Source organism: Takifugu rubripes, chromosome 9 (assembly GCF_901000725.2).
Source record: "Takifugu rubripes chromosome 9, fTakRub1.2, whole genome shotgun sequence".
Lineage (NCBI taxonomy): Eukaryota > Metazoa > Chordata > Actinopteri > Tetraodontiformes > Tetraodontidae > Takifugu > Takifugu rubripes.
The window spans coordinates 13,413,912-13,479,571 of NC_042293.1; the positions used below are offsets into that span (position 1 = coordinate 13,413,912).

General features: G+C 44.6%; 10 protein-coding genes and 1 long non-coding RNA gene across 18 annotated transcripts; 4 read left to right on the forward strand and 7 right to left on the reverse strand.

Moving 5' to 3' along the window:
• Positions 1-4,986: 4,986 nt before the first annotated feature.
• Positions 4,987-8,144, reverse strand: lmo2 (LIM domain only 2 (rhombotin-like 1)). Its single transcript, XM_003967673.3, has 3 exons — positions 7,509-8,144; positions 6,736-6,951; positions 4,987-6,571 (listed from the first exon to the last, which is right to left on the reverse strand). The coding sequence occupies exons 1-3, from the start codon at positions 7,547-7,549 to the stop codon at positions 6,346-6,348; spliced, it is 483 nt and encodes a 160-aa protein (XP_003967722.1). The 5' UTR covers positions 7,550-8,144; the 3' UTR covers positions 4,987-6,345.
• Positions 8,145-12,227: 4,083 nt separating this feature from the next.
• Positions 12,228-18,753, forward strand: caprin1b (cell cycle associated protein 1b). 2 transcript variants are annotated; one of them, XM_029841238.1, is made up of 18 exons: positions 12,228-12,379; positions 13,441-13,605; positions 13,737-13,799; positions 14,030-14,116; positions 14,206-14,444; positions 14,517-14,599; positions 15,174-15,341; positions 15,433-15,485; positions 15,582-15,665; positions 16,177-16,347; positions 16,415-16,523; positions 16,624-16,685; positions 16,769-16,861; positions 17,263-17,409; positions 17,479-17,632; positions 17,720-17,899; positions 18,030-18,136; positions 18,224-18,753. In XM_029841238.1, the coding sequence occupies exons 2-18, from the start codon at positions 13,441-13,443 to the stop codon at positions 18,308-18,310; spliced, it is 2,052 nt and encodes a 683-aa protein (XP_029697098.1). In that variant the 5' UTR covers positions 12,228-12,379; the 3' UTR covers positions 18,311-18,753. The 2 variants fall into 2 exon arrangements, with proteins under 2 accessions (XP_029697098.1, XP_011605865.2); XM_011607563.2 differs by having other exon boundaries at positions 17,723-17,899.
• Positions 18,754-19,311: 558 nt separating this feature from the next.
• On the forward strand, positions 19,312-26,202 carry nat10 (N-acetyltransferase 10). The gene is made up of 29 exons (XM_011607566.2): positions 19,312-19,452; positions 19,676-19,797; positions 19,922-20,013; positions 20,086-20,257; positions 20,430-20,552; positions 20,634-20,695; positions 20,776-20,890; positions 21,001-21,108; positions 21,188-21,321; positions 21,418-21,511; positions 21,580-21,678; positions 21,786-21,922; positions 22,238-22,362; positions 22,440-22,590; positions 22,753-22,849; positions 22,926-23,042; positions 23,186-23,287; positions 23,465-23,539; positions 23,621-23,737; positions 23,851-23,984; positions 24,071-24,119; positions 24,184-24,280; positions 24,348-24,452; positions 24,526-24,698; positions 24,917-25,036; positions 25,133-25,231; positions 25,306-25,379; positions 25,445-25,525; positions 25,596-26,202. The coding sequence occupies exons 2-29, from the start codon at positions 19,684-19,686 to the stop codon at positions 25,738-25,740; spliced, it is 3,111 nt and encodes a 1,036-aa protein (XP_011605868.2). The 5' UTR covers positions 19,312-19,452; positions 19,676-19,683; the 3' UTR covers positions 25,741-26,202.
• mapda (N6-Methyl-AMP deaminase) lies at positions 25,778-28,500 on the reverse strand. The gene is made up of 10 exons (XM_003967524.3): positions 28,087-28,500; positions 27,831-27,961; positions 27,569-27,629; positions 27,347-27,434; positions 27,182-27,263; positions 26,943-27,069; positions 26,748-26,828; positions 26,529-26,667; positions 26,357-26,457; positions 25,778-26,167 (listed from the first exon to the last, which is right to left on the reverse strand). The coding sequence occupies exons 1-10, from the start codon at positions 28,129-28,131 to the stop codon at positions 25,976-25,978; spliced, it is 1,047 nt and encodes a 348-aa protein (XP_003967573.2). The 5' UTR covers positions 28,132-28,500; the 3' UTR covers positions 25,778-25,975.
• Positions 28,501-28,612: 112 nt separating this feature from the next.
• Positions 28,613-35,309, reverse strand: LOC101076125 (C-terminal Src kinase). 4 transcript variants are annotated; one of them, XM_011607565.2, is made up of 13 exons: positions 34,967-35,309; positions 32,424-32,508; positions 32,184-32,297; positions 31,980-32,092; positions 31,218-31,437; positions 30,664-30,757; positions 30,531-30,596; positions 30,333-30,432; positions 30,169-30,259; positions 30,015-30,088; positions 29,697-29,892; positions 29,529-29,615; positions 28,613-29,359 (listed from the first exon to the last, which is right to left on the reverse strand). In XM_011607565.2, exons 2-13 carry the CDS (start codon positions 32,436-32,438, stop codon positions 29,174-29,176), a joined length of 1,356 nt encoding a protein of 451 aa, XP_011605867.2. In that variant the 5' UTR covers positions 32,439-32,508; positions 34,967-35,309; the 3' UTR covers positions 28,613-29,173. The 4 variants fall into 4 exon arrangements, with proteins under 4 accessions (XP_011605867.2, XP_003967724.3, XP_011605866.2 ...); XM_003967675.3 differs by having other exon boundaries at positions 32,370-32,508; XM_011607564.2 differs by lacking the exon at positions 34,967-35,309 and adding an exon at positions 33,694-34,929 and having other exon boundaries at positions 32,370-32,508.
• A 148-nt stretch (positions 35,310-35,457) lies between these two features.
• On the reverse strand, positions 35,458-39,254 carry edc3 (enhancer of mRNA decapping 3 homolog (S. cerevisiae)). 3 transcript variants are annotated; one of them, XM_011607567.2, is made up of 7 exons: positions 39,082-39,254; positions 38,700-38,865; positions 38,415-38,629; positions 37,979-38,317; positions 37,744-37,897; positions 37,110-37,327; positions 35,458-37,021 (listed from the first exon to the last, which is right to left on the reverse strand). In XM_011607567.2, the coding sequence occupies exons 2-7, from the start codon at positions 38,861-38,863 to the stop codon at positions 36,687-36,689; spliced, it is 1,425 nt and encodes a 474-aa protein (XP_011605869.1). In that variant the 5' UTR covers positions 38,864-38,865; positions 39,082-39,254; the 3' UTR covers positions 35,458-36,686. The 3 variants fall into 3 exon arrangements, with proteins under 3 accessions (XP_011605869.1, XP_029697100.1, XP_003967574.1); XM_029841240.1 differs by having other exon boundaries at positions 38,700-38,893; XM_003967525.3 differs by having other exon boundaries at positions 39,047-39,254.
• A 182-nt stretch (positions 39,255-39,436) lies between these two features.
• LOC115250953 (uncharacterized) lies at positions 39,437-40,342 on the forward strand. 2 transcript variants are annotated; one of them, XR_003889470.1, is made up of 3 exons: positions 39,437-39,628; positions 39,951-40,218; positions 40,298-40,342. It is a non-coding gene; the product is annotated as an uncharacterized lncRNA (long non-coding RNA). The 2 variants fall into 2 exon arrangements; XR_003889471.1 differs by having other exon boundaries at positions 40,047-40,218.
• A 219-nt stretch (positions 40,343-40,561) lies between these two features.
• Positions 40,562-43,332, forward strand: LOC105416951 (uncharacterized). The gene is made up of 10 exons (XM_029841892.1): positions 40,562-40,701; positions 40,779-41,021; positions 41,151-41,214; positions 41,287-41,389; positions 41,545-41,578; positions 41,661-41,730; positions 41,855-41,912; positions 41,995-42,077; positions 42,785-42,851; positions 43,059-43,332. Exons 1-10 carry the CDS (start codon positions 40,670-40,672, stop codon positions 43,307-43,309), a joined length of 1,005 nt encoding a protein of 334 aa, XP_029697752.1. The 5' UTR covers positions 40,562-40,669; the 3' UTR covers positions 43,310-43,332.
• Positions 43,333-43,341: 9 nt separating this feature from the next.
• On the reverse strand, positions 43,342-46,127 carry LOC115251043 (uncharacterized). The gene is made up of 5 exons (XM_029841891.1): positions 46,112-46,127; positions 44,872-45,796; positions 44,539-44,698; positions 43,840-43,991; positions 43,342-43,760 (listed from the first exon to the last, which is right to left on the reverse strand). The coding sequence occupies exons 2-5, from the start codon at positions 45,790-45,792 to the stop codon at positions 43,614-43,616; spliced, it is 1,380 nt and encodes a 459-aa protein (XP_029697751.1). The 5' UTR covers positions 45,793-45,796; positions 46,112-46,127; the 3' UTR covers positions 43,342-43,613.
• A 991-nt stretch (positions 46,128-47,118) lies between these two features.
• LOC101076351 (AT-rich interactive domain-containing protein 3A) lies at positions 47,119-54,815 on the reverse strand. Its single transcript, XM_003967676.3, has 9 exons — positions 54,508-54,815; positions 53,382-53,969; positions 50,374-50,448; positions 50,232-50,304; positions 49,422-49,605; positions 48,885-49,132; positions 48,554-48,814; positions 48,384-48,473; positions 47,119-48,142 (listed from the first exon to the last, which is right to left on the reverse strand). The coding sequence occupies exons 1-9, from the start codon at positions 54,529-54,531 to the stop codon at positions 48,003-48,005; spliced, it is 1,683 nt and encodes a 560-aa protein (XP_003967725.3). The 5' UTR covers positions 54,532-54,815; the 3' UTR covers positions 47,119-48,002.
• A 501-nt stretch (positions 54,816-55,316) lies between these two features.
• On the reverse strand, positions 55,317-57,789 carry cox5aa (cytochrome c oxidase subunit 5Aa). Its single transcript, XM_003967526.3, has 5 exons — positions 57,626-57,789; positions 56,568-56,684; positions 55,975-56,096; positions 55,768-55,889; positions 55,317-55,683 (listed from the first exon to the last, which is right to left on the reverse strand). Exons 1-4 carry the CDS (start codon positions 57,696-57,698, stop codon positions 55,776-55,778), a joined length of 426 nt encoding a protein of 141 aa, XP_003967575.1. The 5' UTR covers positions 57,699-57,789; the 3' UTR covers positions 55,317-55,683; positions 55,768-55,775.
• Between the last annotated feature and the right edge of the window lie 7,871 nt (positions 57,790-65,660).

Sequence of the window (65,660 nt, forward strand, 5' to 3'; positions counted from 1 at the left end):
AACATGTGTGTGAATTTGGGGCTAATAGGGAAGTTTTTCTTATCTGGAATACGTCCGGAGCTATTTTACATTCCTGTGTCACTGTTGGTTTAAAATTTGAGTCTTTCTCCTTTCAGCTGATGAAAGTATTGAAATCAATCGCTCTGATGGCTTTTGACTGAATCTTGGCTTTGGAATAGATAGCTGATTCAAAGATTCCCAAAGCTTGATGTCTCCCAGAAAAGGGATTTGTGGAAATCCTCCTCACAGACAATAATGATTAGGGTGTTTTTTGCTGGTTTATCTTGGTCTAAAGATAGAGGCTCACATAGCAAACAAAAGACAGTAAAGCTTAGCTACCCGACCTGGAAACTGCATAGTTCCTCAAATTGGTGCGCCAGACAATTAGAGCTGAGGGATCCACACAGGGGTGCTGACCAGAGGACCTTCGGGCCGCGTGATCCAGCCCAAGAGGTAGGAGAGGTGGTGGCCAGCTGTGGACAAAGACTCCAGTCACCAGTGTTCTTTTGGTTTACGCCTCATACTCACGCGCGTTGTCCCTCGATTGCTTATTGCATTACATCCAATCATTCAATTAAAGTCACATGGAGCAGGAGCACAAGTCGTCCCACCAGAGCCACTGCAGGACGCATAACGGACACTGTGTTGTTGTGCGTGGGAAGCACGAAAACAAGATGTCTGAAATTGTAGCACTGTGACAATAGCATCTCTAGTCAGAGTTTGGGAAAGCACCATCGTGAGTCGTGAGCCATCAAAGGTATCTTTCTAAATCCGCCCTCAGTCCAGAGAGTAACTAAATAGCTTCTCTTTTTGATTATTTCTCTCTCCCACCTGAGGAGACGCGCTATTAATCAGTGTTAGCGCAGCTCAGCGTGTGTGTTTAAAGCCCTTCGCAGGGTCACTTCCAAGGATTCCTCCGGCTACGTAAGCTCCATGTGCAGCTCTGCTGAGGCCGTGGCCAGTTGGGTGTTGAGAGGCTGCAGTGAGTGAGAAGGAAATGGGGTCTGGCATGTTGACTCAGGGCTAAATCCCCTCGGACTCTTCCAAAAGGCTGCTATTAGAGTTTAATCACCCCGCGATTGCAGACACGCTGCTGAGGAGCTAAGAGGGACTGATGAGTGTGTAGCCCGCAGACCATCAAGGCTGACACATCCAGGAGCTACAAGCAACGCAGTTAAATGGACGAGCGCTCACCAGCGATGTGAAAACAGGACCAAAACTGAAAAAGTTACGCTCTTCCTTCCACATCTGATGCTTCCTATTTCATTGAAAACAGTCCTGTTGTATTTATCCCAAGGTTATTCCTGTAAAAGGTCTCTGGTTCACCAGTGTGAAGGATTCTATATGTTTCCATATAGTTCCAGTATTCTTTGTCTCTATAACTGCTTTTCGACAAAGGGTCAGTTGTGCAAGACCTTAATACAGAACAAAAATGAAGCATAAATGGTTGAGCTGACTATTTTCTCAACAGTTACCAGAAAAAAAAGAAAGGACAGGGGGGAAGGAGATTCAAAAGGAGTAGCTGAGCTTTCATGTGAGGACACTTTGATTGTGAGGTAGATTGTTTCCAGGTGAGCTCGAAGCGAAATCAGAGGAAATTCTGATGTAAAGATGATGTTGTAGCGTTTAGGCGTTCACACAAGATTTAGAACCAAAAATCTGAGGATCAGATGTGCTTTTACCATTGGGTGGTGAATCCCTGCAGTCACCACGTATAAAGAATGCTTTTATTTCTTCTCGCGCATCTGCATTTAACCCTTCTTTTTAAATAAATATCATAAATTCCTCTATCTTAAAGTGGTCACATATAGACATTCAAAGGTGGGGTTTTTTTCAAATGAATTTTTCTCTTTGTGCTTGCTGAGATGGTGTGTGTGTGATATGTGTGTGTGTCGGAGCTTTGGTCCCTGGCAGATTGTTCGATCGTGTGCGCGAGCAACTTTTAGTGGATTTCAGTGTAATTTAATGTTTTGCTCAGGCTGAAGCGCGTTTGAATTTGTGCAGCTTGTTTCTGAACGGCCTTATTTCTTCCATCACTGACAACATCCATGCCCAGTTACATTTGGCCCTGAAGATCAGTGGGATTTGTCAGATGGCGGCCCTCCATGCTGCCAACGTGCCTGTCAGCCTGCACCACGGTGATTGGAAGCAGGCATCATGTGGGAAGTCCAATTAGAGACGGAAATTGCACTGAGCCAAGCACTGGCTGCATGCTTACTTACCTGCACATCTGCATTGACTTTCCAAAGCAGTAGCCACCTTTTTCCACCACCTTAATTGGAGTTTCCATCACCGATGGCATGAAAGAGAAATGCCACGGTCTGCTTCCTGGTAATGGGCTGCTTTCCCACTGATGTCTAATGAGACAGAGGCGGGTGTCAGGTTAAGGTTTATACCCGGAAATATCCTTTTCATGATTATCTGAATTAAACTTTTTGGGTTTGAGGCGCTGTCACGGGTCGTGCTTTGATACTGTACATGACATCGTTGGATAAAACGGGTCAGAAGGGGTTCATTCCAACGTTATTCTACGGTCTTCCCGATGAAAACGCACACATTAAACAATTTATTGGAAAATGTGCAATAAGAAAAATGTTGGTTGATGCATCTCTCCAGACAGTTTCCCTTTTTTTAAGCAATACATTTTAGCTCAAGCTCAGTTGGCGATCATTTTGTGTCACGGTAGTTCATTTTCTTGATAGTTCATCCATGAAACTACAACGTGTCTGTGGTTTGGGAGTTATAAAGCACATAATACCCCTGATTATAGGTTCTAATCAATATTATGTGCTCTTGACATATAGCTACATATGTTGCTGTGCCATGTTGCTGCCTGGCCGTGTCAGTGCCAGAGATAAATGGTTCAGCTCACGCCCCACCCTTCCAATAAAAGCTGCATTTTCATGGCAGCATGTTTGATTGTTTGGTGCGGGTCCTGGCCTTGACACCGCCTCCATCGCAATCTGTACTCGGTTCATCAGAAGCCAGGAACACTGTTCAACATATGGGGATCATTTCATGAATTATGGCCACAGAAACACATGTTTTAAAATAAACGCACTACGGGCTCAGACGTATTCATGTTGATCTGCAGAATTGGAGTAGATACAAGCTGACGTGTGTCCGTTTTTTCATGTGTACATGCAGGAAGACAGGTTCAAAATGTATGTGAAAGTAAATAAATAATAGGTTTATTTTGGACCAGCCTGACATGATGTTTTATCCATCCTCACATCTGATCCCCCTCAAAATTAATGGCAAATTATGACACTTTTTTTTACATCGATTTACTCAGTTCTAAAATCACTGTTGGTCTACACTGATTGTGTGTAATTATGATATTAATAAATCATTTAGAAGTATAGTCTCCAGTTTGCAGCTTTTCTCTTCCAGGCTGAAAACATGAGAAAAGGCTCTAAATCCATCACCTCAGCAGTCCAAAAGAAGAATAGTTTCAATAATAAGCGTGGGAAGGTAGATCACCATAAGTGCGAGTGTTTATGTAAAGAAGGAAATAAAGGAACAGAAAGAGTGCAGATGGGTTTTCGTTTGGAGCCCCAGGGGTTAATAAATCCTCAGCGAATATTGTAATCGAGAACATGATAAAGGATGTGCTCTCATTATTCACCTATCCACCTCTGAATGTGCCGCCTTACCCCCACCAACCTCCCTCATCTTCCACCTAGACTGCAGACACTGCAGGCTATCAGAGAATCGGAACAGGAATGTGACTCCTGACAGACATGTCTCCCAGGACCACAGACTCAATGTGTTCCCAATTAGCTTCATCTGATAAATTTGGAGTGCAAGTGAAACCCAAAGCGGGCATGATCAATAGCACTTGACTCTTTTTGGCTTTTGAGTTTGACATTGACAGCCCCCAGTCTGATTAATCACTCTGGTCCTGCAGATAGTTGGACAGCCACATCTTCCTTTGTAGGTGTTGCAAACCTCTCATGTCACGTTTGTAGCACGCTGAATGTGGCTCCTCTGCTTCTACCTGCACTAAAAGTCTTTTCCTTTCCTCTTTTCCTTTTCCACTGTAAGCTAAACCTTACTTTCACCAATTCACACCTCACCCTTAATCAGGACCCAGGACACCAGGACACACACACACACACACACACACACACACACACACACACACACACACACACACACACACGCACACACACACACACACACACACACACACTCCTTCCCATCCCGAGCATTTTATCACCTACCTTATCCAGAACTGCCATCTGCTGTTCGTGGTTCACACTGCACCACCCTGTGTTATTTCTATAGACCTTTTTTATAGCCAAGTTTATGATCCATCTTCATAAAGTCTCGTTCATTTAAAGGGGTACAGTTAGAGGACTAACATGGGTAGCAGAGATGACACAGGCCTCCACTTACAGCCTCACAGCCTCATGTACAGCTGCTCAGGATGAGACAGGGGGTCCAGAGCTTCCCTCAGCCCTGCTGGGGCTGCTGAGCTACACGAGCATGAGCTCTGGAAAAGCTCAGCCTGCAGGGCAGCATAGGGATGGAGGCCGACGGAACGCAGTCAGCTTGGCTGAGGAGTGTGTGTGCATATGTGTGTGTGTGTGTGTGTGTGTGTGTGTGTGTGTGTGTGTGTGTGTGTGTGTGTGTGTGTGTGTGTGTGTGTGAGAGAGAGAGAGAGAGAGACCTTGGAGATTCACCTATCACCACCACCTAAAAGTGATATATGGCTTTAGGAGCTTAGTGTTTAACTCCTTAAAGTGAAATTCACTTTATGACTCAGCTGTTTTGGGAGTCAGCTTCAGAAAATTGTATTATTTCGGAGTCAAGAGTCCCAGACCTGGCAGCTTCCTATGGTGATATTGAACGCTCTGAAATAAATGACTATTTGAATGAATTACTATACTAACGATAATTGTCTCTTTAGCTTGATGCCACACACTAACATTTAGACCAGATCCATCTGCCATCCAAGTGAAACAATGAAATTGTCCCACAGTGACTCATTTTGCATTTATTCACATGAATTGAGCATGCACATCACTGTAAACAGGAAGTAGAAGATTGGTTACTTTGTTTGCAAGAATTACCACAGAGGAAGAACAGCAATAGTCTCCACCAAACCTCAATGTTGTGTTCTGTCTCTATTTCTTATTTCCCCTTCCTTTTTCCGCCCTTTGTATTGCTTTCTAACCTACCTAGTTGCACCTGTGGAGCACTCAAATCTCACTTCATGTGTCAGCTGGTTCACTCTTTGGTCAGCTCACACGTGTACTAGCAAGTCACGAATTCAATTGTTGGTGTCATTGTGTGAAGATAAATGGAGACGACAGGATGTTGTGGTGAGCTCAGGTTGGTTTCAAGCTCTCAGACATGAAGAATCTCAGGAAACCACCAGCTTCACAAAGACAGGAAACGTCAGTGACAGTGACTTTTACTTTCTATCCTTGACTGAAGTGGCCGTTGGGTGGTCGATCTCTCGGTGAACTCTTGTGGATAAATGCAATAATTTAAATGTGTAAAATCCATTTTTATTCCCACCAACAGTGACAAATATAAAAAAGATTGTTTAAAAAAAATGTCCTCTTTCAGTCGAGTCCAATATACGGTTTATATATTTAGAATAATTTAACTTATCTCCATAAATAAATGTCCGGGGGCTCTTCGCTAATCCCACACAATTAACAGTGATTTGTTAGCAAATGTTATAAATTTATTCAATAAAATGGGAATGAAATGTCCAAACGAGTCCAAGATTCACTTGAGAGTCGTAAAAGTGAGGGAGGCAAAAAAGAGTAAGTCAGCCAAATGAGTTTCGCGTTGTTCTCTTGAACACTAGGGGGCGACAGCGGTTCAATCAGGCATTAATCTGGACTTAATCTGAAGGGTTGCTCAATGTAACGGTCTTTAATCATACATTAAATTTGATATTCCCTTGAACTATCTGTGACATTTCAGGCATTAATCATTTAGAGACACTTTGAAATCTATCAATTGTAGATTCCAAGCTACTAAATCTTCTTTTAGGGGTGTTGAAGAGCTCCGGGAAATCAAATAACCCCATTATTTTATACCAGCCCAGGGGAAAAATCTTAAAACATAAATTAAACTGACCAGCCAAAAGGATCCAGTGTTTTACTACAATATTTTTTTCTTTTGTTCAGTGCTTCAAATTTCGAAACCCCAGCGTATAAAAGTTATTGCAGCTTAAGGTATTTTGTGTGAAGTGTACTTTGCATCTTTAGGTGAAGCCTTTAGAAGCAGTCTATTGCTGGTGCAGTCATCATCAACATGCACAGGCCACAGGAAGTCCTTTAGAACAATGACCAGTTCAATGCCAATTTCACTAAAGTTTCACTAAACGATGTTGTTGTTGTTGAGTTTGGTCCACTCAAAGATGTCCTGCTCACACACAATGTCTGAGTTGATGAGCAGGTAGCGGTCCCCCACGCAGAAGTGCTTCTGACAGGCCGCGCATTTGAAACACTCCAGATGGTAAACCTTGTCCCGAACACGCATGGTCATCTCAAACGCTCTGATCCTCTTCTCGCAGGACGCACAGAGGCCGTCCTGACCAAACAGCCTGAGGAAGACATCAGCGTGAGAAAATGTTCACAGAATGTTGCAAAAATAAAAATAAAAAGACCCCCGTCGTTGCTTCCTTTAAAAGTGATTTTTTTCAGCAGTTTAGCTTTTGCCTCGTGCAAATTCAGGATGAAATCCTGACGTCTTGGATCTCACACCAACCTGAGGTAGTCTCTCCGACACAGCTTTCTTCCCAGCTTGTAGTAAAGCCGGCGGCCCACCTCCCCGAGGCGACAGCCGCACAGGTCGCAGCTCAGGCAGTCCTCGTGCCAGTACTGCTCAATGGCCTTCAGGAAGAACCTGTCGCCGATGCTCTGCTGGCAGCCGCCACACGTGAGCAGAGACGGAGGCATCTGCAGGACCTCGTCCACCGGCTCCCTGCACAGCAGAGCGGTTAGAACAGAAACCAATATTCACAGGATCAAACCTTCATTTTGCCATTAAGATTTAGAATCTTTTGAAGTTGCGGTCAGCTGAAAAATACACAAAATACAGCTTTAGGTTGTTATTGTGGCGCTGTCTGCATATTTTTTATGCAACTGCACTAATAGTGTTAAATACAGCCCAACAGCCCAAAAATGAAGTTTACCCTTCTATAAATGCACCTTTGTAACTTAGGAAGGAAGAGAAACAAGAATTGTATAAATATTGTGAAAAGGCCACACTGTCCAGTGCTGTCAAACCCATATAATCTGCTTCAGATACTTTATTGGGTCTATAAGATGGTTCATGAAGAATTCTTAAAGTTGGACTAATTTCACAGCCTAAATCTAAACAAAAATGACAAAATGTGGCTCCTCTACTTTATTCTCATCCTCTCATGGTCATTTTCCCGAGACAGAACATGCAGAAGAGCCTTAAAGCCGTTAATGCCATCAAATGTGCATTAAATATCATGAAGTCGCGTGATATTACTGCGTGTTAAAACTACTTACTCGTTGGTTTCCAGCGTCTTCCTCTCTATAGTAGATGCCATTTTAAAGATCTGGTGTCCAGCCTGATCCAGGGTCGCTCTGCAGGAGGACCAGAGTCCAGAGGCGGTGCACCTGTTCCCGCTGCCGCCGAGGCGACTCTCCCACGCTGGAGATGCTGTGTCAAATCAAAAGGCAACGTGGTCCCGTTGAAATGGCCGCAGGACGCAAGGAATTGCTTCAGCAGCTACAGGCGGTGGTGATGGAGGACGCAGTTATCACTTCCTGAGGCAGTTGCGCACGGTGCCATTATTACCACATTTCATATTTCTGAGCAGCGTCGGTGCCTGATTTTCCAGCCAGATCTGATCAGATGGTCAGTGGCGCGTCCCTCCGTCTCCGTGCGCCTTCTTCACGTGCGCGGACTGCAGACGCGCTCCCCAGCACGGAGCTGTTGTTGTGCAGCATCGTGTTTAAATACGTTGGCCCCCCTCGGCCTCTGCTTTCGTTTCCCTCTTCCTGCTCACGACTGTTTGACAATAGGGGGAAATGGGTCTTAAAGCGACAGTTGATCGCGGCTCCAGAGAACGCGGCTCTCTCAGGCGTGGAGCTGCGTCGTGACTGACGCTCATGACTTCATTACCCGCTGACAGCTCCCCCGAAGATCAGGAGAAGCAGGATCTTAGTGATTTACAACGGCGGGTTTCCCTCAGTTATTCGTCGTTTATTCTCCCCTTATATTATTCATTCCCATTTTAAACAAAGCAATGGGTTCATTAGTCTGTATATTCATTTAAAATGTTTTTTAATTCCTTTGAAAATTCATTATAAAGCTGTTAAATAATTACATTTTAAAAATCCCAAATGAAATTATTGTAGAATAAAATGTTTTATTTCCGTGTTGGAAATTATTTTCTCTTGGCCTGACTTCAGGTCTAATTAAATTATTTAACCAACACTTTTTCTGGCCAATAAATGAAACCAATGACTGAAACCCATCCATGGTATATGCACATAAATCAAAGACTCTTTAACTCCAGGGATTTAGCCTGCTTCCATAATTTTCTGTGCATCAATCTTCAATAAAGATTTTAAAATAATGTTTGTGTTTATAGTGTTGCTGCACAGTTGCTGTCCTTTGAGCCTGTTCCTTTCATACCATGTGGATCCTCCTTATTATCTGCTGCCAGTGTCTCAGTGCTGGAGGCATCATAGGGAGGGACACAGACGGTTGGACTGGACAGAGAGATAAAGCCCCTCAACTACAGCAGCCAGATGAAGTGAAGGGAGATTTCAGGGGGAGACTAAATTCAGGCTAAAACCGTCCTTCGGCGAGGCATTTGTTGGACTGTGTAGACTAGACTGGATGAATCCCTGGCTGAGGAGGCCCAGGAGCAAGGTGACCGTGGAGCAGAGCGGTGCCAGCTGTGAAGGAAACAGAGCAGCTTTACACAGATAAAAGTCTTAAATCTGGACTTCTGTCTTCTGTTACCACTGGCCAGAAAATTCGCAGCGCAATAAAAAGCCACAGCAGCAAGATAAAGTGAATAAAGTTTTGTTGGTTTGAATAAGGAGACCAGCAAACTTGCCTCAGCACGTTCCTCTTGATCATGGTGCCTGTGTAAACAGTCCCTTACTTAGGACCGTCCCACATTTTCCTACAGGGTGCTTCACTGTAAGGATCAGGGTGTTTCACCTCTAGACAAAGCACAACACACACAGTCAGGCACACACTCACACACACACAAGTTGGCCTGAAACACAATGTGTACTCTCTTACACCCAGAAATCCTGGATTCTAGAATGCTGGAATTGAAATTTCCACAATTCTCACAATACTTCATGGGCCTTTAAATGTTGGAAATATTGTCAGATCTCACTCAATATATCAGCCTTATCTTTATTTTAGTCTCTGACTGTCTGATTATTGCAGCATTCAGATCAGTAGATGTCACCATGAGTGCTACACTAACTTAACAGGAGTAATTCTTTGTGCCATCAGTCAAACATCATCATCTTTGAGGTTCTGTGACTGTAACTTTGAATGTTGTAGGAGAAGCCAAATAACGATGTGACACCCAACTCATCTGTCCTGCTTTCTGTGGAGCCGACGTGAAAAGCTGGGAGGATGTTCGTGCAACTGGCATGCAGAGATGAGGCTATCCTGAAGGGCTGCACATTGCATTCACTTCCTACCCCCCATGCACGACGGCACGCTTCACACAGTTCCCAGTTAGACAGCTCCAGATGGCCCTGCCTGATAGGCCTATCAAGGCCTCAACACACCATCAACAGGCTGGAAAATTTGGGGGAGGGCGAAGTTATGACATTTTACTTTCACTATTAACTACACCAAATGGCAAACTAATACACTTGTTACACACAGGTGCAAATAAGCAGTCACAAGCAAGAAAATGGCGTTTAGATACTGATATTGCACTCGGACAGGACAGGACAGGACAGGCATTGAAGAAAAATATGACGGATATTGAAGGTCTAGTCTGTCTCTGTGGGTGTTTTCTATCGGGGAGCAAACAGTTAAGAATGTCGACAACCTTTTGGGAAGTGGTGTCACTTAAGTCCAGTTTCCTGTTTTGCCTGTTCGGTACTGACAGCATTATGGAGTTGAAAGCACTGTGGAATTTTCAGGGCAGCTGGAAAATGAGGGTCAGCTCAATGGCGGAGCGCAGACCTTGAAGTTGACACTGAAGATGGAGTGATCCTTTCACAGGTCACACAGTAAATAATGTGGATTTATCTCACAAGGTCTCAGTATAGCGAAGGTTTGGTATGAATTCTTAGAGAAGAGCAATGAATCCACACTTTATGGAGCATTTGGCCATAGATTTGCAGGCCTGTTTCTTCTGGCTGTAATGTTGACTCAAAGATAACACAAACTAAGCACTTCCCACCGAATCTGAACAGACGATTAGCTTCTGCCTCAGAAGCCTGCCATCAAACTTACATTTCCATAATAGTTTGATTTGCTACATCGGTCTGAATAAGAGATTAACAAATTGGAACACAAATTAATAAGATCAGAGGCAGCGCCCACCCTGGAATTCTTGCCTGTTGTGCTCATTATTGCCATTTGCTTGAAATACAACAGACTGCGGAAGTGAGTCACCCCGTTAAAAGGGAGCTTCATTTGCCCCCGTGGTTCCTGAATAATCAGTATTATCCCTGAAAGAAAACACTCTCAGTGTGACAGTCCAATCAAAGCCCTGTGGAGCCACGTTAAGTGTTTTCCATCTTTGGCAGTGATTTAGGCCTATACATACCCCAGGTTTTGGACACATTCAAATGGACAGAACAAAGATTTATTCAAGCTCTATGTATTTGACTGCTTCCTATTTTTTTAAGTTATGTACTAAATGTATTTTTCTTTCTTTTATTAATCAATTTCCATATGCAAAACTTTTTATCCTAAAATGTTAACAAAATCCTAACAAGGATATTTTTAAAGATTTCCATGACATCCATACAAGATGTTGTTAATAGAAATAGGATTTTTAGAAAAAAAATAGTTCAATATTAATATTTTAGATTGACTCAATAAAAATTTGGATACATCACGGTTTACTTTGCGATTGCAGGCTGCAAATAAAAAGCTTCATTTAAAAAATAAATAAAGGTTTTACCTTTATCACCGCTTCAACTTCCTGCTATTAGTTGTCGGTCAGAATGCGAGACATTACTGACCCCTGGTGGACAGTTTCCTACCTAACGGTTTCTGTTGGTTCCGTCGCCAGAGGTTATGTGACAGCATCTGTCTGTGAGACTGTGGACAAAATAACTCCAAAAACTATCAGTTGGTGGGTATTGTTGGAATTGTTGATAATGGGCCAATAAACAGATAATTTAATGTTGGCAATGTTCCGGATTGGCTTTGATCATAAAGAAACCTTGTTCAACCAGACAATGCAGCCTTCTCTCTTCCTCCAAGTGCCTTAATTCTCAAATCAGAATCACAGTCCATCATCTGCCATCTCAGTCAGCAATCCTGGACTAACCCTCAAGCATGGTGGTAAACTCATTGAAGGTATTCTAATGGGAGTCTTAAAATTCATGGGGAAATTATCTAAATGGCAGAGGCCTGCACTCTACAAGTCCTTTATTTCAAGTATTGGTGGGTTGATTAAAAATAAGATTAAGAAGCCCCCTTTTGAAGAAAATCTTGCATCTTTAACCGATGTGGGACATACTAGCAGTATGCAATTGCATTATTACAATGTAATAGTAATGTACATTTTACTTGTCTATTTTTCTGTTTAACTTGACATTTTACTCAGATTTTCCGACAGGTATGCGCTATCACACGACACAACGAGTGACATTTTAATTACAGTTTCTGCACAACTGTGAATGCATCAAAAAGATGATAGACTGGAGAACTTTAACAAAGGGTGACAACTGTCAGCTAACAAATTCCAGTTCCAACAACTGTTTCCATCCATGATACTGTATATGGGCGAGATAGCCCGGTCAAAGCTAATGATGCGGCAGATTTTCTTGTAGGAGGCTAAACACTATATTGCCTGATCATAAATATCGAATTCGTAACGTTTTATTGCCAACCACGTTGCAAAGCCTAAAAATTAACGATTGGTTTGAACAGGATGCGTTTAAGTACACAATCTTAAAACAATGTACACTGTTGTCAGTGTTGTTTTTTTAATTTTACTTTTCAGGAAATATAATAGACAACTACAATAGGGCCTTCGTCTTTATAAAGAGCGTCGCCGTCTATCGAACCGTCTCAGTTGTCGGTGAGGCCGGCGGGGCGGATCCCACAATATAGTGAAAGAGGAAAATAAAGTAACACAACAACAATAACAACTTGGTCGCTTTGTATCTTTCGCTTGCAAGCTCCCCTGTGGATATATATCATCAAGGTGGGTGAATTAGAATCGCTCCCAATATTAAGAGGTTCTCTACCGGCTGCTAGTTCGCACGCGTCCAATGGCTACCGGATAACTTAGCTAGCAGTGCATGAAGATGCTAAGTCAGTGGGTTGTGCTATCGCTAGTGGGACCAGGGCCATTTTACCACTATAACGACCATCGACCGCACTAATAGACTTGGAATCACATAGTTGTTGGCTCAATATGATGATCTGTCTAGTGTGTCCAGCCGTTGTTGCAAAGACGTTCTGATGAAACTTAACATCCTCATTTCCCTTTGCACTTACAAATAAAGTTAGCCAGTTGCTATGACGAAATGGTTCAGTGCTTAGGCATGACTGATTAATTCAATCTGATGGGTTTTTTCAGGTCCAGATGTGTGCATTATTTTTAATGATTGAATGGGTTCGATCCATTAATGAATGCCTGGAACTCTGTTGCGTTACTTTGTGTTTCCTGTGCAATTCCACTTTAGTAGCCCGTTATTTTTAATATTATGACAACGTATGTTTGGTTACCGTTTTTGAAACAAAGTGTAAATTTTTTAACTTGTCACTGCCTAGTCACGCAAATGCACTATCCTTCACACAGTGCATGAGTATTAGTTTGATTATCTTACCCCAACTTAAGATAACTTATCTAGTCATGCTTCTAACTTAATCATGAATTGCATTGACAATATGCATTGCTATATTAAACCTTTTTTTTTTTTTTACTACGAGCCTTTGTGATTCCAATGACGATAGATCACATAAACGCATCTTAATATCAATGAAAAGTGCTCTTTCCTCCATGTGGGTGTAGTTATGCGTAATGCCAGTGAATTACAAGCATTATTGTATAGAAGGTGCAGGGGATTTACTGTTTATGTTGCAGTACATGCAGAGTCATGGTCACTGACTATGTAAAGTCATCAAACACATTTCAGATTTTGCTCTTTACTCGCGAATATTGTGTCAGTGGAATGAAAAAAATGTAATTGCAAATTTGTATTTTGACAGGGAGTCATGCTTCCATCCCCTTAAATGCAAACCTTTCACTTTTGTTTATAGATGCCCTCTGTGATGAATGCAAATGGGACAGTCCTATCTGTCAGCCCAGATGTGGGATCCGCTCCAGGGTCACTGGGAAGTTTTTCAACCTGTGGACAGTCTGAAGTCTTGAAGCAAGTGTTGATTGTTATTGAGAAAAAGGCCCGAAACATGGAGAAGAAAAAGGTAAAGACTGTAAACATAGTTCATCAGAATCTGTCCTAAAGGAAAAATAAGACAAAATGCTTGTTGTAAAAATGTGTTTTAAATTCATGTATGTAAATTTAAAGCATCTTAATTGCGTTATCCTGTTACAGAGTAAATTGGATGATTATCAAGTCAGAAAGAATAGCGGAGAGCGTCTAAATCATGATCAGCTGGTAGGTACATGACTGCATTTTAAAAATGGTGTTATAATATGTAATTAATATGTTTGGCCTTTCAATCATTTGCTAAGGATGATTGTCAGTGTGGTTTGTTCTATTGTAGGATAATGTAATGTACAAGACTCAGCTGTGTGTTAAATACGTGTTGTGACAGATGTTCGTCTGTTTTGGTTTGGAAATGTGTGATAAAGAGCAATTTGTTCTCTCTGAAATTTGTCTTTTAGGAAGCTCTGTCCAAATATCAGGAAGTTATGAATAACTTGGAATTTGCTCGAGAGTTACACAAAACATTCCTGGCACTGGGACAAGATGTAAGAACGACTCTGCTTTTCTAAATGAGGGTAGCATCATCGGGTCTATAATAACTTCTGCGTGTGATATATATTCATATCGGCATCAGCTCCAAAAGGTTGCAAAGAAGTCTGCACGACGGGAGCAGCTGCTGAGAGAAGAGGCGGAGCAGAGGAGGCTGAAGAATGTTCTGGAATTACAGTTCATTTTGGACCGGCTCGGTGATGACTCGGTGCGCCAGGATCTGAAACAGGGGGTTGGAGGCTCCCCACTGCTGACGGATGCAGAGCTCGCAGCTTTTGACGAGTTCTACAAGTTAGTGGGACCAGACCGTGAACAAAATATGAGGTTAGTCCACGCGCTAATATCTGAATGAATGCATTACACCACCGGTCACCTGTCTCATGCACCCTCATGCAGGTTGACTGATAAGTATGAAGAAGCATCTGTCCACCTCTGGGACCTGCTGGAAGGGAGAGACAAGGCCGTGGTTGGAACAACATGTAAGTGAGGCTGCAGACGCATCTGGTTGGCAGCGGTGGAGATCCTTTTATGGAAAGATGCTTTGACCACTTAAATGGCAAATTCGTATCAGAATCTATTCCCACACGTAAGCTTTTAGTCCTAATATCTAAATGATCCATTGTGTTTCGTTAATGCAGCATGTGTGGAGTTCTCTGATGTGAATAATCGGGGCTTGGGGTCCATTGGCATGCTGCATTCTCAGCAGTCTGGCCAGTCAGGCTCTCGCTGCTGCATTCTGCTAGGAAGCTGATCACTCTGGGCTTACCCTGACTCAGCGGTGGGGCAGGGCGCCAGCTCCCCTGTTGCCTGTGATCTCTGGAACTTGCATTAGGGTGCTTGTGACCCAGTTCATTGGACCAACACCAGCCAGCTTTCACTTCATTGGCGAGGTTTTTGAGGAGCATTTATTAGGCAGAGCCAAATTTCTTGGCCAGAATCTTCAGCCATAAACTGTACAGATGTGTGTCATTGTTTACAGTCTGGCTAGCACAACTGGCTAAAACTGTTTGGGACCGGATTCATATTGTCTATTTTCCATATTTCTGTTTTTAGACAAGGCATTGAAAGATACTTTGGACTTGGTTCTGCTGAGTGGGTACTTCGACCGGTTTCCACCTCACCAAAATGGATGTGAGGAAGAAGAGGACGAAGAGCCAGTCTCAGCAGCAGCGGTGGCACTTGCTGAGTCATCAGAAGCAGAGGAGCAGGCTGTCGATCCAGGTCCGGACCATCCCATTAAGTTGCGCTGCATGAACCTCTGTTTTAGAAACACTTTTGCGAAGAGTTACATTTCTTAAATGTTTCTTTACAGAAACTGAACTAATTAAAGAGTTCTCAGAACCCATCACAGTGGAAATTACAGAGGTGCGCTTCCTTGTCCTTGTGGCAGTGATTTATTTTGTTTTGTTCAATGCTGTGTGGTGAATTATAAAAGGATTATTATTTTCTGCCCTTGGTTAGTTCGTAAACAGACAGTTCATTCCAGATGGCACTTACAACAATGGCGAGAAAGAACAGGGAGAGGAGTGGACTGCAGAGATGGAGGTATGCTGCCACACATTCCTGACTCCTGGAATTTATATGAAGTTACACATTAAAATGGAAAAAACATTGAGGAACACTATCTTACACGATAGGTTCAGTGGTTCCACTTGACCATCAGGTTATGGAATCATTGTTTAATTAGTTTAGCAGTTCAGTCGCTTTGATTGAGCTGCATCATCAGACTGGAGTGTTCTGCTTTGTACAGGTCACCATGGAGACGACCAGCACAGAGGATCGTTTGATACTTTGACACATTACACAGACCAATTTAACAGCACTGTAAACCGTACATATGAGGCATTTTGATCTTCGGTGGGACATTTGTGATGTATTATATCTGTCAGAAAGATCAGGTTTCAATCGTCAAAGTTGGAAATCTGACTGCCCCCCCACCACACCCCCCACATAAATGTAACAGCACAACAACAAATATATAAGGTCCATTTCAGTCATTCTTCCTCTGAGATAAAGCTTTTGTAATCTTAGTCATATCCCGTGTTTGTCCTGTTAGGCAGTCGCTGCCATGCAGCAGCAGCCGGTGCAGCCTGCAGCATCGCCCGTTACCCTGGAGAACCACCCCCTGAACATGGCGTCTTCTGTACCTGCGGCAGACCCGATGGCCAGGAAGCAGGTGGTGCAGGACTTAATGGCACAAATGCAGGGAACGTACAACTTCATGCAGGTAGGAGGTTCACCCCTGGACATGTGGTCTTCATTAAACTTGGTGCTCATCGCGTCCCTGTTGATAGGACTCGATGTTGGAGTTTGACGGGCAGGCCATTGACCCTGCCATTGTCTCGGCGCAACCTATGAAACCCACTCAGAACATAGACTTACCACAGATGGTGTGTCCTCTAGGTAGGTCTGCAAAGCATCGATGCTGCTTTTTGTGTGATCATTAGAAACCTAATCTGGACCTTATCTGGCTAACTATGGTGCCTTACTCACATCCCCTCAGTTCACCCAGAGTCACGGCTATCACAACCCAACGCTGTCCCAGTTCAACCAGAGCCCACACAAGTAAGTCGGAACAAATATAAGGGACATTTTCCTCTTTTTTTCCACCGACACATCTCAAAAACCTTTTCTTTGATTGTTTTGAGGTTCCTATCATCTCCCCCACCCCACCACCCATGTACCAGAACTCACACACACCAGACCCCCGGCCGCCAACGGAACCTCTCGATCCCATCCAGGTAAACAAAGCTGCTCCCTCAGTGTCCCTGGATGTCTTTAAGTGTTGTGATGTGTTGAAGTGTTGTGTACTGTTACGTTTTCCATATTGAAAGTCTGAATTATTTTTGAAGCCCCTTAAACTGCTGAATTGGGGAAAAAAACCTCGGTTTCAGGATGTGGCTTGACAAGTTTGATGCATTTCCATCTGCCATTTTTAGCTTGGCAATCAATAATTCTAACAATAAGTATTAATATTTGTCTAATTTTCTTCACACTGAATAAAAATGAAGTAAAAGTTTCACTCATTTGCAGCTTGACATGTTTTTCCAAGCTTGTTTTTTTCTCCTTTCTCTAGGCTGCTCCTTTGGGTGGCGAAGAACCGTCTCCATTTTAACTAAATTCTGTTTCCCCTTTTCGTCAGACCTCCATGTCCTTGGCTTCAGAGCAGCCTCCACCCTCCTCAGCCCTCCCGTCTTCACCTCAAACACAAGTTTTCCAGCCTGTTTCCAAAGCTCCTCACAGCAGTGGCATCAATGTCAACGCTGCTCCATTCCAGTCGATGCAGACGGTACGGCCGTGAACTTCCTGAGCTTTTGGGTTGGTGAGCAAGGCTAATCTGTCTCCTTTGCTTTTTAAGGTGTTCAACCTTAATGCCCCCGTCCCCCCAGCAAGTGAGACAGAGGCTTTGAATCAGGCTAATCAGTACCAGAACAGTTACAATCAGGCTTTCAGCAGCCAGCCACAGCATCCTGTGGAGCAGTCAGAGCTGCAGTCGGAGCAACTGCAGTCCGGTGGGTTTTTCCACTCTTTACTCTGGGCTATTAACTTGCTGAGTGATCCTTTTCTTTCTCAACCATGATTCTTTTTTTTTTTTTAAGTAGTTGGTGCCTTCCATTCCCCAGACCAGTCTGGAGGTCATCAACAGCCTTCACAGCAGGGCCCTGGTTTCAACAGGCAGCCACAGTCCTTCTACACCAGTCGGGGCATGTCCCGTGGGGGCCCTCGGAATGCTCGGGGGGCAATAAACGGTTATAGAGGCTCATCTAATGGATTCAGAGGTAGCGGTACCGACTGCCAATAAAATTGAATATTTGCTGTCAAGATCAACTGCTCAAATTATTATATATTTAAGAGAAGAATTTTAGGATTTTTTTTTTGATTGTTTGTTTGTTTTTGTGCCATTTTCAGGTAGTTATGATGGTTATCGTCCCCCTTTTGCCAACACTGCAAACTCTGGATACGTACAGAATCAGTTCAACACACCTCGTGATTACCCCAACGGGAATTATCAAAGGGTATGAAAGGTTTTAGGCTCTATACTGCCTTTAGCTCATTTCATTCTGAGGTTTGTAACATCTTTTGATTTTCTTATTTTGCACCAGGATGGTTACCAACAGAACTATAAGCGTGGAACTGGTCAAGGACCTAGAGGAGTGTCAAGAGGCAGCACTCAGGCGATACGATCCTGAGGAGTCCTTTCTAATGACTGTGATTAACCTGCACCACAATGGAAAATTCAAGAAAGCATTTGCCCCAGCTGACTTAGGTTCTCTTATTCACTCATAAGTGGTGTCTTTCCTGTTTCATAAATCAAAGTGAAGCCTGCTTTGATATTTGGAAATGATAAAATCATTGGTTGAAACACACAAGCTATGTTGTAAATCCAATCATTGATGATTTACTCAAGCCGTGTGTCACAATATTCCTGTAAACTTGAAAGATTTCATAAGTTATTTTTTGTACTAAAATGCACCTGCCACAGCTGGTCCAATCCTTGGGAGTTGGTTCCCTTTCTCAGTTCATTTTGTCATTTTAGTTCCCCAAAACGATTTTTACGTTCTTTAAACTCCCGTTTCCTTGTTTGTAAATTGATGTTGCTTCAAGACTTTCAATAAAGTTGTGTTGCGTAATGCTGTCACCATCGGTTTTCTGCAGCACAAAGTAGCTGTCACAATGATTTACCCCCACAGCGCAGTTTATTCCTAATGCCCATGGATGTGTTCATTACAAATCTGCAGAGATTATATATTAAGTGATTAAACATTACCAAAGTAACAAATAGCTCCAACAAACACTATGTTGGATTCATGTGGACCGTTTACTTTTAAACGACTACTTCCTATCGTATCATAACCCATCATTTTGCGTTTGTTATAGCGCCGCCTAGTGGAATAAAGTTGATTAAATTGCTGGTATAAAACATGCACGCCCCTTTAGTTTTAATGGTCAATACAACATTGGACATAAACTAATTTAATCTAGGTATGACATTAAATGAATAATTTTATGGAGAAAAAAAATCCGAAAGTGATCTGCCATATTTGACAAAACTCAATATTTTGTACATCTGGTTGAGAATTTTTATTCTACACTTGCATTTTTGACAGAAAGAAGTTATGGAAATAAACGTGAAAAATACGGAAGATTTCTCACGTGATAGAGTGAGAGACCCACATGGGAGAGACCATGCACTGTCGCACAATTATGACGTCACACTCGGGGTCCTACATGAACTGCTGTCTCCACGTGAGAGTATCAACAGCATGATAGCTGACTTGTAGAACCGTATTTCGAATTTAGGGCGTTTTTATATACCTGGGGTATTATTAAGGTATGTCAATACACAAGACTGGTGTTCTGTATGTTCTGTCTTTGCAAATATTGCAGTTTAGTTGACAGTCCCCATATTTGTTTGGCTAGAAATTAGCTTCATTGCTTCTTCCTAATTGTTTGGCAGTATATGTTTTACTGCCACATTTTTGTCCCAGTCAAACTTTGGATAAACAGCTAACGTAGTTTCCAGTAGTAATTATATGTTTCTTTTTTGGTCGCAGTTTGGTCGATGGCAACAGTTCGAAAGAAGATAGACAACCGGATTCGTGTCCAGATAGAGAATGGAGTCGCTCTGCAGCACCGGACCCTGTTTGTGGTGGTTGGAGATCGTGGAAGAGATCAGGTAAAAATCTGATTTAGCTGTTTCACTTTGCCATCCTGGTTGCATGCATGCATCTAAACGTGTTGTCTTATCCTATCCATATCCCGTTTATTCTTTAAAGTAACTAGATGTATCTCTGATACAGGTGGTCATTCTCCATCACATGCTGTCAAAAGCCACAGTCAAAGCAAGACCTTCTGTACTTTGGTGCTACAAAAAAGAGCTAGGATTTAGCAGGCAAGTATAGATTATTAATTTAGAAAAAAAAAGGCTTGTGAATTTTTAAAAATTGTAATATGTATTTAACAGCAATCGGAAGAAGCGCATGAGGCAGCTGCAGAAGAAAATAAAAACGGGCACATTGAATCTGAATCAGGATGACCCATTTGAACTGTTCATTGCTGCGACCAGCATCCGATACTGTTACTACAATGAGACGCACAAGATCCTGGGAAATACCTTTGGCATGTGTGTCCTGCAAGTGAGTTTGTCGTACTTGGCTAAAGATCAGTGGTTCCAATTCTGACAATTCCTACTTATTCCATCTATTGTTTAAAAATCCTCCAAAAGTTTAGGAACCACAACTTATTTATTTACATTAATGTCATGTAACTAGTACGTTTAACTGTGGGCTTTTGTTGTCATTCACGCAGGATTTCGAAGCTCTCACTCCTAATTTATTAGCCAGAACTATTGAGACTGTAGAAGGAGGTGGGATAGTGGTATTACTGCTCAGAACAATGAATTCCCTCAAGCAGCTGTACACAATGACTATGGTGAGTATCAGTTGTTATTTGCTGCATATCAGACATCCAGTGTCAACAAAAGCTGGATCAATGTGGCTTATTTTCATTCAGGATGTGCATGCAAGGTACCGCACTGAGGCTCATCAGGATGTGGTGGGAAGATTCAACGAGAGGTGCATAGTTGGGCTTTTATTTAGTTTGACATGATAAAGATTTTTGGCAGAGCATTAATTATTCTGTTCACTCTTCTCAGATTCATTCTGTCACTTGCATCCTGCAAAAACTGTGTTGTCATTGACGACCAGCTCAACATCCTTCCAATTTCCAGCCACATGGCAGAAATCAAACCCGTCCCCCCAAAGACCCAGGTGACTAGAACATAATAAAAGCATCCATTCACTTCACAAAACATGACGTAGATCAGCATTTGCATTCTACCTTCTTCCTCAATTATCTCCGCTTATCTCCGCCACTTAAGGAGGACGGTTTGTCTCCACGAGAGCAGGAGCTGAAAGATCTAAAGGAGTCCCTTCAGGACACCCAGCCTGTGGGTGTATTAGTGGACTGTTGCAGGACCATGGACCAGGTCAGGACAACTTGCAGAGCAGCTTTATTTTGCATTAGAGTTCGGAATTCTAATTATAAAGGGTTGTATTTTTCTGTAGGCTAAAGGAGTGCTGAAGTTCATTGAAGCAATCTCAGAGAAGACTCTGCGGACCACTGTGGCGCTGACTGCTGCCAGAGGTCGAGGCAAATCAGCCGCCCTGGGGCTGGCTGTTGCTGGCGCCGTGGCGTTTGGGTGTGGTTGGCTTTTGTAACCTCACACAAATCCTCACTATTCATTTAAAATGCACACTTGGTTTTTTTTCTAAAGAATCCCTGAAATTCTTTCCAGCTATTCCAATATTTTTGTAACCTCACCGAGCCCAGACAACCTCCACACCATGTTTGAGTTCATCTTTAAAGGCTTCGATGCTCTGCAGTATCAGGTACTTCCTGCAGAATGCTGTAGCGGCAGCACGGTCTTTCATGTCCTCGTGTCCTTTCGCATTTGCAGGAGCATCTGGACTATGAAATTATCCAGTCTTTAAATCCAGAGTTCAACAAAGCTGTGGTGCGAGTGAACGTCTTCAAAGAGCATCGGCAGACAATCCAGGTAAATGAGACGGGACCCTTCTTCATGTCTCATAACTGTTGATAATTAGTAGAAGTGATGGTAACGCGTCTGCATTTCCTCTCGCCTCTATTTGACGTGTCCAACAGTACATCCATCCCGGTGATGCTGTGAAACTGGGCCAAGCTGAACTGCTGGTCATAGATGAGGCTGCCGCCATTCCTCTTCCTCTGGTTAAGAAACTGCTGGGGCCTTATTTGGTTTTTATGGCCTCTACCATCAATGGGTGAGCATGGAGCTGATTTATGTTGTTTCTTTGTAGTAAAGAATATTGTTAATGACCTGAATAGTCAAAGAAAGGTTGTAATTTAGAAGTGAGAAATTGGTGTGTTCGTGTATTGACATTGCTTTTTTTGGTTTATTTTATTATAACATGAATACTAAAACCCCTGAAAATGTTAATCCAAAAATAGATCTCCATGGTGACACTGTTAGCTTTTAAATTTGACTGAAATGTGACTTACATCGTCTAAATGTATGTTGGTGTATTGCTTCATTTTATTTTAGCTCAGTTTGAATTAGATTACTTCAAATTTCTCAGATATGAAGGAACTGGACGTTCACTTTCCCTGAAACTGATCCAGCAGCTGAGACAGCAGAGTGTAGAAAGCCAACAGAACACGACAGCAGAGAACAGAACCACCAACACTGCAAAACTGGCAGCAGGTAAATCATCTCTAAGGTGTTTACAGGGTGAGTATTCCTGCCACCTCTCTGACCGTTTTGGACTTTGCTGCTTACAGCTCGCAGTCTCCACGAAGTCTCCCTTCACGAGTCCATCCGCTACGCTCCGGCAGACCCTGTCGAAAAATGGCTGAATGATCTTCTCTGTTTGGACTGTCTGAACATACCCAGGCTTGTTTCTGGCTGCCCTCTTCCACAGACCTGTGATTTGTATCCTTCATATTCTAAACTAATGTTCATGTTGCTTCAACAGCAACAACAATCAAACTTAACGACAGCCAGCATCATTCATCATCGATAGTTTATGCTTTAGGGGTAAGAGATCCTGGGATGTATTTCCAGCTCTGATTGTCCTCAGCCAACACTTTCCAGGTATTACGTGAACAGAGACACTCTGTTCTGTTACCACAAAGCCTCCGAGGCCTTTCTCCAGAGACTGATGGCCCTCTATGTAGCGTCGCACTACAAGGTGCTTTTATTAGTCTGTACTGACACAAATCAAGACGCGGCACAGACTGCTGACTCAGTGCTTTCCCTGTTCCCAGAATTCACCAAACGACCTTCAGATGTTGTCTGACGCTCCAGCTCACCACCTCTTTTGCCTCCTGCCACCTGTTCCCCCAACACAGAACTCACTACCGGAGGTCCTTGCTGTTGTTCAGGTAAGGTGCACGTTTGAAACCTTATTAAAGATGGTGAGTAAAGAGGGACTGAGATTCAAAACATTTAAAACCAATTCTGACAGTAGGTCAACTTCCTGTTTTTAATTACATCCTCTTTTTTTTTTTTTAATTGTGCTTCTTAGGTTTGTCTGGAGGGAGAGATATCTCGGCAGTCCATCCTGAACAGTCTTTCCAGAGGAAAGAAGGCCTCCGGGGATCTCATTCCGTGGACGGTGTCAGAACAGGTTAAAAAAAAGTTATTAAAATTGTGCAGATACACACCACGTTGCTGTTTGTATTAAATGTGTCAAAGTCACACAAAGCAGGTATTTTAAAGATTCTGTTGTTACACCTGAATGTAAACTGGCTTAATAAACCCTCCACACACACACAAAGAATCACTGTCAACTTTTTCTCTTTAGTTCCAAGACGCCGAGTTTGCTGGCCTGTCTGGAGGCAGGATAGTGAGGATAGCTGTCAATCCTGATTACCAAGGGGTAAGAACCTGAAATGATCCACATCCTGTCAATCCAGCTTTTTGGAGGAATGCCCTGTGACCGATTTCCAACCTGTACCAGATGGGCTACGGCTCCAGAGCTCTCCAGCTGCTGCAGATGTACTACGAGGGGAAGTTTCCCACCATGGATGAAAGCACAGGCTTGAATCACAGCGAGATCACCTCAGTCAGCAGTGAGGTAATCCAGCCAAATTCGATATCTCACCTGAGCATTATGGGAAGGGCAAAGGTCAGATGAGGAAGATTCAATGAATATTTAGACAGAAGCTGCTGTGTTCTCTTGTGATGCAGGCTGTGAGCCTGTTGGAAGAGGTCGTCATCCCACGGAAGGAGCTCCCTCCTCTCCTTCTGAAGCTCAGTGAGAGGAGAGCAGAGCGACTGGACTACCTGGGAGTTTCATATGGCCTCACCACACAGCTGCTGAGGTTAGGATTTTCACTATGGAGACGACAAAGGGCTGATACATGATTTTGAATATCCTAAAATGTAAAATATGTTTGCATCTTTACAGGTTCTGGAAGAAAGCGGGTTATAGTCCAGTCTACTTAAGACAGACCCCTGTAAGTCTGATTCAGTAATAATTGTTCTTTAGTTGTCCCCTTGACTTATTTGGTGTGTATTTAGAATGACCTGACAGGAGAGCACTCCTGCGTGATGCTGAAGGAGCTGAATACAGACGAAGCTTCAGAACAGAGCCAGTGGCTGACGGCCTTCTGGAAAGGTGAAATCACATGATGACTCTACTGAACAGCCAGCATGGTTTCAACATGTTTTTTTTTTTCCTTCAGACTTCCGTCGACGCTTCCTGTCTCTGCTGTCCTACCAGTTCAGCAGTTTCCATCCGAGTCTGTCGCTGACCATCCTGCAGAATAAAAAGGCCAAGGAGACGCACAGTAAGAGTCTTCTGCTGAGTCATCTGAAAGGTTTTATGGTTGCCAAACTAAAACATGTCTTTGGCCCCCACAGCTCTCAGTAGCTCTGAACTGGCAGGACATTTCACCCCTTATGACCTGAAACGCCTGGAGTTGTATTCGAGGAGCATGGTGGACTATCACCTCATCATGGATCTGGTCCCAGTGGTAGCACGCATCTTTTTCCTCAAGCAGCTCGGTGACATGTCCCTCTCAGCTGCACAGTGTGTAAGTTTCCTCTTTCTTTCTTCTGATGTGAGTCTTTTATTTTTTTAGTTCTTTTTTTGGCAACAGCAGAGCATTAATTACTTTCACTGCCGAGTTGTCATTTCCCAAATGTGCCTTATAACCAACACTGACTAAATACTTCTAAATATTCTTCAGGATGTTGGTGGCCCCAACTCGCTGTCCTGTATTTTGATTGTTGTTTTTTTAATTATTTCTAGGCATTACTGCTGGGCATAGGATTACAGCATAAATCTGTGGAACAACTAGAGAAAGAAATTGAACTCCCGAGCTCACAACTAATGGGACTCTTTAACCGTCTGATCCGGAAATGTGTGCAGGCAAGTGTTGAACTTATAAAGTAAAGTAAAGCTGCTCTAATTCAGCCTTTTAATTCCATCAACGCTGTCATTTCTCAATACTCTGGATTTCATCAGGTTTTTACCAACATCCAAGAAAAAGCTATTGAGGCAGAGATGGTGGCTGCTAAAGAGGTTTCCATGGAGCCGACAATCAAAAGCCTTAATGAGGATCTGGTATGTTGATGGAGCCAAAGTAGTCATTTGTTCTGTTTTGTCAGACTTTAACTTGAAACATCTGTTTATTGTAGAAGGAAGCAGCCAAGGAGTTTGAGGAAAGACACAAGCAGGAAGTTGAGAAAGTCAAGGAAATGGACATGGAAGAGTGAGTATGAGGTTTGGAGAAGGTGGGCTTCTGTATCACAGTTGATATTAAAATCATATTTGTAGGTACAAAATTCGTGGAGATGATGAGGAATGGGAGTCGGTGCTGAAGAAAGCGGGGAGCACAGCTGTCGTCAGCATCAAGAGGTGCGTTGCTGTTAAAGGCAGCAGCCTTTACTGTTCTGCAAAGTTTTAACAGTGTCTTTACTTCCAACAGTGACAAGAAGAGAAAGTTGGATGGGAGGAATACAACAGCGAGTAATGGAACCCCCCCGCACGGGAAACTGAAGAAGAAAGAAATGCAACATGGCAAATTTAAGAAAAACAAGGACAAACATGGCAAATTTGGAAAGAAACCGTAAAAGGCTGCATTGATGGACGTGTGCACAAAGCAGCATCTTTTTTTTTTTTTAAATTGTGCAACCCAAATTCTACATTGTCAGAACAACTTATTTTTATGTTGACTAAACGAGTAAAGTGACAATGTATAAAGCAGAAACACTTTTATACTAAAATAGCTTCCCTTAGGTTTGTAAAAACGTTGCAGTTGTAAAACAATGTGAGGTATGTGACTGTGTTTAGGGTCAGAGGACCAGATCACTTCAACACCTGAGGCTTCAGGACGGCCCACTTCTGTCTCAGCTGCTGTTTAACACTGTCTTCGGCAAAGATGCAGTCTATGGCCTGCTGGGAGAGGTTCCACACGGACTCCCGGCTCAGACCGAAAGTAGAAGCTGCCAGCTGATATTCCTGAGACAGGTCTGTGCAGAAGACCCCTTTATCATCAGTCTGCAATGTAATAAAAAGAAACATCAGCCATGCAACCTTTTTCAGTTCTCTTTTTTACAACGTAATTCACACAGATTCAATATGTGGGTGATGAGATTAAATTGTTAAACATGGAGGGATCTGATGATTTTCACGATTTTATGAAGCACTAATGTGAATATTTGTTCGGCACAAAGAGAAGCAACTTACACAAATCACGCATGGATGTCCCAACTGGTACCAGTATTTGAAGTGATGCTTGGAGTAACATGGCACGGTTTGCCCTTTGACATTCGATGTCAGGCACAGCTCTAAGAACGACAAAGCTTGCATCTCATACGGACCAACTTCGAACAGAGAATCATAGGATCTCGGTTTTTACCCAGGGGGATGTGGTTCTTTAGCACTTTGTCAACAAGACTTTTGGATCCGCCGACTTCTGGATGCAAGAAGGTGCCGTGACCAATTCGATCCGGGGGAAGGTTCAGCAGCAGGTCTGTCTCATCCAGCTGGGAGGGGACCTGCAGCAGTTTTTGTTGTAATGTCAAAACCTTTACATGCATTCATACTGTGTGAATTAACTTCGAATGTTGAGTCTCACTTCTGAGAGATGCAATGAAAGCTTCAATCCGGAGTTCTTGGCTCTCTGTAGAGCAGGAAGTAGGTCTCTGCCGTGGCCAACCTGAAATTGAAAATTACTGAGTGAACTCCTAGATTTGTTATGAATTGATTCTAATTTTTATATCTAGTTTTTTGACTCTAAACTCTCCAAACGTAACATGTTTAACACACTGACCGTTGGATCTCCGCTGAGGTCGAGTCCAACCACTAAACCATCGGAGGACAGCATGAACTCCTCAGCCAGCTTCACCGTTTCCATGGCAACCTCAGTTCCATTCCTCCGATCAATAGCTACCAGAAACCTGAAATTTAATTAGACCGATGCACTCTGACTGGTGCAGCTATAATTTTAATCATAGTTAATTAGTAAATCATCCTGTTGCAGTTTGACATTTGAACACAAGCTCTGCTTACCTGACATCAATGTCTAATTCTTCATTTTTACACTGCTGAATGGCACTTAGGACTGTTTCAATATACCTCCTTTTTGTCAGTCCTAAGAAAGTGATGATTCTTTAAATATTAAGTCTTAATTATTTATCATTTAAATTTTACCTATTAAAATGTTCTGCTCCTTGCCTGTGTTTTTCTCCTCCCTTGGTGTACTTCTTAGTTCTAAATACTTGACACCATCCGCTGAAAACTCGGTAATTACGTCTTTGGCCACCTGAGGGGGAAAAAGAAAACTATTGTTAACTGCACAAGAGAATATAGAATAAAATATACTTTAACCCCCCGAGGAAGGAATGTGTTTGGGACTTTGGGCGCAGTAAATACAACACAGTTTTAAACAAGCCTCACCATCAGAATATCTTCCTCTGCGTCCACAAGTTGATGGATCACCTTGAAGACTTGGAAACACCTGTGAGAGTGCACGCCATGTTGAGTTAAGGCTGATAAATTAAGATTATCTGCCTCTATCGTTGCTTCGTGTTATTTGGGGTACATCTCACATTAAATAGAGGAGAATATTGAATAAACAAGGCGACACCTTGCATGTCATGCAATAAAAACACATCAATTTAAATTCTCGACCTTAAAAGAGTCTCAAAGTTATACGCACTCATCAAGCGTCCTCCGCTGGCCTTTGCCGATCGCAGTCATGTTCTGTTCAATGTTGAGATGTGGTTTTTGCTTCGAGAGTTTTTCGATGGTTTGATAACTAACGGAGCCGTTAAGGTGAGCATGAAGCTCCTGGTGACAGTCAACACGTCGCCGTTAGCAATAATCTTACACTTTTCATCTAATAAACATTCAAAGTCTCCATTCAAAACCCCCGCACCAGGCGTGCTCATGCATCACGTTTTTTTTAGACTTACCACTTTAGGCAGCCGCCTATAAAATACACCTTCCTCACCATCCATTTCGAGGGCAACGCAACCTGCGCTGATCTCGTATGAGCTCCTAAACGCCTGTCTGTCACATACCGCTGACAACCCAACTGTTTTCAGGCTACATTTTCCTGTTGCACTGCCCTGTGCAACATGGAAACACGCCCCCACATCGAAAGGGTTCCGCTACTCGAGATTCTTTTTTCTTTTCCAAGTTAAATTTGAACACATTTTTAGGCCTATACTTGGTTAAACAACCATGTAAAACCTGTGGATGAAGGGAAAAAATAAATATGAACATTGGAAATCAGATGTTATACTTACAAAGCAGATGTGAGACTTTAAAATCTAATTCTTGCCAAGTTATAAAAAAAGAATAAAAGCAGATTGTTACACATGCATGTTACATCCTATTTTCTGTGATCTAATCGAAAATTTGGCAAAATAATTGCAACCATTTCTTAACTTTATCAATAACTAGGTAATATGGTGAGATAAAATGATAAACCAGTTCTATGTTCATTAAGCATTTTATTAACTGTTTCATGGAATGATCTCTCCCTCACTGAACCGGGCACCATAAAAATCAGTAGTAAAGGTGACATTTTTGGATCCCTGATAGATTTAGAGGTAAAAAGTTAAAATAACTTCCAAAAATACACCAATTACCATTAGTCATATTAATAAAATAATTAAACATTCATATAAAACAGTACCAAAAAAAACAAAAAAAACTACATAACCAGGTTGGGCTCTTTTCATTTTTAATTGGCCACAGTGAACTCAGTCAGCGAGGTCATACATTAACGTTTAGATGTTTATAAAAGAAAATAATGCCAATATTATATAACCAAGTACACATGATATACAACACAAAAATAAGTCAATACTGCATTCTGAGGAAAGTCTCTACAAGACAGTTAATAATTCACTCTTCACAAGTGAGTCAGTGAAACAGTCAATAACGGCGACCTGAACAACTGGAAGTGACGGATGTTTCTCATAAATAGAAATGGGAAGGCGGCAGTCCAAACAACGGGACGGTTGACGTTCTGGATCTTCTCTTTTCGGGGTATCAGTGTTTCCTAGGCCTGCCTTGGATGATATGTTGGATCCACTCTTTCAACATCTGGAAGCTCGGTCGAGCAGCAGGATCAAGATTCCAGCACTGCTTCATGATGTTGTACACCACCTCAGGACAGCCATCGGGACAATCCATCTTGTACCCCTTTTCCACCCGAGGTACAACTTCTTTTAAAGGCTAAAACCAAAGACAGAAGAAATACTTGTTCTTGAGCCATGAACAATTATTCATTTTAGTTTTTTTGAATAGTTACATTTTTTCCGACCCTATATTATCAAGTGTGTAATCAGCTCCTCTACCAAAGGTGAGCATACAAATATTCTTTATAAAAGTTAACCACACTTACAATTCTGGGGTAAGGCACCCGGCCAAAAGAGTAAATCTCCCAAAGCAAAATTCCGTAGCTCCAGACGTCTGATTTGGTGGAAAAGTTCTGGGAATTGAAGGCAGAGAGGATAAATTTACCAATGTGATATAAGCAGCCCTCACCCCTCAACACCGCAGCAGTCCTCACCTTTTCTCTGAGGGCCTCCGGTGCCGTCCACTTCACAGGCAGCTTTGCTGTATCCTGAGAGGAAGACACTTCCTTGGTCAGACCGAAGTCACTGACTTTGGCAACGTTGTCATCAGACACCAGAACATTTCGGGCGGCCAGGTCCCGATGGATGAAGTTATTGGCCTCCAGGTATGCCATGGCCTCGCAGACATCTCTGACAACATGGAAGGAACCAAAGATGGTTTCAATGTTGTAAAAAGTGGTCAGGAATTAACAGGCTGCAGGGTTTGACCCACTTATGATCAATAACTACAGCATAAATGATCGGATACGTACAGTGCAAAATGCAGAAGAGCATCCCCTCCGAGTACTGTCCTACCTCTGGAGCGCAGGTAGTCCACCAAGCAGCCCTGAAAATCATCCAATAATCATGTGACGCCTTTATTAACCGGGCTGCACATATTGATTACCGGTATTGATCAGCACCTACCTTGGCCATGTACTCGGTAACTATATACAAGCTGCTGTTCTCCTCCACTATCACTCCAAGCAGCTGGACCAGGTTATCATGTCGTAGTTTTCTGTAGCGGACGAGGACCACACAGTTGTGTCATTCCTTTGTTTGCAACGTAACAAGTAGAACATCGTGCTTACGTCATGACAGAAGCCTCGGCAATAAAGGCCTGAGCTGTAGCGTCGTTTTTGATGCACTTCACAGCAACCTTTGTCCCTCTGTAATCCCCAGCCATGACATCTGGAACCACAACCAAGAGTGACCTTATTATCATCACTGTCACCGAGAAAAAGAGAACATTCTCTAAGCAAAATGATTACAAATGTGAAGTTACTCACCTCCGAACTCTCCTTTTCCAATAACCTGCTGAAGCTTAAGGTCCTTCATGTTCATTGACCAGCCACCTGTTGACCACAGTATTATCATGTTTATGGTTATTATTACACGCACGGGTGCTAAACTAAGACTTACTTCTTGAAAACTCATCCTGAGCAGCCACGGTCCCCTCCTCCAGCTTTGGCTTTATTAGTCTAGTGCACAGTCCATCTGCATCTTTGGTGTAGTGCTAGAAGCAAATGAGCCACATTTTAAAAAGAAGGAAGTGCCTTAGACACGGAAACGAAAATAAACACTTTGGAGTTTGCTGTTTTGTTTCCTGGAAAAAGGACCTCTAAACTATGCTGATCATTCAATTCTAACCAGCATTTCAATAAATTGTGAGTAGAAGTGTGTAGTTGCACTGTTTCCATTGACCAACAGAGGGCTGTGCAGTCAAACCGGACACATACGGTATAAAAACACAATGAGGTCTTCTCTTTAAACGCACCGTAACGACACTCGACATTCTCCTTGCACTTCCTCTTTGATACTTCCTGATCATTATTTGTTCCAGGAACTCTGCGTGCTTACACACAGATGTGAAACACAAACCTAAAAACTGCACGCAGTGATGCTGGATGAAGAAATAAAAGCACATAAACTTGGAATGACTCATTTTATTTAAAATATGAGCAATAATGTCATACCTCCACCAGCTGCATGAGGTTATCAAAGAACATCTCTTCGTCAATTGTGAGCTTGCCGTTGTGGTAGATGATGCGGTAGTGCTCCACCTTTCCTTCGCAGCTGACACACAGCGTGTAGTCGCCGGGAAAGTTGGTGCTCTCACGCACCAAGAACAGGCCTGTTTCAGGAGGGTGGAGCAGATGCTCCGCCCGATCCCGCGTTATCTTTCCATGGAACCATCTGGAAGGAGAAGAACCGGAATTCAGAGGCAACACACAGACTTGGAATTCTGCATTTAAAATGGGTGTAAAGGATCTTTCTCCACAGACACCAAAGACAGCCAGTATTTATTATTTGCAAAGCCTTTTCAAAAATTATGCTAAAGCTAATTTTGCTTCTGCAAAAACCAGTTCAGGACCTTTTTACAAAGAACGATGAATTAAAAAAAACACAAACACCAGCTTTAGGATCAAGACTGCAAATGTATTCTGATAAAAGGCCCTGCACATGTGCACACCTACGCGCACACTGGAGTCCGTTGCAGATGAAGCGGGGGGGGGATTTTTTTGAGGTTACAGTAATCAGACATAGAAGAAAAACAACAGGAAGCTGCTCAGAAGTGAAAAAAGACATGTGCAAGGTAATTATAGCACAGCCCTGTTCCACCTCCAGGTTCCATTGACTGGCACTGTCAACAGACAGCCCATTCTTGGCTGCTGTGAAAAATGGAATATTAGCTTGGGACATCAGAGGTAAATACAGCAGATATTCCGGGTACTTACGGCATCAGACTCAGCTTGCCTCCAGATCTGACGCCTTCTCGTTTCTGGACGTAGTTAACGGGAATGGTTCCCTCGCAGCCTGCAGCATTTTTCGCTTTGTACCAATTTGGGTCCTGAATTGAGGAATTTGACATCAATATTTCCACAAACTGTTGTAGATGGAATATATATATAAAAAAAACCTCCACGATCACGAAGCATTACCTTTGTAACAACAATAATAGTCAACACGTCTCCTTTTTTAAAGGGCAGGTCGTGCTCTGATGTGCCCTTGAAGTTGTATCTGGCTACACACTCTGTGCCCTGTGGCCATGGAGCCTTCGGGAAGACGGACAGAACACCGATTAGTAGGAATATTTTCAAGACCTTACTCATCAGACATGTATTGACCTGTGATCTGTGAGCTTTGCATGAACGTTTGCACTCCGCAGGCGTTTCACAGACCTGGACATCAGTCATGGCGGCGTGTTTCAGTCCTCTCACCGGAGCCGTACTCTAACTGAAATCATCAGAGCTGGCAAACGCGCACCTGCAGGAGATGCAAAACCAAGCAGAGTTTCAATATTCACTTTATCCCAAACAGGAAGACAGTGAATGTGCGGTTTTGCAGTGCAGAGGCCATGCAAATTTACAGTAAGCTAACGCAGCTTTTATCAGAATGAGCCGTGTCGGGTCAGCCAGTGTCAGTAAAAATAACTCGGTCACAAAAAAAAAAGCAGAAGTTACACCTCTTATTTCTTTAAAAAAAGAAATGGCAAACTTTCACAAGTGGAACTGAATGTTTCCGTGACGTACAATCCTAAGAACGCGCACATGAATTCAGCGTAATTATGAGATAGTCTCAGCAACTTGTGAAACTCTCGGCTAATTTAAAGCATGAGCAACACCCCCTCCCCGCTCTTCCCCACAATCCTCACATCCTTGTTTGCCTTTATTAGTTCCCATGGAGAAGCAGCTCAGGGTCAGAGCTCAGGGGGAGATCTGCTGCTTTACATGAGGCCACATCCTCTAAGGCGTCCATCCTGTACCACAGGCCCGATACAGTATGTTTCAGTGTGTGTGTGTTTAAAAATCACCCCTTTTATTTCACCCATTTATATAAATAACCAGCCTCCAAATCTGATGCTATATGACGCTCTCATGAGTCCCAGAGAGGAAGTGACAGATGTTCTCCCCTACAGAGCTCAGCAGCTGCCTTTTTGTTTCAGGGGACCAAACTAACTGAGGAGTTTCCCATGGCCCCTCGACCGAGGAAGGAAAGGATACCCCCACCTCATCTCTTTTACACATCAGACTCCTGACTCAATGGAGAGGCAGGAAAGGAGTATCCAGCATGTGTAGGCCCAATACAGAACATGGCTCACTCATTCTAGCCAAAAACCAACCATGACCGCCACCGTTAGTAGTGATCGGGTCCTAGTTCCAATACAATCACAATACTACAGTTGGACAACAGCTCTTTGTCTGCTGAGTCCTCTCTAGAGGGAGTTATTGACTTCAAACCGGGTGCAGATTTTTAAAGGATATCCATCAGAACCAAATCTTTGACTCTTGTCTATCAGAGTGCGAAGAAGGCCAACGAGCGGCAGCGACAGGCTGGGACACAGCTCCCGGTCATCTCACGGCGCTACGCTGGCGTTTCCAGAGAGCTTGACATGGAGCCATTTGTAGATGCAGACAAGACCGTCATTGTGAGTCATTTCCACCGACCAACCTCTTATTAAAGTCCGTCGTTATCAGTCTGCTCAGATATGGAGGTGTCATGTCGCGGCGCCACAAGAATCCCATTGTCCCAATCTAACCAGTTAATTAGCGCCAAGCATTGTTCGCATACGAGTCGAGCTTCGGTCTGAACGGCACAAGTCAGCAGCAGGCTGATGGCATGAAGCAAGACAGGACAGGAATGCAGAAATGGCTTCTCTGGCCACTCCTTCTTCATCTCTCTGCAAACATCTGGGGTAAAAATGCAGATTAGTTATCACAGAAACTCCACTTCCTTTGAAAGCAGATGCAGAACTAGCAGCTTAAGTGTTTGTGCATCACGCCACCAGCCTAAACTTAAAAGTTTAAATGATCCATTATTAACTTAAAATGCAGGAATTGGTGTGAAAACTGCATCAGGCAGCGACAGGCCTCCTGCTATGACTCGTGAAAGGGAGGAACCTGCAGATGTTCCCAACACAACAGCACATTTAATGAATCTTCCTTCCCGCCATGAGATCCTGTGGTAAAATCGTGTCAGCTGCTTGTGTCACCCTCCAGAATGTTCACACAGCAGAAATGTAGTCGGTTAAAGCTGAACCAGAAAAGGGATTTCGACCCGCTTTGTGCACCACCACTGCTGGGAGTAGGAGCAGGCGTTCTACCCCTGATGACAGCCTAGAGGTTTCACTGAGGACCTGACTGGGGCCACCACCCAGCATCTGTGGGCTGCAGCAGCGAGCAGCCTGCAGAGCAACCTGTTGGCGCCTCAGCAGTGGCCAGGCACTTCCGTGCTGCTCTGCTGATGCAGCCTTGCTCGCACTGCTGTGGTTTGACAGCTTCTCCTCGTGTTTGCTCCAACACCTTCATCCCTCCCTGCAGTTCTGTCGCGCAAGACCATTAAAATTCGGCCCCTGGTTTGGCAGCACGCCCCTGAAACAAACTCCTGCACACGCACTTTCACCTCGATAGGTTTCCCATTATTGAGTAAGTCACATTTCTGCACAAGCACAGACAGGAACGTCAGAAAGAGTTCTGGGGGGGAAGAGCTCGCAGCTCAAATGCCCTCAATAATCAGAGGAAGCCGCCGAAGTTTGGAGTTGGATATCAGGCCGAGTTGGTGTTAATGTTCAGGCTGAACTACCACTTTCATAACGAGATGTTCCTGTGCGTTCTGGCTGTATCATCACTGAAGTGCACAAACTGCGGGCCTGCACGGTTTATTTAGCAATTTATTCATCACTGTGGGCTGCAGTTAAAGAAGGAACAAGCAAACCAAATCCTACCTGTCTGCAGGAAGAGGAGCTTCGCGACGAGAGCAGGTGACCCCTCACAGTCCGATTGCTTTCATCAGATCTGCTGCAGGAAGGCTAATTGATTAGTTATCAAAAAATGGGGGAACTGAAATCTGGCTCAGGTGAACCGAAATCTGAGCAGTCAAAGAAAGAGCAAAGCCCCAACCACCTCAATAAATCCAGCCGCGGATGTCCAGAGAAAAGTCCAAAGTTACGTTTTCTAACGAACTGCGTCCGCGACACGTTGAAAGTATTAAATCTGAAGAAAAGGAGCAAGAGGAAGGGACAACTTTGAATAAAACTTGAGCCAACTTCTCGCTCTCTACACGCCTTTTCTCTGTCAGAAGCGTTCAAGTTTTTGCCCCACCTCGAATTTGCAGCGCACATGCGCAAGAATTGGTAAACTATTCGGGCTATAAATGGGTCTGGCCGGGTTTTCAGCCAGGATCAATGCTCACAAATAAGAGTCCACAACCGCAAAATCAATGGCGATCGTTGTTTATTATTGCTGTTGACACGACACAACAGGGCTGCTGAGCATCCGCACAAAAGCCACGTGAAACTTTTTTTTTTTTTTTTAAATGCGCGTGTGTAAAAAATAAACTGTGCGTCAGAATTCCACCAATCATTCACGTTAAAGGTCGGACCACCTTGTGGTTTTGTGTTAAGGGTTCCGTAAAGAAATAACTCGACTCTGACTACGGAAGTGACATTCGGTCCACAGAATAAGGAAGAGCCGCCGCCACGAGCGATCGGCGCCTCCTGGTGGCCACGGGGCGCAGCTGCACCCGAAGGCACGTTCAGGGACCCTCGTGTTTCCAGCCAGACTTGTCTCAACAGATGAGGCAAAACATCACGTAGAAGGAATGTTGTTAGGAAAAAAATAAAACAACTTTAGTAACCCTCATTGAGAAACATTTCAAAGGGCTGCAATCTTCCGAGAACAAACAAAAGATATTACTTTGTTCTGAGCATGTGGCAGAGATTCCAACCAATAGATAGAAAACACAAAAGAGCAGCGGGTTCCATGGTCAAAATCACTGGTCATGACAGATAACCAATAAACACTTCCCCATAAAAGAAAGGGTGGGCCAGAGTCTGATCGTCCTGCACATCTGAGAACTGATCCAAATCAGTGCGACAACACCTGTAGAGTCAATCCCAAAATTTGAAATCAAAATGTTTAGTACTTCTGGAGGTTAAGCTTCAGTTTAATCCATTGTAGAGCTTGTGATTGCAAGTGAAGAGAAATGGGTGGCTACGTTTAAAACCGTTAATTCAGACAACCGGATTAGACGGAGCGTTCTAAACACCAACAAAAACAGCACTGACGAATGGAAGCAACACCACCCAAATTTGGATTCGGTTGATAAATCTCAATGAAGGTAATGTTGAATTCTTTGGAATGAAGTTATGGCAACATTTAGATCTTTTCCATATTGTCCAGGATTGCCCTTTATGCCTTTTTATCTTCACCAAACTGAGAACTGTGTGGGTTAAAGGTCGACAGTTGACCTTTAGCTTTCACTGCGAGTGTAATATGCAAATCCAAGGGTGTGGACACAGGTCTTAAGTAATACTGTATGTTCTCGAAAAGTCCTGTCTGCATGTTGGCGGGTGAACAATAATGGGCTGTAATGTGAAACCGAAGGGAATACAACAGAACCGCAGTGAAGGGGAGACCAAAGGCGCGTGCCGCTCATTCGTGCCACTACGCAGAGTGCAGGGGGATGACAAATTTGCACCCAAAAGGAGAGTGGTACTTGATTCCTACTTCCTGGAACACCTGGCGAGGGATGCCGATGTCGCACAGGTAAACTCTGCCAGCCCCCTCTGCCAGTGCAAGGGGGAGGCAAAGGGAGAGGGACCACTTGGCCTCGACTGCTTGGCGTTGTCCACTTGCAGGGGGGTCTAAGCTCAGCACCGGGGCTCTGTTCTGGTTAGCCCAGTCTGCAGCCGCGCGGTACCAGGGCTGATCCATCAGGAATGTGTTCTCATGGCAGTCCAGGCAGTTAATGATTAGGTCAACCGGGGTGTCGGGAAGATCTGCGAAGGTGAAGAGGAGGGTTGAAAAATCTCAAAGAGCATCACGAGAGCAGCGTGAGGATGCGATTCGGTAGCGAAACACTGTCACCTTTGACGCTCGACACCTGTTTGCCGCCCGTTTTGCTGAACAGCGTGAGCTCGTTGGTGACAGAGTCGAGCATCTTGACGAAATTGGGGAGGAAGAGGATGACTTCAACTTCGTGATTGGCCAAGTGCCGACCGCAGCTGATGCCTTGGGCTCCCTGAACATGGGGGCCGCACAGCAATGCAACTGTGGGGTGCTGGTGTAGATTTTTGGGGGTAAATCTGAGAACATATTAGAGTAAAAAGAAATCTTAAGACAGAAATTATACACGCAACAAGTTAACCTATTGCAATTAAATTCCTTTAATGTAATTAATTAGTTTTAACCTTATTAGTATCCGTCATATTCAAGATTCCAAAAACTTTATCGTCACAGTAACAGAGCCACAAAGACACAACAACACATTGACACGTGCTTAATTGCCTTGGTTTTTAAAGCAAATAAAAAGTCATAACTCTGCTTTAAATGTGTGTTTTACGTCTGTGGTGTTTATGTTTTGGCCCGTCACTGTGGGACGGACAATAAAGTTGTTTGAAACTCATTCCAAGACAGTTCAGACCCATCACAGATTGTATCAAATGCAAAACATCGGCCGATCCGACCTAAAACTCAAACCTTACATCCGGTAATAACTCACCTGTTGGGACCACCCAGCAACGTAAGTGCCATCTGACTGGCGCAGACTCCAGTCATCTCGAGTCTTCGCTCCAGAGAGAGGCCATGGCGCTCGGCAGCGGACAGCAGACGCTTGTGTAGCTCGTAGGTTATGCTGGGTACGACGAGCCCAGAATCTACATAGAAAGGACACGAGTGTGTTTAAAACAAGGTCGAGCGCAAGGGCGTTTTGTGTCGCGACAGGATGACGCACTTACCTGTGCAGTACTCTTTGGCGCCGTGTTGCGGTACTGTAATCTGTCTGTACACAATAGGTTTGACCTCCAGGATGTTCTCGTCGTGGCGATACCGCGAGGGCGTCTGCTCCTGGGGCGTCCCGCGTGACCTCGCGCCGTTGCGTCGCTCGGATGTGTCGATTTCTGAAAAAACTGCCGCTTTGTCAAAGAGAGCCAAGTTGCCCTCAAAGTCAAAGTCTGTCTCCAGACCCTCGTCCATGCCGTCTCCAAAGCACTCATCATCTCTGTGCTTCATCTGCCCATTCTTCACACCATTCTTTTTTGGTGTTGCTTGATTTGCCCCTCTGCTACTGGATGACCCTAGTTGGGACAAAAACACACATTCAACATGTGGAAATTTTTTATTTGTAACCTAATTATAGCCATTTCTTAATCGTTTATACTTTGCTACGCTTACAGGAGTTGTGTCTTCGACGGAATCCTTTGGACTGGCCCGGAACCTCCAGGTGACGTTCTCCATAGCTTTTGGAGCAGTGCTGAGGAGAGTTCACGTTCTCCATAGACCTGGGGTCACCTTTGGGGACTGCAACTGGGGCACTACCAACATGAGCAGGTGCAGAAGTGCTGCCATTTCTGATATCCAAAATCTTAAGTTCTTTAATGTCCATCGCACTGGGGACGAGAGGAACCGGATTAACATCAGGAAGGCACTGAAACACAAACTGTTTTGAATGGGTTTTACCTGAATGTGACCTCAGGGACGGGGCACTTGATTCCATTATGGAATGGATGTCTTAGGGAGATTGTTTGACTGGACTGGTCCACAAAAGCCACCTCTCCTTGATAGACTCCCAGTGTTGGCCCACAGTTAATAGACACCAAACTACCCAACCAATCCGAAGCCATGACTGCAACCAGGAAAGCACCAAATGTTCACTTCAACGCAAAACAAATTAAATCAGGAAATGTAAAATTAATAAATAATAGTCATTTGAACGTCGCTGCCGGGCATTACAAATGCTTCATATTGTGAGAGCAGCTGGGCTAAATGACAAATGCCCCCTCGGTTTATTAACAAAGTTAGCTTACCGTCTAGTGCTAAATCCAAAACGTGAAAGCTGTACCTGATCAAGGACTCTGGGTCAACGTTCTGCCTTTGGACGATCAATACGAATCGATCTCTTGAAGGCAAAAATAAACGGGCTTGTGATTATTTTAGCTTCTTTTAAATAGTTAATTTTTACTTTGGAGAATGGGCAAAGCTACTAACGCTCCTAGCTGCCGGAAACACGTCATGAGACTTCCGTTTTAAACCTCTCTTCAAAATAAAAGCCACGGCGAATGAATAAAAATATCACGTGCCTTTTTGATAAATCAGTGGAGTCTCATCTGCCTTTAGATGTATAGATATGACGATAAAAGGTCTGACATTATTAGAAATGAACGTTCATTTTATTGAATGTTATAGTGACTGGCTGCAGTTGGTGAAATACCTGACATCACAACAATTGAACATGATGACATCACATGGAGACCACCTCAGAGGTGTTTGCACGTGGCCACGCCCTCACGCTCTCCTTGTAGACATACTGCAGGTTACCCTGGATACTCCAGTGACTCAATGGCTTGCAGTCAAACTGACAACCGACCTGCAAACGCTCCCGCTGCAAGGTACAGCACGATCCATCTGATGTTTTGGATGTTTCTAGTTGGCTAAAGTTTAAAAAAAAAAAACTTTACAAGATATCTGGATGTAAATATGGAAGATTCTCGATTATAAAGATGAAAGTCATCCACTGTTGATACTAGTTAGTAGTGACCAAGCAACAACTGAGCTAAAGCACAAAGCTGAGCAACTGCAACAACAGCTTGAATGCTGAAATACAATCACAGAAAGTCATTTAATCTTTTTTTTTTATGTTAATCATTGTTTTTTGCTTTAGTGAGTTAGCTAGAGCTTTGATCAGATTATCGCCCACTTTGTTCTCTACAGAATCCAGTCTGCTTGGGACCAAATTTGCCCAGTATAAATGAGTGGACCAAAAACCTGTTTCATAAATGTCATTGTAACAATGTCTCAAACATCTAGAGATTTCCTGAACAAAGTGCACAAAGAGAGGAATAAATCTGTCTCAGCGATACAGTGATTGCTGGTAAATCAGAAAACCATGAACCAGAGGTTTCACCGCACCGGCCAGTATTGCACTGAATTGCGAGAGCAGCTGAATGAAGCCAACAACAAGATCAGCCGCACTTTCCTGGTCTGTCTTTTCTTTTCACATCATGAATGTTTTGGGGTTTTTTTTTTACAATTCCGATAACTGTTGGTCCTGTCTTCAGGAAAAGGCCATCTTATCTACCCAAGTGCTGAAGCTGGAGAAAGAACTAAAAAAACTGAAGGGGGAAATGTCAGACAGAGAAAACCAGGTATCACAAACTTTAATTAAAACTCATCTGATATCAGATAAGATGTCAGCTGTTTTGGGGAAGTGCCTTAAGAGATTTAAATCTGGAGTAGAATCTATCTCCAATTTATGTCCCTCACCTAAATCAGGGCGTTCTTTTTTCCTATTTTTCTTTATTTTGACCTGAGGAAATATAACAAGGGAGAATGTCACTAGCTTGATCACAGATCTGGAAGCAGAAAGCTCCAAACTCCTCCGAGAAAAAGAGGAACTTCATAAGGAAAATGAAGCCCAACGGGAGAAACTGATGAAAATGAGTGAAAACTGCTCCCAACTCAGGTGAGTGAGGGGGAAACTGACAAAAATGTGTCAACTAGGACAATGTCTTAAACTTATTAGACCCTCAAACATTTCAGCAGGAAGTCTGTGGAATTAGAAAAGGTACAACGGCAGGATCAGTGCCTGCTTTTGGAAGTCCGTGAAAAGGCAGAGAAGCTACAACTGCAGCAGGAACATCGTCAAAAACAAGACGCTGTTAGATTTCAGATGATGGAAGATGGGAAATCTGTCTCAAAATACAGGGCTGAAAAATGGCAACGCGTTGAACTCACCCCGCAGCTCCCACAGGAGGAGCTGGAGGAGCTCACAACGAAGAACAGGTTAGATAACTCTCAAAACACCCAAGCTGAAGCTGGGTGAGATTAAAATGAAAAAGATAGCAGCCCAGAGAGAGAAGTGAGTCAAGAGGATCAATAATCTATTTTTTACCACATCTGTTTTTTTCCCAGAGAAGTAATTGAGAAAATGCTGCAGCTCAAAGCCAGTATGGAGGCAGCCTTAACTAGAATAAAGGTAACACAAGTAACGAGAAGTTGGGCATGGAATGATGTGTTATTTAGTCTAATTATTTCATAATATTTACAGAGCGACTCCGAGGTACTGTTATTAGAGCTGGACAAACATCACCTGGAGCTGCAGAAGTGCAGGAAGCAGAAACAACTGCAGGCTGGTGAAGAAGGGAAACACAGTGGGTTAATTATAAGATAGAATTATACTTTTACGATTATACTTTTACATTTTGTCTTACCCACTGTCCTAAAATAATTCCTCTCCAAAGAGCGAATGATTTTACACTCTCAAACCAGCAGGGGGCGTTAAACTGCTGTGACCATGTATCCACAGGTGGACAGGCTCAGGACACGGAGACCATGACAAAGTGAGTGGATTTCCGAAACACATCATTCAACAGTCAAAATTAAATTCGGTGACGTCTCTCTCACGCACTCTCTGTTCATCAGCTTATCCCAATCTTCTTTGTCGTTCGAGCCACAATCAGCCTGTCGCATCTGCCAAAATAAACCCCCTCAGGTAACAAGTCCTGCTCTGGGGCTCCAGGTGCAGCTCTGCTCATGTGATGGGGCGCGTGTGTGAGCATTAACAAACATGTCTCTTCTCATTCTACTCCCTGATTCCATCAACACTGCTGAAAAAGGCCTCTGACACCGACCGAGTCAGTGTCTCCATCCACTCGCTGAGGGAGCAGCTCGAGGGTGAGGAGGCTTTCCAATAAAAGGACCTTCTACCATGCTCCCCCCACTGATTCAACTTTAATACTGCTTTTTTTTCTCCCAGAGAGCACGAAGAGGGAAAACCAACAGCGGCAGGAAAAAATACTGGCAATAAAGAAACTTCACATCCTGGAGCGGCGTTACCTGGTAACGGCCATAAAAACACCTCCAACAGAGGATTTATGTGGTAGTAACTTATATTTTTGGAAAAAATATCCTCAACCAAACCAAAAAAAATCAGGGGAAAAAAAAAACTCATGAAAAAACTCATCATACATGAGTTGTATGAGTAATCATCATAAAAACATCAGCTCTAAAAAAAAAGAATTATAATTTTGGGACTGTTTAGGATATATTTCATAAATTACCCATAAGCATCTGCAATACATGCAGACTAGTTGAATTAATGGCGTCAAATGTGGCACCCAGATTATCAATGCACAATTATTTAAGAAAATAAATAATATAAATACTTAGACTTAAATACTTGTACTTAAATACTTATTATTAAATACTTATTATTATTATTATTTGTGCCCACAGTAGAAATCTCAGCCGTGGCTTTAATGAGTGAACATATAGCATATGGGAAGGGGGGGGCACCGCCATAATCACTTGAACTGTATGTGAAATGCAGTTCAACTACAATCTCACATATGACTCTTTCTACTCTGTGAGTAATCGGATTTGAGGCTGAGGAGTGAACCGCTCGACTGGAAAACATCTGACTGCACCATTAGAGAGGAGCTGACTCGACTAATCCTGCGATTTAATGAAGCGGGAGAAATATTCTGTAGCGATGCAATAGACATTGTTAGGAACAAGGGCTAGAAATCCATGCTTTTCTCTGACAGATGCCAGCCATGTCTGCAGAAACGTGTGGCCTGAAGGCAACAAATGGGACTGAACCATGCGAAAATGGTTAGTGGATATATGCCGTGATCAACTGTGATCTGTTTATACTGGGACTTGATTGATCCCTATATTTTCCATATCATTTTAAGGACACAACAAGCAAGTACTGTATTTATAGGTAGCTGAGCGCTTTTATTTCCACATGGTCCTACATTGGTGTGAAAACTCGAAATGTCTGGCATTTTAAAATGTGTCATTATTTCCTGTTTTCAGACAGATTAAGAATTATTCAGCCAATCCAGGATTGTCCCTCAGTGACAGAAGATCAACCAGATGAGTGTAACAACGTTCCAAACCCTCCTAGCTGTTCAGATCAACCTGACCCGCAGCAGAAAGACACCCCCTCCCACTTTCCAGATGGATTATTCCGGGCTGAGCTTGTGCATGTTTGTAGCTCTGAGGAGCGTGAAGAAGAGGACCTGAGGACAACAAACAAACTGTCACGTTTGAAAATATTGGGGTGAAATCCCCTACCTTAATTTATGAGGTACCACAAAAAAATCACCAAATTACGAGGCAGAAACATGTTTTATTAAATCTATATGACATCATATGGTTCATATTATATTTACAAGATGCCAGAGGCAGGACTGCTCCAGCATCCAGCAGCAGCAGCAGCTATATGATGTCACCAAGATGATTGTAAAGATCTGATCCTCCATCATCCACAGCAAAATCTTCACCCATAAACAATTAGCCGATGCTGGAACGCTTGTTTTGGATGGTTCTTGAGATCACGTGACAAATGTTATCCCATCAAACAGAATTCTATAAAACTTCTGGCTGGACAACGTGCCAGCGTGGTTGCTCCACATGCAGGATGCAAACGTCCCTCCAGTGAGCTCGCCCGGCGTCCGCTGCCCCTGCTCCGATTTGGACCCGACCGAGGACTTTACGTTGGGCAGGTGCCTGATGCTGTCACATAAGAAGAGGAATCTTAAATCATCTTTCCAACAAATGCATCTTACTGAGCGACCCCGCAGCCTTTCTTTACCTGCACGATTACAAACTCCAGCATGAGGGGCAGTTTACTGATGTCTCCTGGAGGGAGGTCGAACACGAAAGAAGAATTCCAGGAGGCTCCTTTGGTTTCTCTGCTGCTAATCACAGCCCCTTCATGATGCAGAGCGACCAGCACCTGGAATTCTGAAGGTGGACAATTTCAAAGAGGTATGAAATTAAAGATTTGAGTAGGACTTTGAGTTTGCAATTTAATTTTCTAGTCTAGAAGAAACTTGATTAAAATGAATAAATATTGAAGAACAAATATGCTTCGGGACTAATAAGGGGAAAACCGATTATCTTCTGATCAAATAATATACATGAGGCCTATATTCTAAACTGGAATGGCCCTGAAATGCCGTGTGATTGGTAAAACAGTGACCAGCCAACCCGAAGGCCAGTAAAGATTACATGTGTCAGCGTGGAGAGATTGGAACATTTTCCTCAGGATTGTGAATAGTGAGGGATTAAACCACAATGTCATTAAAGAGGGATGATCTCCTGCTGTATTCAGGTCCTGTAAGACATTGTTTAATCCTCTACACATTAAAAGCAAACATAGGTAATTGCTTTACCTCTTTCCCCAAAGTTAGTTATGGTTACATAAAGCCACCGCGGATGATTTCCTTCTGGGATCTCATTATCAAAACACCTTTTTTTAGACCTTTTTCAGATTAAATGCTGATGTTACCTGCTGGTGCTGAAGTGCCCGCGAGCGTGTCGAGGTTATCTGCCCGGAGGAGCGTTGCCTTGATCCGGTGAGTCAGGGTCTGATACTGAAGCAGAACAAAGATCTGCGGCGGCGAGCTGGAGGCCTTGCACGTCGCTGAGTTGTTTGAGGACTGATCCTGCTGTCAATGAGCAAGAGTTCACGCTGAGGTGTCATGTGAGGCAAAAATAGTGGAATTGGTGCACAGTTCATGTGTATTCAGTGTGTTACCGCCAGCAGTGACACAACAGCCATCTTTATTTGATATCAGTGCTCCTAAAAGTGGTCAGTGTCTCACAGATATGATGCCAGTACCTCCTGAAGCTTCCACTTCTTTTGATTCAGCTCCTTTCTGAAGAAAAATGGGTTCTCTCCCCTCCATTCTCTTCCCCCGCATTCTGCCTCCAGTTCTCCCAGTGCGCTGCTTCTCAGGCTGGGGGGCTTCTGCGTGTAAACCGTTAATTTCAGGACACACCTCTGGAGCTCCTCCACGGAGCCAACCTTCAAAAGTAGCAGCAGGCTGTCGGCCTCAGGGCTGAGGCTTTTTTGGGCCGAGGCCTGCAGGGGACAGGGATACAGAGGCGGCAGTCTGCCCAGAACAGACACGTCCTCCAGTCGGTGGGGTGTCCCGCTGAGCCTCAGGACACTCACTGCCAGGGTCTGCTCCTCTGGAGAGAAGGCCATTGTGAAATGGAGGCATGGCTTTGGCGATAGCGGCTGTTGGCAGCTGATACTGGAACCGTAGTTGAGCGGGGCCAGTGGGATTGGTTCTTCAGGCATTAAAGGGCACGCCACCGCTGGGCTGGTAAGCCGGCTGTGTTCATTGTAAGATATAGTGCTCCCAGTCACCGTGCAGCGCCTCTTCAAAGCTTTACATGTTTTGGATAGTCCGAATCTGGGAAAGGATGGCAAGGAAGCGTGGCCAGGATCGATGGGTCTGTAAAGCGGCGAAGTTAGTGGCGGCGTGCTGAAGCGGCGCAGAGAAAAATACGACTTTGGCTGCTCTTTCTGCTCCGAAGCAGCTCGATTAGAGAGCGGCTGAGTGACCAATTCCCCCTCAGAGGAGACGGAGCTGCTAAAAGTGGAAGGATACTCCAGCGTATCTCCATCCAGCTCCTCATACCGTCGCCTCGCCGCCGCCGCCGTTGGCGAGGGAGTCGGAGTCTTGGACAAGGTCACAGGTTCAGCAGAAACTGGCGCTGATGTCACAGGATCTTTGACCTTTGCTGGATACATCTGACTGTTCCTCCAGCACAGAATACATCCCAGAACCAAACACAGACAAAAGACAATCAGTCCAACTAAGAGAAGGACCTGGAGGTGAACTGCAGAGAAAACAGAGAGAATTAACCCATACCAAAATGCTCCATTTTAGCCCCGGACTAGATGACTGTGGTCTGATTTAGCTGTAACAGCAAACGCTTTCTCTAAAATATTTTATTTTTAAATGTGCATCAATCTCAGTGGCTGTTCCTGTGCCCCCCATCACAGACACTAGTCCTTCTATGATGCTTCACCCCCGTCTGAGACATGACAACAGCATTGGAGACCATACCTTCCAACTGTTTGGTGAACAGCACCTGCACCAGGAGCCAGAAGAAGAGTATGACCACGATGCCCTCGATCATCCCCTTACAACAGAAGAGCACCACAGACTGCCACAGGGGTTGCCCGGGGTACTCCTCATCATGGTAGGGCATGATGCCACAGGTGTGCTGCAGGTGTCCACCTCAAAACATCCAGAGCAGAAGTGCAGATGTGTGGAAACTCATCGTCCTTCAGTATTTCCCCGGGAAGTCCTGCACCTGTGGATGCATTGACGCCATTCTGTGGCTCTTACAAAGGCACCTCTTTCCTAAAATTGGGATTGGAAAAGGAAAATGAGCCGTCGGAAACCGCTCCACACGGGCTCTCCCAGCGTCGGTCACAGGACGATGATCTGCAGATGACTTGACCGGTATTATTTCCCCCCGGCAGGCGGGGGCGGTGGGTGGGGATATCCATCTCATAATGCCTCTCAGTTGTGCGTGAGGCATTTTTCTTCTGCGCTGCTCCAGATGCTGCTCCAGCAGCACGACCATAGAATAAAGCTGCATTAAATCCCGGCCCCTCCCCCACCTCCTGGCCTGCAGGCTCTTAATCACAGATAGTAAACTACCTATTTGATCCTGTCCGAGGTCTGGAGTTAGTCTCATCATTTGTAGTTCTAATTAAAGAAACGTGAGCTTCATTTAAAATCTAAATATATTTAATGCATAAAAATGTTCCTTAATCAGTCGTGCAGCCGCAGTTAAATACAGGCCAGCTATACAAATCCTTAATCTGGGACGCAGTTCCTTTACTAATCTGGGGTTTTTGGGATGTTTTAAATTAATCTGGCAATTTTGTAGATTTAAAATGCAGACTTGCCCGATCGAATCCTGCCACCTATAAATGACGTTTATAAGCATGTTTTTCATGATTACCCATCCATCCTTGTCAAACAGCCTAGTTAATGTACAACTTTCAAGATCGCCACCAGCATTTTAGCACATCAAAAAAAAAGGAAAAACGGAGCCCTTCTACAGCACACAAGATTGTTTTATTCCACATGTCACAGAAATGCCCAAGATCGAAACTTCAGTGACATTTGTTTGAACCGATGTCCACTTGATTGTCCACGGACAGACTTCAGCAGATAAATTAAACAACACATGCTGCATTAGCTATTGCATATTTCACGTGATAGTTGAGGTAGAACTGTTTCAGTGATCCTTTTCTACATTAAAGATACGTTCTCTGCATTATACAAACACAAGACAGCAATATATTACGAGATACAGCATGACAGCAACACGTCCAGAGGACGATCCTGAGACCGAAGAGGTTGCACACACCAGTGAGAGTCACAGAAAGTAATATTGTATTGCTCCAGATAAAGCAAGAGCATAAAGCCTTCTGTTTAGAGGAAACTATTTAGAATCAGGGCAGAAACAAATTAAATACAAAATTTAAAAAAAACAGCACGCAGAAGCATAAAAAAAAAAACAAAGATGCGCTTTGTGAATTCATGGTGAGTGACCCCTGAAAGCTGCAGAACAAGTGGAGGATGTACAATCTCCAGCTAAGGCCTTTTTGGTCTTCAGCAGGAGCAGCCTAACCTGGAAAAAGGCAGCTGAAGAACAGCTTGACAATCATAGTGTACGTAGAGGTTTATAGTCGGTTGTCACGGCGCAACGTCACCTTTAAACAAACGCTTTTCCTGAGTCCCACTACAGTTGTGTTGCATAACAGGCACTAAGGTCGACTCAAATCTACAGGACAGTCGTCGTGGAACGTCCTTTGAGGTCAATGTCAAGTGAACCAGAGTAATTTTTAAGACACATCAAAGTGATGGGGAGAAAAAAAAAATGTTGATTTTAAGCTGATTATCGATAGATTTCGCATTGTTCTTGTCTGACAAGGCCTTAATTGGGTCCTTTTGAGGAGGTTGAAGATGAAGAGGTAGGACTGTGTGACGAAGAGAGGGCGCTGAAGCCGCTCGTTCCTGCCGCTGTGACCGCCTGCGACACCACCGGAGCGGCTGGCTTCTGAGCAAACAGCATTCCTGTGAAGTGGAGATTGTTCAAGAAGAGGCGCGATTGAGATGAAAGTTGACGTCTTCGGGTTTCTACTCTCTCCTTAAAATGTTCTTCTGACCAGGTTTGAGGGTCTAAGACCAGAGGGGCTTGTGAACCCCACCAAGGCAACGATGTTAGTGTGCATGAATAATTAAATTAAAGGTTATAGAGAGACGTTAAAAGCCAAAAATGTATGTTTACAACGTGGAGGTACAAGACGGAACCCACCTGTGTAAACTGTGCCGTTGATCTCCACGGACACATTGATGCTGGCTGCTCCATTGGTGGCGATATTCATGGACAAACCCTGTTTACTCTCTGTTGGTGAGAGGAAACTGCTCAATAAACCAGCATCTGGGAAGTGAGAGCGTGAGCAGAGCGGGCAAAGGAAGGCTCACCGTGTCCATTGTTAAGCCTGAGGTTCATGGGGTTGAAGCGAGAGGCCAAGGCCAGGAGGTTCTGCTGCAGGGCCTGCTGCATGAGGCGCTGCTGCTCCTCCGCCAGCTGCAACATCTTCTTCTCCGGGCAGTCGGCTGCAGCTCCTCGCTCCAGCCGCTCTTTCAGGTGCTCCAAGGTGGCGGCTTGTGCCAGCTGCTGCTGCTGCCCCAAGGCTAGAGCCATGGGCACGCGGCTGGCCAGGACAGGGGTCGACATCTCCTCTAAAACAAGAGGGGCGGGGTTAAACTCTCGATTCCACTTTTAGGCCGGAGCGTACAAAACCAGACAGACCCGTCTTCTTTAGATTGGGGCTGGTGGAGGCGCTCAGGCCGTTGTGTCCAGTCGGAGGGTTTTGCAGGGAGGATGAGGAGAGGAGGGAGTGCGGGGCAGAGCTCGGGGAGGGACAGTAACGGTAAAGGCTGTTGGTGTAGCTGGGACGCCGCCCCTCCCTGCGATTACTGTCGATGGCAGCCTGCAGCTCCCCCGGGGAGCTGAGGCCCTTCTTCTCACACTCAAACGGGTACAAATACTTCATGTACCTGCAAGACAAGATGGATGACAAGCTTTCTGATACTCTCTGATGTTCAGCATCATCAGGATAGGTGGTCACCACATGTTTCATCTGTATGTTGGCCTAAAGGGGGGGCGCCCCCACCACTCAACCAACCATTGTTTCGGTGAAGGAGCTTAATATTACACATTCTTTGAGTTCAATAAAACCAAACTAATCTCAAACAACTGTGTCATTCTTGCAGGGGTTATATTATGCAAACGCGCAGACTAAGCCACCGTTAAACTTGAATAACATGAGAGGGGGAGGGAACCTACTGGGTGCGGAGCGTAAAGGCTGCGCTGGTAATGGATGTGGGGAGGTTGAGACCTTTGGTGATCTCCCTCCAGATCTTCTTGTTAATGACCTCCACCAGGCCTCCCTTCTCCGTCACCAGCGCGTATAGTTTGTATAGGTCCAACACCTGCTTCGCCATAATGGGGATGCGATTGACAGGAGTTCCTGGATGAAGGAGAGCGGATACAGCTGAATATACTCACAATCTTCAGCCAAATTAACCTTTACGACACGACCACCTGACTAAAACCGCCACATTCTTCCGCATTTGCCCAAGTTTAGTTAGTGAGGTTAATAACCAAGGCTTAGCGTCTTTAATCTGTGTGCAGAGGCTTCTCTAATGAAGCTTATTCCCGATAGATGGGGGTGAGGATGATTCCACAACGGCGGCTCATCTGTTGCTCCAATTGATTTGAGTGCTGGAGGGGGAGGGGTGGTATCACAGGCAGTAGGAGCTGCCAATCACACATTTGTCGGCGAACCCCTCCAGGCCAGATCGAAGCACTTGTAGAAATAAGATTATGGAGCTCTTAGCCAAAGAAACGGGGACCTTTGTGCAGAAACGCTGGATTTTCACCGAGCGGAACTGCAGATCGACACAATGAGATTATTTTGGTCCAAAGTTTGGAGCTAACCAGTATCATCAAGGGCACAAGAGGAGAGCCGCACCATCTTTTCAATTAACTAGGAGCCAATGATAATTAATAAATTAATGGGTCTTTTTTAAACAAATGCTTAGACAAAGTGGACCAAAATTTGCTGCTTTAAAGTTCTGTGTCTCATGGACTCACCTCGTTTCTGCATGAAGACAAAGAGCTCGTCCAGGAACTCCTTTCTCTTTGGGTCATTGTCCAGTTCATACAGCTGTGAATCAGAAGAATATTAGGAACAAATGGCCGTGCTCTTAGAACCTTCCCATTGTTGACAAGTGACCTTGGCAAAGTCCCTGGATGGTTCTCCCCTCACTTTCCCCCCGTCGTTCTCCTCGGCCCAGATGCCACCGCTTCTCTGGAAACACAATATTTAACAGCCGGTAAATATTCATGTTTACCGGTTTTAAGCGGAAACGCGACCAGGACAGACCGCCAACACAAATTTAACTGTAAAAATGCAACAATCAGTGTATTCGATGTTATTCCCCTTCCTTCATCACCTTTAGCTACACTTGACAGCAAGGTTAAAATGTGACTTGGGGGGGGGGGGTGTGCAACTGTGTGGAAAGGCCTGCTGAGAGGTTATTGTCCCGCCAACGCCACGGAGCAGCGTGCTCATGCTTGCGTTAAGACCGGTCTGTCATAACAATTACATAAAATAACACACACCCCCTTTTTTTCCTCCATGGGCATTTGCGTCTCCTTTAGATTGCTGCTGCTTCATTCGAGGCCCGCGGCTTTTGCAGCCTTACATGCGCGGAACACACGTCTCGCGTTTCATGTAAACATGTTTTTGTGAAAACAAACACGGCCGATTTCATCAACGCCCCCCCCAATCAAATGGCTGCAGCCTGGTTGTGATTTCAGCGAGCACAGACATGCGTCTCCGTTAGCTTACGGTTAAATCTGGGCTCTCTTTTAGGAGGTTTTTCACTCATTGTGAGCATTCTTCACCTACTTATGAGATAGACAGATATCCTAAAACCTTGTACGTGATCGTCGTGCTTGGCTCAAAGATTTCACAGACAATAAATGTGAGGAATTAAACTAGATCAGCCCCTTTTAAACGCAACACTAAACACACATTTTCTTGTCCGTATGCAACAGCGTGACCCCTGCCCTGTCTGAGTTCACGGGGGCAGGGCAGCACACAAGGGGGGGCCACAGGGGTCAACGTTAGTACTTCACCATCAATATTAAATATTGGCATCCGTGGTTTGGTATCAAATTCAATCGTTTCATTGGAACGCTAGCTTCGCTTACTTTTGTTTCCTCAAGCCATACTGTAGTTGGTGATAACAAGATGCTGCTTTTCCTCTCTTGTAGTTTTAATCTACCAGTCGAGGAGACTGTGTCTCACTGGTCTGACATCGCCATGCCGACAACTCAAAGTTTAAAGATGCAACAACCACAGCAACCGACGTCTGAGAGGTGGGAAAGGAACCGTCCTGTGGCAACCACATAAAGAGTTTTGAATTCAAACAAAAGGCGCTGCACCCAGTTTTGATAAACTCTGCAGAAAAACTACGCAAAAAAACGCAGCAAAACCAGCGCGTTTCTTCCCACCTGGTGCAGTATGCAAATGTGTGTTTGCACGCACAACTGTACCCCCGTGGGCGGAGGTATTGACAAATCTAACAGCTTAGAAATTCTAATAAAGGCCTCTCTACTCCCCCGCCAGAATGGTCATTGACGTGAAGACAGATAAACATCCCGGCTCTTTCACCATCACATGGAAATAAAACCCTGCCCCCCACATTGATGGGACCCACTGTGGATCTATTAACAAAGAGCTCTGTAGTTAATTGCTCAGAGTTTTCACATATCCAACCCGGCAGATGCTGATAATATGCCGTAAATAGGTCAGCGAGACCTCTTCGGACGCCTTAGCTTCAGTTTTATATTGATATATTTAAACTATCAGGTGGGGCCATTGTTGCTGCTGTGTAATTCTACTCCACCACATACAAAAACACAAATGTTCCAGTTCCACGGCCCCACATCACGATGGCGAAAGCGTGATTATAATAAGCCTTATCAAATGATTCGGTTGCTGGGTAACAATGTTAATGTATCCCTTTCCAAAGTTGAATGTCACCGCAGGGGGGAACAAATTTTTTAATCCAAATCAATTTATTTGGCCTTAAGTCATCCATGCGTGGTGAGATAATTTATCTGGGGCCTCGCTGTGCTGTGACCTGAGAATGAGAGCAAAGGAGGGGGTCCTGACACCCCCGATTAACAAATATTAGCCTAACTTCCAATGAAGGAGAGGAATTGCATTTCAAAATAGAGGAACCCAGTTTGTAGCCGTGTGGAGCCTCATAAATATATTTTAAGGGAACCACTGTAGCAGCACAACAGGCACCAACGGCGCCTCCAGCTGCCGTCGTCTCGTCTGAAACAAGGACGTGCGTTCTCGCTGCACAGTGGCCTTATGTATTGATTACGTGCAGCTGAATTAAAAGGCCATTTCCTGTTGCCAAGCGACGGCTAAGTTATGCAGAGCAATCCCCAAAGCGCCAGCGTTATCAGCCCGGGGACACCGGTAACCACGGAAGAGTCGGGGATTTTTGTTTTGGAAGCGGGGAAAAAAAACTCTTTCAGGGTGGCACATTGTAACGTTCCCATAAACTAACGACGAGAGGCGGTGGGGGGGGGACCTCTGAGAATGCCCATTCTGCTCCACCGACGACTGTAAATGAACTTTATGGGAAGTTGCCTGCTGGTATGCTGTGACCCAGCTGTCCCTCAGCCTCAGGCCTCATTAATGTTGCAAAGGGGCCCGTTTAAGGGGGAACAACACAAGCAAGAGTCAATCTCAGCATTTCCATTCGCACAGGGAAAAAAACCGCTCAGACGTTATTCAATTACACACTGAATTCACTATTTAGTCGATCTGCCCGACTGCGGATGCTGCAGGTCCGTGAAAATCTGTCCTGCTCGGACCGTTCCACCCCGGGGTTGATACTGGACCACCGCCAAGCCCATTCACCCCGCCGGTGGCCGCGGTGCTAGTTCACATGTGTCAGACAAGATTTGGAGCGCAGCAGAAGGATCTTTGGCCTCGTCTGTAATCCAACCATAGGCTTTGGGCACGGTGCCAGTAGGGCCGCCGTCCCGTCAGCCACACGCGAGTCAACAATGTGGGAGGCCAGCGGGCCTGACTCAGCAGGAAGGACTCAACAATTAATGCTGAACTCACATTACACACGAGTTACCAACATGGAGAGAAATGGGGGGGGGGGGCGGTTATCAACATACTGGATGGCGTGGAGGAAGACGTACTTGTTTGAGCTGCTCATCGTATCCCCAGTCTGCAAAGTCGCCGGGGGATGTAAAAACCTGTTGGCCTGCAGGAGAACAGGCCTCGTCCTCGTGCTCCTGCTTCACCGATGAAGATTCGGCCGTCTGCTTCAAAGCAGAGAACTGGGATGTGGGATAAGGGGGGAACGGGAAGCCCGCGACCTGCTGGAGTCGAGCCCTCTTCGCGTTGTCCTCGTCCTCCTCGTCTTCCTCCATGTGACCGTGCTCATCGGGATCCACCGCTTCCTGCTCGTCTTCATCAGATTCTTCTCCCTCCTCATCCGGACGATGGAGGAGGTGGGTGTTCAGGGCTGGCGGAGCGGCCGGATACGACTGCCCGTCTGTTTTGGGGAATAGCGGCGAGTCCAGTCTGGTTCCGGAGGCCCTGGCTGCTGCGGCGGCGTGATGAGCAAGCATGAGCTGAGTCTGGAGAAGCTGCTTCTCCTGCAGGTTCAGCTCCAGTTTGCCCTCCTGTTGCCTCTGTAAGTGCTCCATCACTGCCTCCAGCTTCATCCCAGCAGCACTGAACGGCGGGCACCGGGATGAGCCCACCTCTTCGGATACTTTTGACTACAAATAAAGCAAAAAAAACAACCTTTTACTTTCCAAATAAAGTAATAATTATAAACATGTGTAACTGGAAACACTGTATTTCAACCTCAATGCTACGACTGTTTAAATCGTGAGAATGTTTTTGATTCATATAAAACTGGAACATTTCCAACGTGAGACGTTCACGGTCTCCGTGGCTTAAAACGGTCATTACGAGAAAATGGGCGACATTAATTGAGCTGGGCAGCAGGTCGCAAAAAAGGAGAAACCTTTCCAGGCCTTTGGTGGTGAAGGCTTGACTCGAGTCGTGTAGAACTTTTATCCAAACACTCGCTTTAATGGAAAATCACTTTTGTTTTAAAGGCCATGGCTAAAAACCAAAACGCCAGCTGGGGCCACAAACACCAATATGGGCGTGATTCCATTGAAAAAGCTCCAAGTAAAGAGACAAAACGCGGATGTTCCCGTGCGTCTCCGTCGTTGCGAGGTTCTTCGTGCGCTTTGTTACTGTAACAAACACGAGTGGGAGCGTTTCCAGGCTGCCGTCGACACTCACCATTTGCGCCTTCGAGTAATCCATTATCGCCAACAGGTCGTCTTTAGTTTTCTCTTCTTTGCTTCGCCAGAAACAAATCGCATCTCACGGCCAGATTTATTTTTCCCTTTTAAATCGAAAAGACTCTTGTGATCAAATGTGACCCCTGTGGTGAGGAGGCCGGGGGTGATCGGAGCTGGAGGAGGGGTAATAATGCGTCGCGCTTCGCCTCCCTGGTCACTGCGCATGGAAACACAAACATCTTTGGGCTGTAGGATGGAGCGGCCTACACCCCCAACTTGATGAATGAAAGGCCCGCCCCGTGCGTAAAGAACCACAGTGGGGTTTGTTTCCGGCCTCTCTGGGCCCACCTTCCCACCACACAAGGAAATCCCACCCACCAAAGTGCCATTTACGCAGATTTTCCCCGCAGGTAACCGAACTTTGACTCAAACAGCGAAAACGTGAATCGCTGTATTGAAGTGAGATTTAAAGATGGAAATACAACAGAAGGTAAACGTTTATCAGACCTTTAAATAACCTTAACGGGGAATCGCACCGAGCCAATCATAAAACACGGACTCGACTGCGTCAAAACCGGGCCGCAAACGTCTATTTTATAGTCATTTTGAGTCGGTGAAACCTTTAAATGACGCGATATTCAGTTAAACTCGGATTGGGACGCCTTGTAAACATGTAAACAAAATGAAGAGGACACAAAAGCAGCAACAACCTGAGGCGTGATCCACACTGTTGACGTGATCTGATTAAAGTGACAGGCGTATATCAATGGTTATAGTTCTCGTGTTCCATTAAGACAACACACTTTGCCTTTTTAACAGTTTTTTTTTATTTTCATCATGTACATTTTCCCTGAAATGAAAACAGATGTAAAATGATTTGCGTACAGTAGAATTTTACATTCGTGTGAAAATGCTGCCCCCTGGTGGCCAGAGGCGACTCACGCCCCACCCTGATCCAGTCAGACCTGACTGATCTAAAACAACCCGTTACTGCCAGTCTGGCTTCAGATAGTAAATCCCAAATATAGTTCTAACACCTGATACAGACATTTTCCTTTATTCGATTGTTGGTAATTTACAAGCAACAGAAAAATTAAATACCATAAGATTTTGATGAGGCAAACATTTAGGTACAAGGTTTGTGTGTCCAGAGATTTCCCGCTGTGGTCAAGACCTGAAACATAGGCCAAAAACATCCCTCAGCATCCCAGATGATTGCCTGGAACACAGACACAGGCTGGAATAGACATTTTAATACCTTCTCTTCTACAGCTTGTCAATGCCGAGCTCCTCGGGAGTGGAGATGCCCAGCTCGTCTAACGTCGGCCTCAGCTCCTGGATCACGTACGGGTAGATCTCCTTATGAGGCCCTGCTTTGTCCTGAGGACAGAAACGGCACATTTTTTTAAAAAAAAATTAAAAATGGAACGGCTGGCGACGGCCAAATCACCAGCTCATTTCTCACCTTCACGGCTTCCAAAATACGGATGGCGCTGGCCAGGTCGTTTAGCCTCCGGCAGGCTCGCAGCGCCGCCTCGAGGATCTTTGGCTCGGGGACCAGATCATAACCGATCAGTGTGTTCATCCCTGCAAGAGAGGGCGGTCAGTTTAAGGGGGGGGCGGGGTATAGAGAGGTGGATCTCCAAACCCTGAAACATTTAGAAGACAGTAAATTCTGCAGGAGAAACATTTATCCAAAAGAAATGTGGGTGAGAAGGCTTGTATGCATGGTTCAACCAACCAGGGGGGGAGTTGCAAATAGTCCTAATATCCAGTTGTTAATGATTTCTGGGTTGCACACGCACCCCCGAGGTGGGAGCCCTTTCTGGTTTAGCATGTGAACCAACCAGCACCAATCTTCCTGCACACTCTACCGTCAACATCAGAGCAAGGCCAACACCGATCCACACCATTCTAAGCCATGGTAAGCTCTACCTAGAATGTGGCATTGCATGTAAAACTGCAGCATAATTATCAGATCAAATGTATAAAAAAAGATGTTTTTCATTCAATGAGCAGAGCAGGGAAACTGTGGATAGCTTTAATCTATTAATAAACCTTTTTTCAGCTCCCAAGCATCAATGTCTGGTTTGTTGAAGTAGGTGACCCAGCGGGCGTCAAACTCCTCATCCGTTTCTTGCTTCCCATGTGAGTAACTTCGTGAGGCCAGAAGAGCTGCACAGAGAAGACAGTGTTTCAGTCAGACAGCACTGCTGACAAAATGAAACCGAAAGCAGAGAGCAGTCGCGCAGTGCAGAAAGGTGAATATTCAGGGGTTTCAGGTGCGAAGAGGACAACAGTGTCTCCACTCGGAAGGCTCCTGACATGGCCGACCGTCTGCACGTAAAAGCCTGATAATCAACTGACGGAGAAAAATAAGTTGAATCGTCAAACATCTATAACTGGGCCTCGACATCAGTTCAATTTTACAGGCGACACATGGATATTTAACATTCAAACAGACCCAGCCCAACCTTGACAGGTCAGGTTTTGGGGTTTTATTAAGTCTGGCGTGTGTTCTGATGGCCATAGAGTTTTCCTCTGTTCTTTTAGTGCATAAATTAAACACCGGTGTTGTTTAAAGGAAACAGAAATGGCTTAACTAAATGCTCAAAGCGGTCGCCTATATATACTAACTCACTCCGACCCCTCCCCTTACATAACCCCAAGCGAATGTGTTCGTTTTAGGTTCATGTCTAATAATGTGGACAAAAAAAGTGTGTAAAAACCATTATTTAGCTCTTGTATTGGAGGGGGGAGGGCAACGTACACTTCTTCCTCTAACCCGGTTGACACATTAGCATCTAGCATCACAGCGGGGCCCACACTTAGCTCACCGTGCGGGTCACCGCAAGGACACACGTTGATATAAGTGACAGGACTCACAAAGACAATATGGATAACAGGATTCCAGAAAGCAAGTCTACCAAGTGCGGCTAATACAAAAGACACCGTGGGGAAAATGATAAACCATTGTTATACCGGCAAAGCTAGCTTAAGCTAGCTAGCTTAGCCGCAATGTGCAAGCGTGATGATTTTTCGCTATAACTTCCTGATGACGTTTATGGTAAAAGGCTACCTATGATAACATTCACGATGGCCGGCTCATGAAATACCTCGGCTTCCAGGCTGTGTGCGGGTTAAACTCCGGACACCGGAGACTGAGAGTCGGACGGCGGCTCTAAACATGATGGAGGACAGCCAGCAAGACACGAACCGGACAGATTTTCATCAAGGAACTCGCTTCGCTTCCCGGTCTCGAGAGCCCGTGGCAGCGCTGCGCATGCGCAGAACCAGCGGTCAGCGTGTCGGTACTGCGCATGCGCAAAACCAAGCGGGTTATTTATGAGTTTAGTCTGTGACTTTGACCCGGAAAGTGCAAGTTTTGAGAAGCTTTATACACCATTTTATTACCCGGTGGAAATATGCAATGACGATACGTTTATGATAAAATGGCTAATGCTTTTTTTGCTATATCGTGAGACATTTTTGTGATATGGATGTTCAACAGTTTAACTACATACTGCAAATGCTGCATAAATAGATCTAAATCTGAGTTTGACTCATTCATGCTGGTGTCATAAATCTATAGACACATAAAATACAACGTCATTCATTTATCTTGCATAAATGTAAAAACAAAAGCAAATTGTAAGACCAAGTTTTGTTCATTTTCCGATATTTATCTGCTATGTGGAGAACATGCACTCCAATAATCCGGGCAAGCTTTTTTGGCAGTGAATTTTGCAGGGGGACCCAAAGCTGGCTGGAGGAGCATTCTGAGACCTCTCTCTCCATCTTCAGCAGGAACTCTCAGGGTTTGTGGCGGTTGATATCCAGGCTCCTGGGCATCCAGCGGGTCTTTAGAAAGCAGGATCCAAATAGCAGGAACTGTCTTCTTTACGGATAGTCCCGGTGCCCCCTGTTGTGTCCTCTCCCAGATTTCCGTGACAGTTTTGTAGTGGAGCTTGGAGACCTGGTGAAGCCCTCCTATGCGGCGTTTCATGAGCTCCACACAGGTGATGGTCTTGGTGACTCCTCCACCGGATCCACTAAAAACCACCTGTCTCTGAGAGGCTTTATTGGCATCTTCTGCTTCCATGCGAGCTGTAGCGAATCGCAGCAGATTGTGAATCTTGCTTCCTTCTTTCACCCACATGTGCAAGATCTCTTCAGCCAGTCCAGGGATCGGACAGGGACCGCTCTCCTCTGAACGGCTGATAAGCTTAAAGTTGCTCTGGCCAAGATTTGAAGGCCAAAATAATGAGCGGAAAGATGCCGATCGTGCTTCCATCCCTGTGTTACTTGGATCACCTTAACTCTTCAGGACTCATCTGCAAACTGTGGTTTCTTTTGAAGCTGCTTTGGAGTCCACTGAGGAAAAGATTATTGTCCTTTTAAGACAAATTTATCATGAGCTTCTTTCCTCCCACTGTCCTTAAGTTTTGGCTTCAGAGCACTGAGATGACAGCAGCATGAAGAGGGCATTTCTTCCTCTAATCCCTTCCAAGGAAAGGAATGTTGTCCTTGTTCTAACAAGCAATGAGTCCAGCTGATGCCAACGAACACATATGAGGCTCAGAGAGAGAGACATGACGACTGGGACATTATGCTCTTAAAGGCGCACGCAGCATTTAATGGAACTGTGAGGTTTTAGCTTGTAGGGACGTTTTTCTCTATTTTTTTTAACTTCAGGAGCACAGAAGCTTATTTATGTGAGTGTGTGCATGGGTGAATTGGTTCTTGGTTTACACATTTACACACTGTGCGCCAAACGCGCGGAAAACGCCAGTATAATTGTCAAATGTGCGGTTGTAGGACCTACGCTGTCCACAAGATGGCGCTACACACCAATCCAGGATCACAGGAAGCCGCGATCATGAGAACTCATAATGGATTAGTTCAGTTTGTTTCTGCAACAAATGAGCTGCGGTTGTGGCGCTGTAAGAACCGCAGGATCTCCCTACTTTGTGCACTTTAAAACGCGGCACTTATTCCTGCACTTTGTTTTCTTTGAAGGGAAGAAACCCACACTCTCTACTCATCACATAAACCACATAAACATTAACACCAGTCCAACTCAGACTGGCATTAATGTAAACCAAATGAGCTGTCCATTTGGAAGGCCAAGAGCTTTTGGCTTTTACAAATCCACTAACTTTAGCAGTTCCAGTGTAAATTTCTCTGTCAAATGAGATCTTTTTTCCTCCGTTATTTCCAGACAGGTCAGCTAAGTTTAATGTCATTTGTATATGTTAATAATTCCCAAAAGAGAATCCTCCTTGAATTGGTTTGCTCAATTTTCACATCTTGCGTGTGATGCTACTAACAAATATTTCCACTGAGACGGGCTTGGTATTTATTAAAATTCACAGGAAGCTGGCATAAGCCCAGAGTCAACAGCGAGCAGCTGATTAGCACCACCGTGCTAACAAAGGTTGGCTTCCCATGTGAAAGTGTGCACGTGTGTCACCATGGGTTTTTAGTGAACAAGTTTGATGTGTGGAAGCACGTGTAAGTTATTGTGTGGCAGGAAGCACACAAGGTGTGAGCAGTTATGTGCACGCACGCAGGTGCACAAACACATCATAAACGAATGGGAATTAAATCCAAGTCTATTTAACGGCCTCTACAGAGACCGATGATGCCGAATGGCCCCAGGCCTTAGTGCCTTTGACTGACCCACTTTGTGCTGATGCTTTAAGCTTTTAGTAAACATTGGCAGGCTGTGTGGACATTATGAATGGAGCGATTCCTCCACAGACATCTGAAAATGCGGCTCCTAAAGGTGATCTGTGGGCATTTGTTTCCATCTACTTAATATACTGACTTCCCAGTAGGCAAATACAGAAAACATGGGGAAAGGATACATTTTACAAGAAGGTGGCACAGAGGAGCTAACATGTTGACTTAGCTACTAGAGGCTACTACTTTCTAGATTTCCTATTGGCTGCAGCTCAACAACACGCCATGTCGGTCACATAACGCAGCCTTCAGCTGCGTAAATAAAGCCTCTGTACACCGGCAGGCTTCAAACTGCTGCATTTATTTCCACCCAGTGCGAGATGCTCTCGCGCACCCTATTTTTACCTCCATTATCCTTCCTTTCTCCTGTCTATTCTCTCTCTGAAGTCCCTCTTTCTGAATGACAGCACGCCCCCCTCCCACTCCCCTCCAGCTGCTGTTTTTGAGAATGTGCACATGAGCACTGAAACATCCAATGACCTCACTGTTGGCTCAGCTGTGCTCCCTACCAGCCCCCTCCCTCCCCAAAGCCAAAAGATGAGGATAATGGCGACGGTGCTGAAGATGGCTGTGGTGAGAGAGATGTGGGGGATGGGGGGGTGCGGGATGCAGCGTTTATAAACCACCGCTGCCAGAGGCATCCAGAAACATCCGGTCCCCTCTGCAGACAGTGCATGTGCACACACCAATGACCTGATGTACCCGCCGCATCAGGATTATAGCACTTAATGTGCACAGCAACAGCCCCCACATTGCTGCACTGCTGATCTGAGAGTGAGAGAAATAAGAGGAGGGAAAGATGAATGAAAATGGAGGAGGAATAAGGGGGGTGCCAAGAGAGGTAAGATATGTAATGTATCACACGCAGAGAGCTGAGAGGATCCCGGAGACGGAGCGATGCGGAGGGGCAGACGAGATTAAGAATGGTTGCTCATTCATTCATAATTTCCTGTTCATTCAGATAACCTCTCAAGCCGGCGGACGGCCGTGATCCCCCCCCTCTTACGTAAGCGGGAGAGGGAGCGAGCGGGGATGAAAGATTGAGAGGGAAGGGAGGGAGGCACGATGGGAGATGAGGTCAGGTGAAGGAGGGTGGCGACCGGCGAGGAGAGGATGAAGAAGAAGCAAGGTGATGATGATGGTGGTAATTGGTGACGTCACAACGGTTGCAGAACTGCAGGGTGGTGCACCGAGCACCGACGATGTCATAGTAACGGTGGCCCCGCAACTGAAGCTCGGGGCCTTTTAACCGGCCGAGGGGCACATGTTTTTACCCCCGCGTGACGTTTCAACCCTGCTAACGCTAGCATAATGATGCAGCTATACGGTGAGACATAAACATGTGGCTGGAGTGAGGACAGGAGTCTGCATCATACTGCAGTCCTCTGCTTTTGGGGATGTCACAGAGGAGGATCCTTGAAACATCATCTTCAGGTCAGAGGGGTAATTTGACCCCGTTAAACAGCTGTTTATGCATAAAACACATGTCTGTACCAGTGACTTTTCCAAGAGACCGGTGTGGAGCATCCATCCACTCATCATCCAGGAACTCCAGCCAGATAAGGACGGGCATTTTCAGGCTCTCCGCAGCATCTTCCAGATGTTATCGCATCTGTCACGCGTCCGCGGCGTGAACCTCATCTGTGAGGAGAAAAGCTGCCATTTCTACAGCAAACCCGATCGGCCCGCCGTGCCGGGCGCCGCGCCACCCACGTGGAGGCTATTCCTGACGGTCTGTGCAGGAACATGCACACGAGTGGCCAGCTGGAGGTCACATTTTGTGGCACTGGTGATGCTCTTCCTGTTCGTCCTTGGTCATGTGACGGTGCTCTAGTGGAGGAGCTGCAGTTCCTGACAAGGCTTCATGGTGAGGCCTCTGGACAGGTAAAGAGAAGGGCACGATCCATCGTCACCACCTGAACACCGCTCCTTACAAGGTTTTTTTCCACTTGTGCCATCAGATGAAACTGATTTTGATAGTTTGTCTTTACAAACGCTCAGTTGACGGCGGTTTTATTGAGTCTCTATTGAGGGTCGGAGTACGAACTGTGTCAGTCAATGTCTGCAAAAGGAATGACTTATTCCAACCATAAAAACACATCTTTAGTAAACCAAAGTCCAAAAAGGTGATTCATAAGTCAACATCCTATCCAACGGTAGCACACTGTGCAAGTGGAAAATGAGACATGTGTGTTCATGCTACACCCCTGACTCACAGAGAAGGTTACTACCATCAGAATAGAAAAACATCAGATTTCATGTCAGTGCCCGTGACATTAAAAAGATGTGGAGCGGGAAAGCTGCTAAAGAATGGGAAGCCAGAGAATGAAAGAGACGGAGCAAGTGAATCACGTCCCGATGACTAACGTCTTGCGTAACCCAATCTGAGAATCCTTCCTTGCTTGTCAGAGAGTGCCCACTAAACTGTTCTGCAAGCCTCCCACGACTCTTTTTAACACCCCATCTTGCAGATACACGATCGGAACTTCCTCCCCCCGCAGGTACGGACGGCCGGGTCTGGAGTCAGACCGGCAGGTGATGTTGAAAGCACTGACGTGGTCATGGAGTCGTGACCCTCGGTGTCATCGGGAAGGAGACGGCGTGGAAAAACTCAAACCACACCAGGAAGCGAATTAAAATGGAAAAAGCTTTGCTCAAGACATTAACGACCGGTCTTTATTTCACCACTTTGTGCAGCGAGAAGCTTTATTAGAATTTATAAATCGTTGCTATCGTGTTTGATCTGAACCTTCGAGCATCAGTGGAGTGGCTCCACTGTTCTTCAGGGAAGCCAATACCTCAGGTTGCTATCTGCCACTCGGTTCATTGAGTTCCTTCCCCGTCGTGCATGGATGGGGTGTAAAGTGTTTAGTAATGGGTCATCACAAGGAAACACATGAATGGTTATAACTGTAGTACAATTTTAATAAAATGGTGTTTAAGAAGTACGGTAAGCTGCATCCACTTCCAATGTACCGTAGCCGTGTTGCCCGGAGGCTCAGCGGATATGAGGATATGATATATAGTTTAGGACAGAGATCCCTTTCAGGGTTTGTTGTGCACTTTTCTGGGGGAGAAAACCCATAATTATCACTTTCTGCCTGTTTTTTTTAGTTCATTTGTTTATTCATGAGGGGGAAAAAGGTGAGACTTTTGTGTTGAGGAGCAATTCATGACATAGTCAGGAGTTAATAAGAGTTATGTCATGATAATTGTAGTATCTCGGGTTTCCCAGGCAACTGTTCTTATCTAGGATCAGCATGTACGCTGACACCATTGGATGTTTAGAATCAGGATGTTTTTGTTCTGCCTCCACGTTGAACATTTGAGACGGTCACTTAAGATGATGAAAAACAGATGATGGCAGAACAGATGAGAATTCCGTTTGAGAGGAAAACCGCTACAGCTCTCCAGCACCAATATCCATGGCGGATTCCATGTCACGTTCCCATTTCCACAAACAAGCCTCCGATCTGAGATTCCTGATAAGAAACAACCCTGAGCAGTAAAACCTGGGATGAAACTGCTGCGTCCTTCCTGGAAGTGCTCGTGAGAACCAAAGATGTCGCATCATTCCTTCCTCTGGATGTTGCTGAAGCTAAAATATTAACGAGATATTAATGAGAACGTTAGGAAAAACAAGCACAGCTGGACCAGCAGGCATCTGTAAGGTTCTGAGAGGTAAAGGGGCCGAAGCAGCTCACGCTACAGGGTGACGACGGTGCCGTCTCACATGCTGTTGCATTCTTGCCACTGGCGTTGGGGTAGTATAGAGAAGGTGCTGTCCTGAATCCCGCCCCCCCCCCCGCCTGCCCCCACATCCCTGATTGCACAAAAGACATCTATGCTCGTTGATGATGAGATCGTCGCCTACAGCACGTCTGCCTGTCCTCAGGGAAGATCTGTGACTTTCTGTACAGTCGGGGCGTCTTTTAACTATAAAACCAGCTACATTTGCCCCCCCCCCCCAACAACAAAAAGTGGTGGAGCAGAGCCAACAAAGATGTTACCCTGCAACAGACAATGATCCGGCTGCCTCATTCTCAGGCGGAACATTACGCACCCTTATCTTCTCCCTCTCTCTGACCTTTTTTTCTGACTCTGTCATCGTTAACTCGTCATCATTTACGAACACATTGCGGTTGCCTTGGACGAGCAAGTTGCTCGATTCTGGGTCAGGTTATAATAGTTGAATTACTGACCATCATAAAAAGAAAAGAGCTTCTCGGTGGGATATGATATATGATTCCAATTACACGTCACTTTTTCATGTGGTTCTGATGAACGCTTGGATCATGCTGACGAACAAACCAACAGAAGTAGAGTTTTCTCCGCTTTTCTTCAATAACTCACCAACAGTTCTGATTTCTAGAGTGACTAACTATCATTTTAAAAGCCAAGGCCTGTGCATGTACATGTGCACTCGGCGTCACGTGGGAGTCCTCCATAATTCTGTGTGATTTCACCGACAACCTAAAATCTGCTCATAAATATTCCATCTGCTGAGTCAGATGAAGCGAGACTATAATTACAGGTGCTGTGATCCATCTACAGGTGACAGGAAGATTGAGGAAAGAGGGATTATCTTTAAACTGCTCCTTATAGACACACACACACACACACACTCACAAGAAAACACAATGAGATGATTAATTCTGATCAAGACTTATAAATCTGAATACTAACCAAATTAAAAACCAACCCTGCAGCGCTGGCTCGGCAGCCCGACTCTTCCCGAAGCCCCGGGCCATTAAAAACTAAGACCCGTTCTTGTTTCTAAACGGTTGTTAGGGCAAAACCCTGCAGCCCTGACCTCACCATGAGCCACGGAGGTGAATTATGTATGGCTACAGAGAAGTGACATCACAGAGGAGCGGACAATGGTGTTTGCAATGACAACACTTTTACAATTATTGTTGCTAACAGAAGCATATTATGTGTTATTTTTTGTTCTCAGCAAATACCACACATGGTCTTCACTGTGACTCACAACGGACGTGAAAAACAACCTTTCAGCGTGGACTCAGAGCAGAGATGAACAGATAATCTGATAATGACGGTGGAATTACGAGGGAAGTGTCTCATCTGACATGTTGACAGGTGTGGTGCAATTTTTCCATTTTAAGGCTAATGTTTTCTCCTTTGCTTTTCTTTTTAATATAGTTTGAGTCATTGTTTTACTGCTTTCTAAAAACTCTCCCATCTACTCTGTAATTAGAGGAGACTACTGGATGGAATCTGTGATGAAGCCTTCACACCCCTGTGTGTGTGTGTCTTTGTGTTTCATTGTGGTTTATACCACTATTTAAGGTGTTTGAACTGGTCATTATAAGTGTACAACAGCCTGTGTTGTTCTGGTTTTAATAGGTGTGACGTGTCATCAGATACCACACTGGCGGCATCACA

Coding starts and splice junctions, on each gene's coding strand:
- mapda (XM_003967524.3), bottom strand. CDS start 28,131: ATGGATGGTGAGGAAGGTGTATTTTATAGGCGGCTGCCTAAAGTG. Junction 27,435..27,568: donor CAGAGGAAGATATTCTGATG/GTGAGGCTTGTT, acceptor TTTCCCCCTCAG/GTGGCCAAAGACGTAATTAC. Junction 26,458..26,528: donor AAAGAACCACATCCCCCTGG/GTAAAAACCGAG, acceptor TGTCGTTCTTAG/AGCTGTGCCTGACATCGAAT.
- LOC115251043 (XM_029841891.1), bottom strand. CDS start 45,792: ATGTATCCAGCAAAGGTCAAAGATCCTGTGACATCAGCGCCAGTTTCT. Junction 44,699..44,871: donor AGAAGTGGAAGCTTCAGGAG/GTACTGGCATCA, acceptor GCTCATTGACAG/CAGGATCAGTCCTCAAACAA. Junction 43,761..43,839: donor TGGAGTTTGTAATCGTGCAG/GTAAAGAAAGGC, acceptor CTTATGTGACAG/CATCAGGCACCTGCCCAACG.
- LOC105416951 (XM_029841892.1), top strand. CDS start 40,670: ATGAAAATGAGTGAAAACTGCTCCCAACTCAG. Junction 41,215..41,286: donor CAGCCTTAACTAGAATAAAG/GTAACACAAGTA, acceptor TAATATTTACAG/AGCGACTCCGAGGTACTGTT. Junction 41,913..41,994: donor GCTGAGGGAGCAGCTCGAGG/GTGAGGAGGCTT, acceptor TTTTTCTCCCAG/AGAGCACGAAGAGGGAAAAC.
- LOC101076125 (XM_003967675.3), bottom strand. CDS start 32,438: ATGACTGATGTCCAGGTCTGTGAAACGCCTGCGGAGTGCAAACGTTCA. Junction 30,758..31,217: donor ACCTCATGCAGCTGGTGGAG/GTATGACATTAT, acceptor ATTTGCTTCTAG/CACTACACCAAAGATGCAGA. Junction 30,433..30,530: donor TGGAAAAGGAGAGTTCGGAG/GTGAGTAACTTC, acceptor TTGTGGTTCCAG/ATGTCATGGCTGGGGATTAC.
- edc3 (XM_011607567.2), bottom strand. CDS start 38,863: ATGGCTTCGGATTGGTTGGGTAGTTTGGTGTCTATTAACTGTGGGCCA. Junction 38,630..38,699: donor GTCCCTGAGGTCACATTCAG/GTAAAACCCATT, acceptor TCTCGTCCCCAG/TGCGATGGACATTAAAGAAC. Junction 37,022..37,109: donor ACAGGTGTCGAGCGTCAAAG/GTGACAGTGTTT, acceptor TCACCTTCGCAG/ATCTTCCCGACACCCCGGTT.
- nat10 (XM_011607566.2), top strand. CDS start 19,684: ATGGCAACAGTTCGAAAGAAGATAGACAACCGGATTCGTGTCCAGATA. Junction 19,798..19,921: donor GAGATCGTGGAAGAGATCAG/GTAAAAATCTGA, acceptor TCTCTGATACAG/GTGGTCATTCTCCATCACAT. Junction 23,540..23,620: donor TCAATCCTGATTACCAAGGG/GTAAGAACCTGA, acceptor AACCTGTACCAG/ATGGGCTACGGCTCCAGAGC.
- lmo2 (XM_003967673.3), bottom strand. CDS start 7,549: ATGGCATCTACTATAGAGAGGAAGACGCTGGAAACCAACGA. Junction 6,952..7,508: donor AAGACGCTGGAAACCAACGA/GTAAGTAGTTTT, acceptor TCTGCTGTGCAG/GGAGCCGGTGGACGAGGTCC. Junction 6,572..6,735: donor TGTCGGAGAGACTACCTCAG/GTTGGTGTGAGA, acceptor TGTCTTCCTCAG/GCTGTTTGGTCAGGACGGCC.
- LOC101076351 (XM_003967676.3), bottom strand. CDS start 54,531: ATGGATTACTCGAAGGCGCAAATG. Junction 49,606..50,231: donor TGTCTTCATGCAGAAACGAG/GTGAGTCCATGA, acceptor TCCTTCATCCAG/GAACTCCTGTCAATCGCATC. Junction 48,815..48,884: donor CCCCAATCTAAAGAAGACGG/GTCTGTCTGGTT, acceptor CTCTTGTTTTAG/AGGAGATGTCGACCCCTGTC.
- cox5aa (XM_003967526.3), bottom strand. CDS start 57,698: ATGTTTAGAGCCGCCGTCCGACTCTCAGTCTCCGGTGTCCGGAGTTTA. Junction 56,685..57,625: donor CACACAGCCTGGAAGCCGAG/GTATTTCATGAG, acceptor TTCTCTGTGCAG/CTCTTCTGGCCTCACGAAGT. Junction 55,890..55,974: donor GTATTTTGGAAGCCGTGAAG/GTGAGAAATGAG, acceptor TTCTGTCCTCAG/GACAAAGCAGGGCCTCATAA.
- caprin1b (XM_029841238.1), top strand. CDS start 13,441: ATGCCCTCTGTGATGAATGCAAATGGGACAGTCCTATCTGTCAGCCCA. Junction 17,410..17,478: donor CATTCCAGTCGATGCAGACG/GTACGGCCGTGA, acceptor TTGCTTTTTAAG/GTGTTCAACCTTAATGCCCC. Junction 17,633..17,719: donor GTCGGAGCAACTGCAGTCCG/GTGGGTTTTTCC, acceptor TTTTTTTTTAAG/TAGTTGGTGCCTTCCATTCC.